We start from the raw sequence: 72,089 nt of genomic DNA, 5'->3' as shown, positions 1-72,089 counted from the left end.
ATAGATAAATATATACACTAAACGAATGTCACTATAAAATCTTTCCATGAGATTCTACCAAACACATACGTTCTCATATCCAATAACAAATCCATAAATATATTAACATTTAAAGCCATGAACATGAATGTTATCAACCATCAGAACCACCAAAAGCAACTAAAGAGAAAAATAGAAAAAAAAATAGTGAAACTGCCTCTCAATGGTGGCATTCAATATCAAAACATCACAAAAACTGGTGTTTAGTGGCACCATGTTGGTGCTCAATGCCAAAGCATTGGCAAAACTAACGCTTAACATTCAGAAAAAAAAAATGTTGAAGTCTTTTTTAAGAACATGCAATCACACAATCTTCATGAGAAAATATTAAATTCCTTTGCTTTCAACTTTTCTCCCCTTTTTATCAAAATCAAAATGCTACCAACCCTACAGAGAAGAACTCCTCCTAAACAATAGACCATAAAGAAACTTAAAACAAGGAAAGATAAAGGCGAGATTTTATTTAATGAAAAATATAAAATATGCAACATAAAAATCACCACTCCCTGTCATAGTCAGAGTATTGCTGAAATTGTCATTACACATTGAAAAAGAATAAGTTAAGATATAAAGTCTCCCTACGAATAATATTCCCTCTTTTTGATAAAAACAAATCATTAATACAAAAACAATGTATAACATTGAATATTTTTGGCCTTTCACGTCGAATTTTAGAACGACGTCATATCAGGACACGTTAAATTGACGTCAAATTTTGTCACGATGTTAAATAACGTCGAATTTTGTCAATATACGACGTTAATCAATTATTTATTTATTTTTTTTAAATAATTGTGATCCTTTTTTACAGCTCTACGACACCTGAAAAGTAGAAAAAACAACAATTTTCAATTTTTGGTATTTTATAAAGCATGAACTATGAATAGTAATATAGGATCAATCAAAGAACAATAACAAACAATAAAGAAGTTCAATCAAACATCAAACAATAACAACAAACACGTTCAACCAAACAACAACAACATCAAACAAGTTCAACAAAAAAAAATAACAAACAAGTTATCAACAAATAAGTTCTTCAAATGAAAACGAAAACTAACCTAGGTTCCTCGGAATAAAGTGTTGTCACCAATGAGAGAGAAAACAGAATGCGCCTATGAAGGATAAGAACACGAAAATAATTGATGAAAACAAACAAAAATCATACCTAAAGTAGTTAATTAACATGCATTTATATCAAATGAAAGAAAGATTACATGTGATGGTCGTCAAACTTCGTTCGAAAAAAGTTTTAGTAGAGAAAAGGATCATGCGCGCTAAGATAAAGTGAATAAATTTTCAATCTCCCGCTTATTTTTTTTTTAATTCACTAACCTTTTAACATCTAACATTGGGGCATTTGATATTTTATATTCTTTTTTACAATTCTAAACGACGTTTAATAATTATATTTATTTACAAAAATATCATCAATTATTTTTAATGTTGACTATTGAGTGATTCGACGTTAAGTTATTTTTGTACTAGTGAATATTTGTAAAATACACACTTTTGCTAAATCTAATACGCTCCCAAAATCTAAGATTCTCTTAGATTTAAGAGTGTGATTCTAAGTATTAAAGAAAATAAGAGTTTGTCCTATATATACAATTTTCTTGATTGGTAATGTTAACTCTTTCAATTTCTACATCTAAAGTAAAAGGATCACGTTTTGTAATGAAAATTATCAAAAAAAGTTTGTGAAATAAAATATAAGATAAATTATCGGTAAACAATATGATTATTTACATTAAAAATAAATAGCTTAAATTTTTAGTTTTTATTCAATTATTAATGATAAGAAGCATCTTTTATATATAAGTGATTTCTTTTATAACTACAATAAATTATATGCTCACTTTTGCTGACAATAACGAAATATATAAATTTTTATTGTATTATTTTATGTAGTGTTTGTTGTTTGGGTTTCTCATGGTGTGATGTTGCTCATGATATTGTAAATTATGACCTTTATAGTAAGAGAAAGAAAGTGGAATAGAAGAAAATGAAAAGAGAGTGAGGTTTGGTCTTTGGTGTTTGGATCTGTTATGGTGTAATGCATTTTGAAATTGTAAATTAAGATCCTGCAGAAAAACTCTGTCTTGTTTAAGTAAGTAATTTGGTCAAAGTTCTTGAAGTCAAATTTTAATTAATGTAAAAAGTGAAAATAAATTATTAAAATATCATATTTATAGTCTTTTGACTCAGTTGGGCCATACTTCTCTGGGTCCATCATCCGAGAAATCCACTAGCCCAATTATCTAGCTCAGACCTAATTATCTATTTCGAACCTAACAGCTGGTTTCAGTCTATCCATTACGAGTTAAAGAAAGCAAGTATAATGTATTCAAATTGGGATACTTAATTTCCGATACCAGATATCTCATTATACCTCAGGACTGTAACTGTTATTCAGATTAAACCTACTAAATTCAATATTTATATGTTTAAAGACACTTTATTTTACAATATGTTATTTATTTTCTTCTATAATATTATTAGTAGGAGAAGTTGCTTAAAAAATTATTAAATTATTTAGTTTTAGGTGATTGATTGTTAAGAATATTTCTTCACAAGTTTACAATTTATTAAGACCTAATAATTTTTAAAACTGAATGTAATTTTTTATAAACAAATAAAAATAAAAGTATTCTATTTTTATTTATTTATTTCTTAAAATTCTCATTAAATACCATCAAAGAGTAAAAGAAAAGTTAATAAAAATAAAAGGTTATATACAAATTTTAACATACAATAATTTAATACCTCCCTTGGTCTTCGTATTTGTGTGAAAATATCAGTTTGGTCCTCAAGTTTTGAATTTTCTCAATTGGGTCATAATTTTTGTAAAAATGCATACATTTTACCCTAACTGTTAACTGATCTCAGACGACGTTAAGTTTAGCTAGCGTGTTGGCTTAATCCCTTCTTGGTCCTCGTATTTGTGTGAAAATCTCAGTTCGGTCCTCAAGTTTTGAACTGTCTCAATTGGGTCATAATTTTTGTAAAAATGCACACATTTTACCCCAATCGTTAACTGATCTCACTGTGCAACAATTATCTTCTGCTATCAGTGGAATCAATAGCTTAAAGGCTCGTAATGAACCTATAGGTTACCAAGTTGGTTCATTTGCAGAAAAGGCCGAGATTGATTGCACTGGTTACGCGAGTTTTCCGATGACTTTATTTTTTGGGCCGACGAGATAATTTGTGTAAAATCCCTGATTCTCAGAGAGATAAATAAAATTCCTAATTCAAATAAACTAAATAATAGGCATTGTGCCACGTGAAACCTGCTTATTTTAAAAAATAATTCATATAATTAAATAATACACGTCAGCATGTCCTCTGGCTACCACGTCAGCTAAACTTAACGCTGTTTGAGATCAGTTAACGATTGGGGTAAAATGTGTGCATTTTTACAAAAATTATGACCCGATTAAGAGAGTTCAAAACTTGAGGACTGAACTGAGATTTTCACACAAATATGAGGACCAAGGGAGATATTAAGCCATAATTATTTAAGTAAACTAACTGAATAAGTCAGACTTAATTTAATTTCCAAGCCCAATTAAAAACATCACAAATCTAACTCCTAACTTCCTTTAGTGCGTGTTGCTCCCTCTACCTCGCCAACTTTCTTCAATTTTTTTTATTACAAAAATAACATTTTTTTTACCTTTTTTACTCTTTTAACTTTTTTAACTTTTTTACTTTTAATGTTAGTATCCTTCAACCCTACGTACACTCTCTGCTCACAGCCTCACCTCCTAAGCTTTTGAGATCCGCCTCTTCTCCCACCTCCGTCACACTCTATGCTCACAGGCCCACACCCTAAGCTGTTAAGATCCGACTCTTCTTCTCCCACCTCCGTCACACTCTTTTCTTTAGGCGACTTCTCGTCCAAACTCTCCAAACTTTATCTTTGCTCTCCGTGGTGGTGCGGTGCGGTGGTGTTCGTAGTACCGTTTGCATTGGTGGTGCAGATCTTCGTTCGTCCTTCGTTTACCAGGTTCGTTTTTGTTTGTATGCACGCATAGATCTTAGATTTATTACTTTGAATGTGTGCATTTGCTGATGTTTTGTGTTGTGTGCTGCCTTTTACAGGAAGACAATAACTGCCTATGCCAGAACGGATGTCGCATATCCGTTTGACCTTGAAACAAATGTTGCATATTCGTCGACGGATGTCGCACATCCGTTTCAAACCCAAACGGATACGTGACATCCATTTTGGCTTTGGGTGGTTTTTTTTGTTTTATTTTTTGTTTTTAGTTTATTAATTTTTTATTTGAAATGTATATATAGATTTATTTAAATTTAGTTTTTATTTTAATTTGTTAGTAGAAAAACTTTTTTATTTAATTTAGTTATTCAATTATTATTTATTTAATTATTTAAATAGAAAATTAAAAGCATTAAACGAATGTCCCACGTCAAATATGCCATATCCGTTCATTTGATAACATTATCATATATATCATATACCTAGCATTTAATAATGTCACTGGAAAGAAAAGTTACCTAAACTTCTTAAAATTAAGGCTTAATACCTCCATTGGTCCTCTTATTTGTCAACTAATCTCATTTTGGTCCGCAAGTTTGCAACAGTCTCAATTTAGTCATAATTTTTGTAAAACAAATTGTACCCCATCCGTTAAGTATTAGCAAACGGTGTTAAGTGAAGTCCACGTATTGCGTTAATAATGTGGTGATGTGTTTTTTTTTTTAAACGTGGCCTGTTTTTATTAAAAGAATAATTAGTGATGTGGCATCAAAATTTGGATTTATCCTTAGGGTTCTTGAAACCCTTTCTCCTCTTGAATCACTCTACAATTCCATTCCTCCATCCCACTCTATTTCATAAGCATCGTGCTCTTCCACAATGAATGACCCTTCCTTTTCAATCACCTTTTTCACTTCTTCCATGTATGACACGTAGTATGGGGGCATCAAAAGAATCCACCTTTTCCTCTTCCAACAAACCCTACACACACACCCACAACACTTTTCTCATATATATCACATTACCAATAATATATATATGTAAAAGTTTTGGACTTTAGCATACCTGAGAAACCATGGTCATAAGGGAGCGTGCTAAGAGTTCCCACTAATAGCAACTGTGGTCGGAAGTTGGGTCGATGGTTGTTCTGCCCATGAAAGACAAGACCATGCGTCCCCCAGTAACATCCTCCTGTCCTCCGACGTCTTCGCGGTGAGCGTTCCTGTTTGACGACGGGGTTGTGGAGGAGAAGATCGAGGCTTGCGTCTCGTGGCGTGGTGGCCTTCGTTTCTCAATGTCTTTGCGGTGACAAAGCTTGTGGTGGTGCGCTATGTTTCGGGGTTTCTTGCGATTTGATCTTGTAATTTCGGAGCTAGGGTTTCAAGTTAGGGAATTTGAATTTCTGATGCTCGCATTTTGGGTATGGGTTCTCGTTGGTGGTGCTTGATTCTTCGTTGTAGGGTTTGGTCTCACGAATTGGGGGTTAGGGTTTGCAATTTGTTCTTGCAAATCGGGGTTTCTGATCTTGATTGGGAATTTTCTTTTAGGTGCTTTGTTCTTATTTTTCGGCCTTGACAAGCAATAAACGATGAAAAATGTTCTTGAATTTCTGAGAATAAGCATCCAGCACACTGCTATGTCTGATTTCATTTTATCCCTAGGATAAATCCCAATTTCTGATGCCACATCACCGATGCTTCTTTTAATGAAAACAGGTCACGTTTAAAAAAAACACATCACCAAACTATTAACGCAACACGTGGATTTCACTTAACACCGTTTGCTAATATTTAACGGATGAGGTATAATTTGTGCATTTTTACAAAAATTATGATTAAATTGAGACTGTTGCAAACTTGAGGAACAAAATGAGATTAGTTGACAAATAAGAAGACCAATAGAGTTATTAAGCCTAAAATTAAAAGTATGTAACACGCAAAACGGGGCTTATTAATTCATGATAAAAAAAAAAAAAACATGTAACATTAGTCTTTTTTTTCTTTTTCGTAACCTAATATATAAACCATTTCACATGTAAATATCACACTTTTTACTTAAATTACTCCTCTGCCCAATCCTCTCTAATAGAATCCATAATTACAAAACTCACACTTTCTTTCCATCCTTGCCTAATCTGAACTTTACTATTTAGGTTACGTAAACTAAAAATCCCTCCTGATGCATATATTTAGCATTATTTTAATAGTAAAAACCCACTTTCCTTTATTATTTCAAACGTGAAGGCAAAAACATAAAACACTTAATCTATTTTTCTTTTAAAAACAAGAACCCAACTTTTCACCTTAACATCTTTTCTCTTCCTACACACACAACCCGTTTTTCCTCCTGCACTTTCTTCTTCTTCTTAAACCCCTTTCTATCACAACCCAAACCCTCATTTTTCTTCTGTCTCACCAGCCATGACCCTTCACGTCGATATCCGTTTTACCTTAAATGGATGTTGACATCCGCCTGCAGATGTTCATATCTATTTAAGGAATTTTCACGTTAATTTAGGGTTACGTACATTGTCGCTTATTCACACACTTTTGATAAAGAGTTGATAGAGTGTACCTCCACCTTCAAACAACACAGAAATTGGAGTATATAATTCCTACAACAATTCCTTCCGGCAATTTCTCCAGCAATTTCTCAGTGACCACACTCTCACACCACAACAATGAAAAAAGAGAACAATGAAAAAAAGAGAAAAGAAAGAATTATCGTGATGAAAGAAGAGTAAGAATGAGAGTATAAAATGAACTTAAAAGAGAATAATAGATTGTGTGCAGAGAGTGGATAAAAATTATAAAATTTTAATTCTAAAAATAAACTTTTACTGAAAGATAAAATAGAAATATAAAAATAAAGTTAGGAGTAAAAGAAGAAATGGAATGTGGAAAGAGCAAAGGGGAACACCCTACTCTGTAGTACACCTGGAATATTTTTTTTCTGCACCAACATAATTTCATCCTTCACTCCATAAATTCTTATATTTGGAATTATACCAGGGATAAAGAACTGCAACATAAAGTAGGGACAAACTTTATTATCTTTTTATTATCTGATCTCTACTATGTAACAAAAGTACTCATACGCTTTTGTACATATTATTTTACGATTTCAATATTAATTAATTATTTTTATAAAAAAATAAATAAATAAAATATAATATTATTAAATATTTAACATAAAAAATATATTTTTATTTTGTTAACGCTAAATATTTAGAAAAAGTTATAAATATCGATATCAAATAACAATTGAATTTAAGTAAAAAGAATTGTATAAAGTATTACATAGTTATAAATAAATAAATTTTCACATTATATATATATATATATATATATATATATATATATATATATATATATATATTCTCGTATCCAATTAAAAGAAAAAGTCAAATATTACTCAACTAATAACCATATACAATCAATATAATGATTTTTCATCAAAACAACACAACAGGAATGACAAATTTATTAAATGAAGTGAATTTAGTGTTTTTATCTTAATTTGATATTAACTTAGTTGAAAAAGTGATCACATACCAGTTTAATAAAAAAAGTTAATTAATAATTTGACTACTATATAAGTTTATGATTCATATAATTTTTTTCTTTCAAGTCATGACAAATTAAATACTGTTTTCCATTTTCAATTTCTTCTTCTCAAACGACACAATTCGAATAAAATTATCTTTTTCAGATTCAAAACCATATTCTACAATAAATTTATTTAATAAATATTACAGTTCAATTATCCATGATTAAGTTATATGGGCGGGTTACAGGGAACGTGATTGGTTGGTGTCCGTATGAGATAACCAGTTGTATTAGACATGTGACACAATATTGATTCCAAATAATTAACATATTTAGAAAAAACTTAAGAAAATATTAAAAAATAAAAAAAATTAACACGTGACAATATTAATAAAAACAATTAAATTAAATCAAATTTAAAAAAATAGTAACAAAATTGAAACAAATAAAAATAAAGAAAATAGTTTGATATGTTCATGGGTGCTTGAAAAGGTCTTGTGGTCTCAGTCTCACTGGTTCCATGAATATTTTATTTTTTCCTATTTTTGTAATATGTTTAATTTTTATTGGTTTTATATTTTATTTAGAAGCTTTTTCTACCTCTGCTGGTGGTGGCTCTGAGTTTCTTTAGGAGGTATCTGTTTTTAGCGGTTTAGTAAATGGTTAGAAATATTTAGTTTTTGTGAATTTTTCTTAACCATCCTAAATATTTTGAGATGTTAAGCGTTTACGTTTGGTTTTAAAATGCATCCATGAATCGCAACCAGAATTCATTTTCCTTCAATGGCACGACGAGGGAACGTTAGTACCGTTGTTGTCTCCTATTTAGTCATCCCTAGTGGCTCGTATGAAGCTGAATGTCTTGGCAGTGATTACTGGTTTGAATCCGACCTTCTCTTCCCTGAATTTCTTGCCAGTAATAACTGCTTTCTTCCACCCCCAACCTCTCAAACAGTCTATTGTTTTCAAAATTTCGCCTTTCGCCGTTTAAGCAATCTGGCCCGTCTCCACTACCCGCACTCACGGTTAGTACCTCTATCAAAATTTACGTTATTATTAGGTTTAGGTTTTCGGTTCATAATTTCTCTCTACATTACAATTTTAATATCATGCTCCTTCTACTCAAACAAATTTGGAATTTTTTTTATGGGTTTATGATTTGCCTCATGTATGTAGACTATGACTCTGGGATTACATTCAATGAACGACCAAAAAAAAAAGCTACGGATGCTATTCTTAGCAGAAAATTTGATCAGGTAATTAAATGTTGGAAAATAATGTTTTTTGATAATGTATGTGGTAGTTTATTATTGATTTATTTCAAATATTTTTATGAAAATAAATTTAAAAAGATCAATAAAATAATGATACTTAATCAATTATCAAAAATTTGTTAAAAGAACTCTTTTAACGTGATGATCCTTAAATGTTATCAGTTGATTTGGGAAATCGTCGTCTGTCATTTACTTTTTTTATTTTATTTCTTGTGTAGGTACGTGTCAACCTTTCTGGAAACACTCAGGTCTCATCGAAGCTATGATGCACTCAAACTATACGAATATTGGATATGATATTAAAATATATGTTTTATTATTAAATTTTAAGATGTTTGAAAATTTTGTTGTGTGTTTAGACACTTGATTTTATAATTTTTATGATTTTATAAACTTTTATAATATTTTATTTCTTGTAATTAATATTTTAAAATTCAATTTATATCTTATTTAAATTTATTTTTATTTATTGTGATTACTATTTAAAAATTCAGTTTAAAAGTCATTTAAAATATATATTTTTAGATGTTCAAGCACTAAAAAGAAAAACACGATTGTTTGGTACAAGAATAACGTGGTTGTGTTAGATGTAAAAAGAAATAATGAAATATGTGTGTAGTGGTTAATAACCTCCTTTTTCAAACATAGGCTACACAAATGTGACACTCACACGTGAACTTCTAAGTATTTTACATTGATTTTCAGCTTACACGAAATGAAAATGATTACAAATCGCAATATAAACACATTTGAAAATATTGATAAAATTTAAGACATGTATATTAAAATTTAGGTTTAATACCTATTTTGGTCCCTCCTTTAGGAGGATTTGTTCAAAGTGGTCCCTCCTTTTTTTAAAAGTTCACTTAAGTTCCATCTTTTGTAAAAATTGTTCAAAGTGGTCCTTTTTGCTAACAGCGTTAAGTTCCCTAACGGCAGAGCTGCCAGGTGTCTAACATCTGATTATGTGACATTGTTAATTGTTTTAAGAAATCTTTATAATTATGACGTGTAAATTATATTAATTAGGGTAAAATAAAGAAAGGAATTAAGGGTAATTAGGGTGAGAAGATTGGGGTAATTGGAATTCGATTGTGATTGGGATTGGAATTGAAATTGGAGTCAGCTTAGGATTCGTGGTTCGTGAGCGCGATTGAAATTGGGTTCAATCTTCGTCCTCAGGTTAGTGGGCGTTGTTCGTCAAGGTTCGTGTCAAGGGAGGGTTTTTGTGGCGTCACGCTGCGAGACAAGCCTGTCGCGGTGTTAGCGTCAACTTCCACTCTTCCCTTTTCTCTCCCAGAACAAATATTCTGTCTAACTTAAATACTTTGATACTGTGTTAGGTGCGACCGTTTTCAGTTTCGATTATGCATTAAAGGGTTCTTTGGCGTTGCTGAGGCGGTTTCTTCCACCAACGTAGAGGAAGATGGAACTGGTGTTGAAGAAATTCAGCTCAGGGTTCGTGGTCCCAATCTTCTCACCCTAATTACTCCTAAATCCTTCTTTAATCCAACCCTAATTAATATAATTTACACGTCACAATTATAAAGATTTTTTAAAACAATTAACAATGCCACATAATCAGATGTTAGACATCTGGCAGCTTTGCCATTAGGGAACTTAACGCCTTTAGCAAAAAGAACCACTTTGAACAGTTTTTGCAAAAGGTGGGACTTAAGTGAACTTTTGAAAAAAGGAGGGACCACTTTGAACAAACCTTCCCAAAAGAGGGACCAAAATAGATATTAAACCTAAAATTTATATGTATTAATAAACTTCAAAAAAATTATTATTCTTCTTAAATTCTCTAACCAGACAATTCAAGATTCAATACTTCTAAATTATTATTATTGTCTTCTCCTATATTCAGTTTTAAAATAATACATTTTTTCAAAAATTTCGAAACTGTACATAATTTTTGTACTAAATCTCAAACGATAAATTAAGACTAAGTCGACTAAGTCAATACAACAATATATTCAAACAAACAAATAATTACATATCCCAACATATAAAAATTAACAACATAATATAAAATTATAGGTTCATATTAAAAAGGAAAGTTTTAATAATAAGAACCTCGAAGTGAGAAAGCCAAACAACAATAAAGAATGATGTAACTACCCATGTTTTGGAAACTATATATCTCACCACAAAAATATAGTATATATGGACACAAAAGTATACATAACTCACCCAAATTAAATTGTATCAAAATAAAGGAATTCAGGACTTATTATCCACGAGTTTCATCAATTGTATCAAAATGGTCATCTTCTTGCACACATAAAATATTCATAAACAGTTTTTGTTTCATTCCAAAAATAAGACCAACAAATATTCAATTTATATCTTATTTAAATTTATTTTTATTTATTGTGATTACTATCTAAAATTTCAGTTTAAAAGTCATTTAAAATATATATTTTTAGATGTTCAAGCACTAAAAAGAAAAACACGATTCTTTGGTACAAGAATACCGTGGTTGTGTTAGATGTAAAAAGAAATAATGAAATATGTGTGCAGTGGTTAATAACCTCGTTTTTCAAACATAGGCTACACAAATTTATGATACTTATACGTGAACTTCTAAGCATCAGGTTACACGAGACGAAAGTGATTTCAAATCGCAATATAAACACATTTGAAAATATTCATAAAATTTAAGATATGTATATTGAAATTTACATATATTAACAAACTACAAAAAAATTATTATTCTTCTTAAATTTTCCAACCAGACAATTCAAGATTCAATACTTCTAAATTATTATTGTCTCCTCCTATATTCAGTTTTAAAATAATACACTTCTTCAAAAACTTAGAAACAAAAAATAATTTTTGTAGTGAATCTCAAACGGGAAACTAAGGCTAAGTCAATACAACAATATATTCAAACAAACAAATAATTACATATTCAACATATAAAAAATGAACAACGTACTACAAAATTATACGTTCATATTAAAAGGAAAATTTTAATAATAAGAGTCTTAAAGCGTGAAAGCCGAACAACAATAGAGAATGATCACTAGTGCAGAAAGGGCTTTAGACGTATGTTATTTTTAGCTTTTGACATCACATTTAGACCTGACGTCTATGTGGGTGACGTTAATTGGATATCGGTTGTTTGCAGGTTCGACGTCGGTTCACTAACATGACCGACGTCTATAAAGACGTCGAACATGACACTAATCGACGTCTATTAGTTGTTATAGACGTCAGACACGAAACTACTAGATGTCTAAAGACACTATAAAGACGTCAAGTGTGGCACTAACCGACGTCTAAGGGCACTATAGACGTCGGACATGACATTAATCGACGTCTACGAAGTGTTCGTTGCATTTCAGTGCAGTTTTCCTCGTGTTTTTGGGTAGCGTAGTAGCACCTCCTTCCTTTTTTAGTTTTTTCGTAAGAAAAAATTGCGTCTTTTGCATCTCTTATGTCATTTCAACCTAAAGACGAACCTAGGTCGTTGTCTAGGTCCATTCCGACCACCAATGAAAAAGAATACGGTAAGAATACGTGTCACCAAGTTCGTCTTTGGATTGAAATACTATCAGAAATCTTTCATTCCTTATTTCAATTTCTTGTTTTCTTGTTTTTTTTTTGTTATTTTGTAATAGCTAAAGATGTTAAGGGGATGAATATGCTTCTTTTTGTTCTTTTTACATTGACTGAATAGCGTCAGTGTGTAGTAGACAATTTTTTTTCTCCAAAGATTAAATTGCTCACATAAAATTTGTGTTCTTCAATGTCTTTGCTGTCTAAATACAAGATTAAATTGACCAAAGAAAGTATAACCAAAGCATATATTGTGAAAAAGGCTACCACTTTGATGACCTCCATTGCCTTGGTTGAAGATTAAATTATTTTAGTTGATTCATATCTGTTAAGAGTAAAATCTTGATTGACCTAACCTATCTTCACTTTTAATATAATATACGTATTCAAATTTTTCTACGAAAGTGTATACTGTAAATTACGCATAGTCAATTAGTGATATAATCAATATTATATATAAACTAATAATTTAACATAACCACAATGTTTAATAATGATTATATACTATCATTAGGCAAAGTTTGAAAATATCAATTACTTTCCATAATAAGGTCATCACAATCAATATAAGTATATAAACAACATTAATTAAATTCAATTAAGAAAAACTGAAAACCAAATTAAAGTGAACAATAACATTTATTTCATATTTTATGTTTTTTAATTTTATCCATTTTCAACTCTTTAAGACATTTTTAATGGTTTAATTTACACAAATTGAATACGGCGTTTATAATATTTCTATGTTAATTATTTTTTAAAAATTATTTGTAATATAATTTATTTTTTTTTTCTGTTTGATAAATATGAAATTAATATTTTTTTTTAAACTTTGATTTTAGTTATTATTTTGAAGAATAGCTATCATTTTAATATTAGTGGTGTTTTTTTAAAATATATAATTTAAGTTAAATTTACATAAATAGGATTTAATTGTCTTTATATTAAGACATATACTCATTAAGTGTAGAATTAGATATTAATAGGATTTTACAATAAATAATAAATTTTGATAAGAAAAAATTTAAATAAGGGTTAAATATGTTTTTAGTCTCTATAGTTTCGGGCGATTTTGGTTTCAGTCCCTCTTTCAAAACTAAGGTACAATTTAGTCCTTCAACTTTAGAAAACTCTGGTTTTAGTCTTTTTTACCAATTTTTTTTTTAACTTTATTTGCTTTAATGTTAACTGAGAAACGCGTTTGAACCAGTAAATAACGTTACAAAATTTTGGTAAAAAATATTAAAAAGAATTTTCTAAAGTTGAAGGACTAAATTGTACCTTAGTTTAAAATATGGACTAAAACCAAAATTGCCTCAAAGTAAAGGGACTAAAAACATATTTAACCCTTTAAATAATTATCTTATTATTTAAAAAGTTAATTTTAAATCTAATTAAATTTTGTAAAATTGATTTATGTAGTGAAACTTGCTTTCATTTATATATTTTGTTATAATCGATTCATAGTCAATTTGAACTTTTCAAAATAAGAGTTACATATAGAACTAATAAAATGAAAAGTAAAGTATAAAAGAAAATAATATTATTCTTTCATAATTTTTTTTATTTATATTGATTTTTTTTAATGTAAGAGATCTAGTAAACAGAGTTTTATGATTTTAAAGTGAAAAGTAACGTATAAAAGAAAACAATATTATTTCATAAACAATGTTTTTATTTATATTCTTAATTTTTTTTCTTAATGTAAGAGCTCGAGTAAACAAATTTTTATGATTTTGAGATTAAACGAAAATTACTTGTGAGAAAGTTATTTCGAGATTAAATTATTTCTCTCATTTAAAATTTTTAATTATAGATTCCACTATAATTTTAGTCCTTAAATAGAACGTATTAATTCTTAATATTTTAACGAATAATAAAATTTGGTCTTCCAAAAATGCAGTTGCTGTTTTAGTGATTTAAAAACAATATACGTTAGTTAATTCACGTCTATTCCAAATATGGTGTTGTTGATATGATACATGGGCACATGAAATTATTGATTAACGATATATTTTGGATTTAGTCTCTACTTGAAATTTTGATTATTTTTAGTTTTAATAGTTTTGAAGTTATTACTATTAGTTTTTAAAATTGAACTGTTTTTTTATGTGTCAAACGACGGGACCTCATCTTATGCCAGCTTGCCTCTTCACTCTCTATCACGTTGTTTGTGTTTGAAAACTTCATTTATCTTCTCTGGTAAAGCAACCACGGTTTTGCTTCTCATGCACCATCACCCCAATCGCGTAACAGTCCAAGCCGCAGATCAAGCAAGCATCTCCATTCTTCACCTGCAAAGAATCCAAAAGAGTGGAGCCCTTTCTTCTTCTTCGCGAGTCATCCATGACATTCCCATAATGACTTGAAACTCAGAAAAATCCAAAAAACGCGAGCAACCACGATCGCAAATCGCACCATGCTGAAAGACGCACATCGAGTTCGTTCTGACCAATCGAGAACCACGACCGAGCGAAATCCCAAATCGTGAGTGTTGCGACGAACCCTAAATCGACTAAGCCTCTCCGTTGTCGCGCCTTCATCTCGCAAGCTCCCCTGCAACGATGCCATCCTCCATCAACGCCACCTTCAACACGCAAAATCCTTGTAAGCCGCGACATCTTCCCTCGCATCATCATTGTCAACCAGATGCGCCATCACTTGCAACAGACCTGCAAATCCAAAAACACTCCATTCGCCATCTGCAAGAGATTAACCCTTCCCTTCTCGCGTTCTTGGCTCATAACGGCGTAAGATAGAAGAGCAAAATCGTGGCACAGGTGCAGGGGCAAGGCCTTGCCGTTTGTCACATGAAACAAAAGTTAACGTCCTTCAATTTTAAGGACTAGTGGTAAAAGCAATCAAAGTTTCGAATAGAGACTAAACCCAAAATCCTTAAGGACGGAAAATATATTTAACTTTTTTTCTTTTTTTTCTTTATTTATGTATATAAATTCTTATTATTAAATCCTTAATTTGTACGAGAAAAATAATTATATATATATATATATATATATATATATATATATTTCATTTGAATAATAAAATTGGTTGGGAAATAAGAGATGCACAAATAATCTTCTCTTTTAAGTAAAATGTGACGACAAAGTATGCAAATTATCTTGTTGTATTAAGTAGTAAGTTCAGAACAAATTTAGTTTTTTTTTTCTATTCAATTTCTATTAAAACTTTTTAAATTTTGTATATATTTTAATTAAATGTTAAATTTATTATTAATTTTTTCCTTAAATTAGTAGAAAATAACACTACACAATTTAAACTTTAATTCCGTAATAAAATTGTCTATTTTTAATTAAACTTTTACTAAACTCTTTAAAATGTTTATTTTATATTAAACAACATTATTTTTTTTATAACATAATTGACTCAATTTTTAATTTAATATTTAATTAAAAAAAAGTATATATCTGTATGAAATAATTAGAGTTTTAAATATTTATTATTATGTGTGCTTTGATTACATCTTTATTTTAAAAGATAAAAATAATTATATTTTTTAGAAGAGTATTTTTACATATTTTAAGACAGGCCTAAAGAACAGTTATATTTATTTGAAGGAAAATAAGTGTACACCTTGGAACATTAGAGTAATTGAAATTAGAAAGACAGAAAAATAAGATTTTATATTTTAATTTATTTTTTAGGACACTAAAATCAAGAGTTCATTAATTTCATATGGACTAAAATAATATTTAAGGGTAAAATTATGTAATTGTCCTCTGTGTTTGTTGCGATCTCATCTCCCTCACTTCTGTGTTCTCAGGTCCCATCTCCTCCAATTTCCCTCCCCCATCGAAGTTGACCTTTCATTCCACCATTTCGAATCCCAAGACTCAGGTCTCTCTCTCTTCTCTCTCTGCATGTCTTTGCGTTTTCGATCTCTATCATTTCGCATGGATTGCTTTCCTTGTTGTTTCGATTCAACCTCTAATTTCCTCAATTAAACCTCTGGATATCCTAATTTGTCGGTAATTAGGTTTATGAAGATTTTGAAACCGCGCATTTTCACTTTTTGCTATCTGTGACTGTCTGAAACGTATACTTTATTAGTCTTCAACTGAAATTGAAGCTGCTTTGCATTGTGTGTGTGTGAGGAAAGGGGAATTAGTTTTTATGTTGCTGTTTCGATTAGAATTTGATGATTCGTGCTTTCCCCATTGCACATCTAATGCTTATAGAGTCCTTTATGTAGAATCCCGGATTTGGTTTCTCACGAGGGGCACTAATTGATAATCTCGATTTTTTAGAATTCCGTCAGATTTCTTGCCCACAGTAAAAGTTGTTGAAACCATTTTGTGTGGGTTCTGATTATTGTGTTTATGTGGGTGTTGTTTCTTTTCCTGAGACTGTGTCTGAAGACTGTGTTGTGAGTAATGACGAGGAATTTCTTTGCAGGTCTGGTAACTATCCAGGTTGTTGGGTGTAGAAGGGAACGATGGCAGCTTCAGAGGAGAATAGTGCACTGTTCCCAATATTCATTTTGACAATAATGGCCATTCCTATAGTGCCATATACAATAACAAAGTTGTGCCGAGCTGCCTCTAAGAAATCAAAGAGCATACACTGTCAGTGCTCTGAATGCTCGCGGTCGGGCAAGTACCATAAGTCGATATTCAAGAGGGTCAGATCATGTTTATTTCATTGTCTTAGATGATTGCTTAGTTATTTGTGATATTTAATCTAACTCTTGTATTATGTCTTGTTTCTTCTTCTTACTCGTGCTCTATTCCCTTTGATTTTGCAGATTTCGAATGTGTCGACCTGTAGTAATATGACATTATTACTGCTTTGGGTGATTATGATTATTCTGGTTTATTACATAAAGACCATGAGTCGTGAGGTAAACAATAAATAGGTTAAAATGAATTTAGCTATTCCACTGCATGTGATTTTAGATTAGTATTAAGGGATCTTGTATTTGTGGTGTAACATTTTACTCACTGGTTAAGTGTTCCAATGGTCCACATTTTGAAATTTTCACTGTAAATTTTGTGCAGATTGAAATTTTCGACCCATTTAGTATTCTAGGGTTAGAGCCTGGAGCGGCAGAGTCTGAAATAAAGAAAAAGTATAGGAGACTTTCAATTCAATACCATCCAGATAAAAATCCGGATCCAGGTTGAAGGTGTTTCAATTGTTTATTTTTGTGTTGTTGCATTCCAAACTCTGATGTTTGCTGGGATGCAGGCTTTCTTCAATTACCCATGTAACTGATATATTTTGACCCCTTTCATTTAGAGGCACACAAGTACTTTGTTGAGTACATTGCCAAGGCTTATCAAGCTCTTACAGATCCAATAGCTCGTGAAAATTATGAAAAATATGGCCATCCTGATGGCCGACAGGTAAAAACACAAGGTTATGGAAAAATGCTAAGACGCTTTTATCTTTTTGTTTTACACTGTTGAAATATACATGATATTTATTGCAGGGATTTCAAATGGGTATAGCTCTTCCACAATTCCTGCTAAATATTGATGGGGCATCTGGGGGAATACTTCTGCTTTGGATTGTTGGTGTGTGCATTCTCTTGCCACTGGTTATTGCTGTTGTTTATCTCTCCAGATCGTCAAAGTACACTGGCAACTATGTGATGCATCAAACACTTTCCACTTACTATTACCTCATGAAGCCTTCCTTGGCCCCCAGGTCTGTACATTGTTTTTCTGTTAAACTCTGTCGGTCCTCATTTTCATCAATATTCTTTGAGGATACAGAGAACTGATTTTTTGCAGTAAGCCATTAAAGTTTTCCATTCACTAGGTTTTGTTGTTGATGTATGTTTATCTATTTCTTTATATACTTAACTTAAATTGAAGTTCAATTAGAAATATCACCAGTGTTAGTTTGCAAAAGGATGTTAATGTAAAATAAATAAGATTTTAAAAGCCCTTTCCATTTCATACTGAACTTACAAGATTAAATTGTGCTGCAATGTTGATGGAACATTGGGATTTAAAATATTACTTATCTGAGATTTAAAATAAAACAGTTGGGTTATTTTATTTAACCATTCTAAACTTTAAAGTTTATTATGTGTGACATGGTACAGCAAAGTCATGGATGTTTTCATCAAAGCTGCCGAATATATGGAAATTCCAGTTCGTAGGACTGATGATGAACCTCTTCAGAAGCTTTTGTTGTTGGTAAGAAGTGAGTTGAATCTTGACCTCAAGAACATTAAGCAGGAACAGGCTAAGTTTTGGAAGCAGCATCCTGCACTAGTTAAGGTATGTTCTTGTATGGCTAAGCCTATTGAAGCTTTCCTTTTTTTTTTTTCTCCTTCTGGGAGGGCAAGTGTCCTATTCTGGTCTTTCATTATGAGCCAACATCTTTTACATATTCTTTCAGACAGAGCTGTTAGTTCAAGCTCAGTTGACCCGTGAATTTGCATCCTTGTCTCCATCTTTACAAAGTGATTTCAGAAGAATTTTAGAAACAGCACCTCGCCTTCTTGAAGAATTAATGAAGGTCTGGCATACTATTTCACCTTACTTATCGAAGTATACTTTACGCTGTTAACTTTTAGTAGGGGATATTCTCTTTCCCTTTTTGTAGAAGCAAAATAAGTTGTATCTAAACCTCTTAAACAAACATGTGGAAAATTTTCAGCTTACCTCCCTTATAAGTGAACTGGAAAAAGGTTATATTGTTAAAGGGAACTGATTAGAGCTAGTAAATAATTTCATGAGCTGTGTGGTTTTTGTTATTGATGAATAATGTAAAGAATAATGCTACATATGACATCATATTCGCAAAATCAGTCATGAATGTCTTGGCATCACTTTCTTGGAAAATATCTGAAAACCTAATTAAATGAAAAGATACAGACCGTATGTTATTTCTCTTAAGCTATTATTTTGTGTTTTTAAAAATAGTTTTGGTAGCCTTTTTTGTTTTTCTTATGCTACTGCAAAGAAGGTATAGAAGTAGGGTAGCGGGTTACTGAGATTTACAGTACCAAATCTAGATCATACCTATCATGAAAATGTGCTTATTATATATACTAGTTGGTCGTTGTAATATTTAGTTTTGCTTATGATGAATCTCTTGTATGATATATATGATATCCCTCTTTCTGGATTTTAGTCATGAATCTGTGATATTTGTATTTCTGTACATTCTTAATGCTCTGCTATTTTTTAAAAGATGGCAGTTATACCCCGAAACGCTCAGGGCCATGGTTGGCTGAGGCCTGCAATTGGTGTTGTTGAACTTTCTCAATGTATCATCCAGGTGATGAATCTAATTCGAATTTTCCATATGCAATTATCTCCTGATATGTTTAGTTTTGAAAAATCACTTTTCACATTTGCAGAATACTCTCACAATACTGAATACTTTGGGATAGTATTCATTTTATTCTTTATCGTCATATGTTTGTAAGTTGAGTTGTAATTGTTTGTCATGTTTCTATCCCATGCTCGTTTATAAATGACCTTGAAATGATATAACATCGGCCACCCCTATACTTCTATCATATAAGGAGAAAAGGAAATACTATTTAACTTAGTTAAAGTGACAGAAAACCACTTTCTAGTATATGTATATAATATATTTTACATTTTCTTTTTTGTCTCTTTTAGAATATGGGAGAAATATCTCAATATCTTGCACACACATTAAGATGACATGTACAGATTTTCTATTTGTCACACCTGGCTAATATGATTTTCTTTTTTTGTAAATGCATTTAAGATGTGCCTGTGATTGTTGAGTAAACCAAAAAGTCTTTTTCATTTTTTTCTTCCAGCATCTTTCGGTTCTTATGTAGATGTTTCTTGGTGTATCGTCATCTCTTCAAGAACAACACAGTTAGGTTATGCTACACAAATTTTGTACATATAGATATGCTCTCAGTGTAGTTTGAAAGGATGTCTTATTGGTATAATTTTATTTTATATGGAAATTTGCACCTCTCATTGTTTTTCATGTTTGTTTTTCTTGTCTTGTAATAGCAAAGCATTTTAACTGAATATATCATCAATTAATACTTGTTTTCGTTGCTTTTATGTAAAACAATATTTATAGGATGTGCTTTTTCATGATTTATGATCTCCTATGCAGGCTGTTCCTCTCAGCGCTAGAAAATCTACTGGTGGATCACCTGAAGGCATTGCACCATTTCTACAGTTGCCTCACGTTAGTGAGACTATTATTAAGAAGGTGGCCCGCAAGGTATGTCAATATTATTCCTAATCTTGCCAACCAATTGTAAATGATTGTTTACTCATACTTTCATGATTTAAAGATATTGAACATTGGCCCGATTTAAGATATCAACAAACCTTTTTATACACATTTGTCCTGGGGATCTAACTGTAGCTAATTAGCTCCTTGCTTGATCCAATTTAATAGAAGTTTTTTCGTGTCAATGCCAAGTGCTCTCTAGATTGACAAATGGATAGTATTCAAATGAATAAGGTTTACAAAAAAAGAACACGTTAGTAAAATGGTGATTATATTGAGAACTTGAGTAAAGAGTAAATCTTGATATTTTATTTTTAGAGGTTTTATAAAATTGAAAATGAAACCATTTACTTTAATTTAGTGTAACTACTTGAGCTAGATGACAGGAAACCTTTACATCCAATTTTGAAATGGGGCAATACTTTTTGATTGGATCCTTCTTTTTAGTGGCTGAATTACTAATTTAGATTAATGAGCTATTTTTTATTTTTTATTTTTTTTTATTTTTTTTAAATGCATAGATATCTGTGGTGTGCACAATTAGCCCGAAGTTGTGTATACTGTATAGTGACTGTTTTGGTTTTTTGAAATTCAAATGTTGAATTTCTTTGTCCTGTTTTTACTTGGTCATTGAATTTCCCAATTGATCCCATCACCTTGAATGTCTCTGACTTAAGCATTTTCCTTCTTGATATGCAGAAGGTGAGAACATTTCAGGAACTTCATGACATGGACTCTCAGGAGCGAGCTGACCTGCTTATTCAAACAGGTGGCTTATCTTCTGCTGAAGTGCAAGACATTGAGACTGTACTGGACATGATGCCTTCCTTGACACTTGAGGTAACTTGTGAGACCGAAGGTGAAGAGGGTATACAAGAGGGTGACATTGTGACAATCCATGCTTGGATAAATGTTAAAAGGGGAAATGGCCTGATTGGTGCTCTTCCACACGCCCCATACTACCCATTTCAGAAAGAAGAAAATTACTGGTTTTTGCTTGCAGATTCTACTTCAAATAATGTATGGTTTTCTCAGAAGGTTAGTTTCATGGATGAAGCTGCTGCTCTAACTGCTGCATCTAAGGCAATTGAAGAATCTATGGAGGGGTCAGGAGCAAATGTGAAGGAGACAAGTAGGGCAGTTGCAGAAGCAGTTGAGAAGGTGAAAGGGGGCTCTAGATTGGTATTGGGAAAGTTTCAGGCCCCTTCAGAGGGTAACTACAGTTTGACTTGCTATTGTTTGTGTGATTCTTGGTTGGGCTGTGACAGAAGGACAAATTTGAAGCTCAAAATTTTGAAACGGACTCGGGCTGGCACCAGGGGTGCTGTTTTGGCCGATGAAGGACCTATCACGGAGGATGGAGTTGAGGAGGATGAGGACAATGAGGATGGAGAGTATGATGATGACTATGAGAGTGAGTACAGCGAAGATGAAGAAGATGATCAAAACACAAAAAATAAGCATCAAGCTGCCAATGGCACCGTTAATAAACATGGTCAAGGTGCAGAAAGTTCCGGCTCTGATGAAGAATGATAAGTCTTTTCCTAACTTGATAGAACCATAATTTTCTTCTTTTTCCCCTCTTGGATGGTAGAACTATATCAACTGTAGAAGTTATAGTCTGCGTTGTTCATTTTGTTTATCGGTTGGACTGCGTTGATGCTTGGACTTCTGTCATATTCTAGTTCAGCTGATATCATCGTGATTAAGTTGTCATATCATCTGAAAATTTCGAGTATGGTAAACGAGAGTAAGGATATAATTTTGTTTTTACAAGTGTACAACTTCTATTAAATGTTTTGTCGAGAAATTTTGTTTTACAGGGTCTTAATTACTATTTGGTTGGCAATGTGGTTGTTGTTATTACTTTTAGATTGGTAAAACTCGATAAGGGGTATTATTAACCAAAAACCAATGGTTCTGTTTAAAAAGCTTCTTGGGGGCAGGAGTGTTTGTTTGTAAACTCTCATTTGTGCCTCATTCACGGTGCCATGTCTCGATGAGATTAGAAAAAACAAAAGTGTTTGAAAATCATTTTTAGCCTCGATTTTTAAATAACGTGAGATTTATGACACAATTGACATATTGAAACAACAATCATAATTAGGCGATATTATCAAAATTTTACTTATTTAAAATAATTACTCAAATTTCGGACCTGGAAGGCTTTAAGTGCGTCTTGAAGATATTTAGACTATCATGTGCAGTCTCATTATTTGAAATTGAATGCGACTGTTTATTACTTATTAACTCAAATACTGGAAGACTAAACTTATGAGTATACTTCATTATTATGTGCAGTCTTGAGTAAAATTTTGTTGTTCTAAAAGATGTTGGTAAGAATGATTTCGATGTTACAGAATATAATTTTAATTTAAATAAAACTGCGTCTAGAATAAGATAGATGGTGTTTTAAATATAATTGTTACGTGGAGAAAGATGTGAAGGTAGAAGTTAGAGGATAAGAAATGTTGTGTTTGGTTTGTGGAAGAGCTGTAATTAGTATGAACAATGATCATTGATTTTCTCACCAATAATATAAGTAGAATGGTCGCTAGGTTGGCCTAACTTGGATTGGTGGAGGAACAATGCAGCAAGACTCCCCTACCACTCTCGTTAATAAAGTTTCATGGAATTATTCAAATCAACAATTTCAACTATGTCTAAAAGCTATACGAACAAAATTAAATCAACACAACCTAACAAAATAAAAATTAAATCACTTACATTCACGCTGCTGATTTCTGTTTACTTTAATATTTTAATATTTACTAGCCTATTAAGCTCAACTTTTTTTTTTGTGATTTGCAATAAAAATCTACCTTTTAATAAATGATTATTAATAAAAAGTATAATACAATATATATTTTGTATTTAATTTAAAAAATTAAAATATTACTTATATTTATATTTCTATTTAGTTAATAGATATTTTTTTTATGAAAGTAAAGATAAATTCAAACAATACCTACAACAAAAAAAGATAAATTTAATTGTGATAAAAAATATCTCAATCAAACGACAATGAGAGGTATTATTAACTAGAGGTGTCAAACTAACCCATGGTCCCAGGGTCGGCCCCAACCCACTATTGAAAAAATCCTATTTTAAGAAGCCCACCAAGTAGGGGGCCAGAAAAAAGCCTCAACCCCTAAAACCCCCTCAGTGGGTTAGGGTCAGGGTTAAAGTGGGTTTAGCCCCACTCTAAAACTTAATTAGATTTTAATCTCACTCTAAAACTTTAATTAAATTTTAGAAATAACATAATTTATATATACATAATTTATTGTAATTTTACTCTTTCTCTCTAAATATTATATATTATATTATATTAAATCTTATTATTATAATAATAAATATTTCTTTCTAACATTTGAATTTTTTTATTATAATATTATTATTATATTATTATAAACAAGTTGTCAATTAATTATATATATAAATTTTGTCAAAACATTATTTTTCCATAAAATAACATTTGTTAGTTTTGAGACAGTTGGTGTACATTTTAAATACTAACACAGTGTTTTTTTAAATGATTACGTTTGAAAAATAGAAAAGTAAAAATAATTGTTTTCCATAAACTAAAATTAGCTTAAACGTTATTATCTTATTAAATATATATTTTAATTAAAATTATTATCTTATTAATTTCTGTTGGTAATATTTTGTAAATTAAACATTATTAATTATTTAATTATTTTTAAAACTTACTATTTTGATAAACTAAAAAATTATTTTTAACATAATATTATTTATAAAATTAATAAAATTATTTATATTCATTTTTATAATTATGATAATAATGTTCTTTTTATTTTTTCTTTTAAAAAAAAAACTCAAGCACACATATATTTTAATTAAAACATTTATAGTCATTATTGAATCAAAATTAATATTAAATAATCATATATTTTAAAAATATCTCTTTTTTTAGTTTCCAACTCTGGATGTATACAATATCTCTTTTTTTTTTCTCTCATTGGACATATCTGTTTTCAAATATGCAATAATTATAGTAGGCAAAATTACTTTCCAGATACGGATGTTAATAAGGTATTGGAGTAAATTAACTGACTATGCCTGATTAGAAAGCATCTAAAATAAACACTGCCACCAATCTTCACATTCAATTTTTTTGACAATCATTCTTTACTGTTTGTGATTCTGGCTGCTATATAAGTTGATAGCTTTTTCTCTGATTGAGTTTGTGTGCTTCATAATTTAAAATTTTCAAGTTATAACACTTAATATAAGTGTTTCTTTTCTCTATAAAAATGCAATTTATTGTTGAATATTTATTTTTTTTGTAAAAAAGAAAGCCCATGGGTTGATCCTGACCCATAAGGTTTTGGGGCTTTTTAACCCTGAAAACTTTTTTAATAAAAGGCTTTTTTAGTCCTGTGAACTTTTTTGGTCCTAACCCACATGGGCTAACACCATAACCTATTATAGGACCTATTTTACAGGTCTATTATTAATCGAGGATGGAATTAAATATTTTTGTATCTTAACAGCTAACTACATGTGCGATGACAACAGTGTTTTAGTTTATACAAATACATTTAATAACGCATTTAAGTGATGTGGATAACTACTTGGAATTAGGCACTCAATAAAACCATACTATATACACAACTTCAATTTCTTTCTTAATTATCTTACCGACGTCGTCAATTTAATATTTAAAATAATCTATTGGCTTTATCTATAAATTTTTTATTGTTAACTTTTGTAAATTAATATTACTATTCAATTTTAACATTACCAATTAATTTGATGGTAAATCAGATACTATTTTATCATTAAATTGTATTTTATGGATTCATATTTTTCAAATTTTGAAAAACTAAACTGGCAACTTGTCATTTATCTTAAATACATATACAATCACTTTTTTTAAAGATAAGTAAACGCGTATTAAATTCATTATAATAACAAGATAAACGAATTAAACACTTTCCTTAACACCATTGATGCTAATTTTATTTTACTTTGTCTTATTACTTATTTAATTAGCCTTATTCATGATTTTGATTTTTTTTTTAACTAATACTCAAGTTTAATGAATTTGAATGATCTAAGTTATCAATAATTTAAAAATTATTGATAAACTTATACGTTTAATTTCTTGTTGGATGATCTTAATCGTCCTTTATATTGTTAATGCATATTTTATTTTTCATGGTGAAAAGTTTAATGGATATGTATTGTGGAGAAAAAATTAATTATACTTTTTTATATAACTTTTAAGTTAGTTATTATTAGACTAAACAAATTTATAATACCTAAATTTTAAAATTTTCATTCTAAATATAATTTTATAAATAATTTTACTTACAATAAAAAAATAAATTATCGTTATTAAATTTTGCATAATTTATCGAAACAAAATATTTAAAAATAATAAAAACTAAATTTTAAATATTTCAAATTCTTAAAAATTTTAAAACTTGGAAATCCATGTAAATTTTGAAAATAAAACCAAGCAAGAATTTGCAACATGGCTAGCTATGGGAGCCATACAGGTGTAACAGATTGCGCCACCCTATAAATTTCATTTCCTCTCTCATCCCTGCTCTTCCCTCTTCCAAATTAACTCTCTCATCCATGCTCTCTACTCTTTGAAATTAATTCCCCCCATACCCATACCCACACTGCTTCACTTTCAATGTCGCCGTCTTCCGCCGACCACGGCGGGGACCACCGCTGCTCCCGGCAAGAAATCAACGGCTTCTCCAATGACCACATCGAAATGGCCACTCCTTGTACGGCATCGTCGACGCTCGGCTACATAGTCGACGCCGTCCCTGCAAACGAGCGGGAGAAGCTCCGGAGAATCCTAGTCGCTTCAGCAAAGGGTTTCTCGATCGGCGCCGGCATCAAGGGCGGCCTCGCTATCTTCGCCATCTTGGCTCGGTTGACGCGGAAAAAGCCGCCAAGGTAAGAAAAAAAGAAAAGAGAAAGTAATAAATAACAGCTTTCTCTCAAGCGCTTTATCGGTAACTATGCGATTCGTTCGTTCAGGAAGGGGATTGAGGTGACGAACAGCGATGCAATTGTCGAGGCTCTGAAGGAAACATTGAGATACGGTCTTTTCCTTGGAACCTTCGCCGGAACGTTCGTGTCCACCGACGAGGTTATCGGTGCTCTCGCTGGTCACCGTAGGCATGTTCTCTTTCTCTCTCACTAAAATGCGCGTAGCACTCTTTCGATGTAGTACTGTGTAGAACTGATTCAAAACTTCAAAACTGGGTGTTATGAATGTTGCATGTTACTGGTTGGTAATTGTGATTTGAGTCACGTAATTGAATTAAGCTCCGTTTGGATAAACTTTCAAATAAGCACTTACGTATGGTAGTTAGAATCAATTTATCCTCCTTTTGTACTTTGGTAAGTTATATCAGAGAACTGTTATGAACGTTGAAGTGCATGAGTTGATTTTAATTTATGGAAAAAAGTTCTATCAGTTTATTTCTATTTTAAGTTTTTTAAAGCAGAGTCTTAGTGTGTTGTGCTTTAAAGTAGTTGTTGTTTGGTTTTGTGGAGTGGAAGTCTTGGTGATTGGGTTTTTGTTGTGGTTCAGGACTGCGAAGTGGAGGGCTCTGGTAGCAGGGGCGGTGGCCGGGTCTTCGATGCTTCTTACAGGGTTAGAAGATCAGCACACTAGTTTGGCTATTTATATTCTCATGCGTGCTGCTGTCTTGGCGTCTCGTTGTGGGATTAAGAGCAAACGGTTTGGAAAAATTTGTAAGCCTCTCACGTGGAAGCACGGTGACATTTTCCTCATGTGTCTCTCCTCCTCACAGATATTGTATGTGATCATGTTAATTACGCTTTCTCTATATTTTTTGGTCAGTTAATTTTTACTGAGGAAATTGTTCTGATATTACTTTTATGAAATGACTATCCCTGTTTATTCTTTTTTTAAGCTTAGTATCACTTTTGAGTATGGTATTTAGTCTTTCAAATTTTATGGCCTAGTTTTGTGATTTCTGTAACATAGTCTGTGTTTGACTTGATGACTTAAACACAGTTTAAGGTCGCTGGATTGTGTGGATGGATCCAAGTTGTTTTCTTCAGTTCATGGATAAAGCATGTATGAACACTTAAGTCCAAGTCTGATGCACTACTCTTATTACATAAAAATGGTCATATGCACACTCCGCCAAATCCTGATCCTGTCCGACTAACTAATTTGTATAATGTGAGGGGCTGAATAGTTGATCCAGTGGGCCCTCACTATATATGGACTTTGATTTTAATGCTAAAAAAGTTTGTGACTAGTAATCAGTTGTGACTAGATATCCATGCTTTGTGCTGAGAGAGACTGAAGGTCCGGGGTTACCTTGCTAGTTGTCTTACAATTGGATATATATGTGCACAATGTTTGTTACAAACCATATAATACAAGTGGTCCTTTAATAGTCTGGTAAGTAAATATAATGTTATTCGACAAATAGGAAGGAAATAATGAAAGGAACTGAGAAGAATTCATACTGATAAACCTGTTACCACCCAGCTTAAAATTCTCCTCGATAACCCTAGATACTTATGTCATGTAGATGATACATTAATTTTGATATTGTAAGAAAACTTTGGATGCCACTTAAATTAATGTGAATGAAGATGTCTCATTTTACAGCTACATACCCTTGATAGTTTCTTTTCTGAGCTATGCTTCTGGAAATTAGACTCTTTGTATCCCTCTCGCCCTCTCCTTACTTTTGTGTTCTAATAATGAATGATTATGGAAATTTTGGTTTCAGGTCTGCTTATATATTAAAGCAAGATAGTTTACCAGCTTCATATAAATCCTTTCTCAATAAGCATGGTGGAAAGGATCCAGTTATCTTACAAGGTGTAAAAGATATAGCGAGTGGCAAGCCTTTCACTAATTTGGGTGCAATTGAGAAATACTACAAGACCATGGGTGTCGATGTGAAATTAAAACCAGATATGAAAGTCCCATGCTCGGTATGAAATACTGAATACTNTGATTTTTCCTTTTTTTTTTCTCTACCAATAGTTTTAATTAGCCTGCAGCAAATAAATAAAGAAAACTTAGTTTTTGAGCATTAGGTTCATGATGAAATTTGTAGTTGAATTTGATTGCACCATAACAGTAATTTCAATTTCTTCATTGAAATTGAATTGTAGGAATTCTGGTTCTTAGACAAATGCTAACTCATTTAATTTGTGAATACAAAGTGAACTGGATTTAATAAATGTCTTCACCTTGGCGAAAATATATAGTTTTTATTTTCTCTTCTCTTCTAGGCCCTATAAAAAATGCACATTGAGTTTAANGTGACTAAATATATTGATTTTTTTCTTTTGGGTTGTGTTCAACTTTACCTTCCTGTCACCTGATGCGTTATATTGAGTCATGCATTGTGTAATTTCACTTTGAACCATGTCATCTAGATCTGTTAAAAATTAATTGTTAGCCAGGATATAAATTGTGATTTCTTGTCTCTTCTTCTGGCATTTAAAATCAACTATATTTTGCAGATTGTACATGGGAATCAAACATGCACTGGACATATCTTCACTTTTCTCCTTCAAGCTTACCAAAGAGCACTACCTGTTTATCTTCCAGTTTATTTGATACCTGCACTTATTGTTCATAGAAAAGGACTTTTAAAAAGGTGATGATCTAAAAGGAATACATTGCAACCGATTTACTCTTCACCTGATTCTATGNGTTACTTTTACAAAACATGTTATGTCAGGATTAAATTTCTGAGAGCTATAAGTTTTATTGTAGATAGTAGCTTTTTGAAGTGAGTATATTATCAGTAGCATATGTGCTATTTTTTTTTTCATGAAAACGGATTGCTAGCAACACCCTTCATAATTGGTTGAAATATATTGAAAACTACAAAATCAGGATAGAGAGGCATTAAATGAGAAGAATTGTGTGACTTCCAATAAATTTTAGTCAGTAATGGTAGTTCAAAAGAGGGTTTTGTCTATATTGCTACAATATAAAGATCATACTATGTCACGTAGTTATACTGATTTGCTCTTATTCCTATTATTAAAATGTGCAGGCCTAGCACAATATTAACCAAGAGTCTTTTGGGCACAGCAAGATCAAGCTTGTTTCTGTCTGTGTATTGCGCTTCTGCTTGGTAAGCATAGGAAAGTTTATTCTAGCACTACTATATTGTTACTGGTTGTCTTGCTACTAAATTTGCTAGCTGAGTTTGATATTTCCAATCATGTTGAAAAATGAAAGAACATGCTTTCCATGTGGGATATAAGTAGAGCTGTCAGATTGGGTTTGGCCCCGATGGACAGACCTGAAAAGCCCAGAAAATGGGTCAGTCCAGTTTGTGGCCTAAATTAAATCGGGCCATAGTTTTGCCAGTCCATAGGCTTATGGTCCAGCCTGTTTTCTAAAATAATAATTATACTTTAAAAAATGAATTTATTATAGTAAGAATATTAAAAAATTCTATTAAAACATGTACTTGTGTTACAATTTATATTTATACATCAAACTATTATATCTAAATTAAAATTAATTTCATTAATATGACCTAAATTTTTAAAATACATATTTATTTTTAATTTGTTTATGTAGAACTATTATTTTAACTTTTTAAATGGGCCATAATGGTCCGTTGGCCTGACATAAGTCCAGTTTGAACCTAAATATCCAGTCAATTTAGAATTTGGGCCGGGCAGGGCAACGTGTTTTGCCACCTATAGATATGAGGGTCAACATGCTCGCATAAAAGTTTTAGTTGAATTGCTCAAGTTTATTTTAAACATAATTACTGATAAATAAAGGGATCTGTATGTAGTTCTGATAAAACAAACAGATTCAGCTGGATAATGGTGAAACAGATACCCGTATCTAATTAAAATGAGAGTTTTTCCATTGATTTTATTCAGAAGATTTTCTATCATTGCATTATACACCAGCCTCAACGCTCACATGGGCTTGCTGTGCACTAGTCCCAGGCAAACACTTCAATGCTGGTGTCACCACCCGTGCTGCTCGGTTGCAGTTGAGAGACGTGGTGGAAGGCTTTGATACTAGATGATAAGAATCTTGAGGAAACCACACTACAAAAGCAAGCTGCGGTTGTAGTAGAAGAGCCCAAAGTCTTATGAACCACATTAGAAAATCCCATATGTCCAATGTGAGACTCAAATTCCGTACCTTGCAATTGGATCTTAACTCTTTATGTTTCTTTCTCAAATGGTTCATGATTGATACCATGTTATGAACCATCTAATCACCTTTTAATTTGCTGATAGCCCAGCATTAAGTGTATATTTCTAATATGGTTAAAATACTTCTTATAGTAAGATTTCAACAAGCTTCCTTCCTTAAAAAAGCTTTTAGGGTTAATTTCTAATATGTTATCAAATCCTCTACAATCAAGTGGCCTAAATTGTTCATCCTTGTTGCTATATCTCTAATAAAAAGTTGAATTTCAGCGAAGGTAAATGGGTCTCTGTATCATCCACGAGTCAAACAGTCAGGTCTTTATATTATTCATGATTCTGTAGTACATAGCTCAAGCTTTTGCATTAGATGGCGCATGAGATATGCATTTACTAGCCTTATCTTTTTCTTATTCTTCTTTGCTTGGGCTCATTATTTACTTAAACAACATGGCTTTTTCGTAAACGTAAAACTGACATGTACAAATGACTCTGTTCTTCAGGATGTGGACATGCTTTCTTTTCAGGATTTTCAAAAGATGTAACATTCCAATGGTGGCCATGGGAACTGTATGTTACTAACTGCATCAATTTTTTTTATTATTGATTAAAGTTATTTCTAATTGTATTATTTCTTGGAAGCAGTATGTACTTTCAATTGCATTAGCAATTTATTTGTCAAAGTTGAAGTTTGCATTCTCGTGCAGTTTCCAACTGGCCTTGCATTGGCCATTGAGAAGGAAAGCAGGCGAATGGAAATATCATTATACTGCCTTGCCCGGGCGATTGAGAGTTTCTTTACATGTGTAGCTGATGCAGGATATCTGCCACAATCAAGAAGGATCAAGAGGGCTGATGTGGTGGTTTTCAGCTTGTCAACAGCCATCATAATGCATTGTTATGCAGAGGAGAGGGAAGTGTTTAAATCCAAATACTTGAATGTCCTTGATTGGGTATTTGGGGTACCTCCTCCTCCATGTGAAACCCCGCGATGCAAAGATAGGTAGGTGAAAGTGCTAGTCCAACGGGGTTTTTTATCTTGAAAAATCTCCCACTTGATTTTGCTTTCAAATTTTCACTGGTGACCTACAACCTTAATTGTGATCCAGTAAACCCACATTCTAACGCATTATTTACAACCCACTGTTTATTATTGGGTATAATTCATGTGTTCCTGAATTAAAAATGAAACTCTTTAAATTAGGGAACACTCATATCATTTATCGGAACTCATGTGATTTTTACTCAATAATAATGTATTGAAAAGAGTATGTTAGAAAATATTCTCTTCATACCAAAGTAAGTGACGTGTTAATTTAGTAATTTTTTCTACCAGTCACGATTTAGGATTTTAATAAACATTTAATATTTTATTCTATTCTCCCCTTATAAATTGTTAATATTGAAATAGTCTCACAGAATAAATTATAAATTAGTTAAATTAGGAAATTTGCTCAACTTATTTATTTATTAGTTTTCTTAATATTTTTAGAACACCTTATACGTCACTTATTTTGATAAGAAGGGAGTATATTGATTATTTGTGTTTAGTTGGTGGGTTCAATTGGATCCTTGTCATTCAGAAGGTACTTGTTGTAGGGAATGCTTTATTTTGGTTATTGACATGGTATTGGCTGGTTAAAGTTTCTCACATTTTGTATTGAGTTGAGAAGTATAAAGGATTATTTATTTGAAGCAGTGTAGGGTGGCGACTTAGGTGTAGGCTCAGGTCCTCCTTCCCTTTCTCAACTTCAAAATTGTATATGTGGATTATCTATATCTTTTTTAAGTATAATATTATAATTTAGATTCAAATGTACTTTTGCTTCTTATGATTTGTATTCTTTGGTATTTTATCAAGTAATTTTATTTTAAAACAGTAAATTCTTTTATATATTTACTAGTCAGGTACCCACACGTTGCAACCAACATGGTAGTATAACTTTGCCCTGTAAACGACATCATGGCCCCATAATACTTACACTTTCACTTTAAAGATGGATCTTCAATATCCAGGAGTCTAAAACAACAATTGAATTACTTGGTAGGGTAACAATTGCATGCACCCAACTGTTTAATTATGAATGTGAATACTTCTCTACTTTGTTGTAACACTTCCTTAACAAATACACGATCATGTAACAAATTATGCATGATTTTCTTTTTATAAGAACTAAGCTTTAAAACAATTATGTAATTTATTCACTTTTGAGATACAGTCATATGCCACTTCTTGAAATCGTAAATAATAGATAGATCCAAGATTGACAAATAAATACATTTTATTCTTTATCAAACTTGTACTTTTTCATTTATCTCGTGGTTGGCGACAACTAGATAAACTTCCATAATGTGGGAAATAATAGTTACTCTTGGTTGTTTGGATTCTTTTTCTTTTGTCAATGAGCATCTGTCTTGTTGCATGACAAACTAGTTGGTTATTACTGTAAGGATATCGGAGAAGGGAAAGAATTGTAGACACGTGTAGAGAAGAGAAAACAAAAGTAACTGATTAATTGGAATTGGGATTCAATGACATGTTTCAAGTATTGAGGATTGCGTTTCGTCGATCGTTTCCAACATGTCTAGTTGGTTACGTAGCTTCTGGAGGTCGTTTTGTTGTTGGATGTGAGTTCAGTGTTGTTATTGGACAAGAACTTGTTGTTGAATGATCTCTTCACTCAACTACTGTATGACTACAATTTTATTCTGTACTGTTTCATCCCTTCTTTTAAATTAGATTTTTCGTATATGTTTTGAAAGCTCTATCCAATCATTTGATAAACAAGAGATTTATTCTAACTTAAGAATCATAAATATGAGTGGCTGTGATTAACTCAGCCAAGGTTCATGGTGAGTAAATGTTATTACCAAAACCAAGAATGAGTTGCTCTTCAAAATTAGTAATCCTACTCCAATTTTAACAATTTAATCCCTTATATAAATAACAATGGTTATTATAAAGGTACTTTTATATATATATATATATATATATATATATATATATATATATATATATATATATACCTAGAGTACTTGTCCCGTGAAGTGAGAACCTCAAGTAATATATTTTTCTTTCATGTAAATCTCTGATACCAAACACAAGCATCCAAGACAACGTGCATAAATCTACACATAATCTAAAAATGGTTTTTAAATCCATCGTTTTCCGAGATAATTAGGCAAATCTAATTCTAAAACCACCATTTCTCCTGCAAATTAGCACCATAAACAATTTTGGCTGAAGGGACCGTAACAAAATTAGATAACTTTATAGTCTCAAAATTTCCAAATCTTTATCATCAATCAATTTAGCTCTTCTCATGTTCTTCCCTCAAGATCAGCCACGATATCCATGGCTGCTACCAAATCCAATACCACCATCAACAATCTCTTCGACGATTCCCTCACCGAAATCTTCTGCAAACTCCCATGCAAATCCCTTTTCTCATGCAAGAGCGTTTCAAAGCATTGGCTCACACTCATTTCCAATACCAATTTCCATTCCCTATACCTCACTCATCAACACACCCTCTTCCATAAAATCCAATCCCAAGGAGAAGACCCTGATCAACCCAGTTTCATTCTAAAGCCATACAATGCCCTCGTCATAGCACCAAATTTACCCTCTCTTCAACTTGGCTCTCTCGAAAACCACCTCTCTCTAACCTCCCTAGGCTCAGATTTCGAACCGGCTAACATTGTACCACAACTACGGTCTGTGTTAAAGTTTGTTTTTGCATGTTCCAACGGTTTGCTCGTATATGGAAACCCTCGTCCACGTCACAAATGCGTATACCACGTACGTAACCCACTTACAAAGGATTCATTGAAACTCCCTTGTGCTCCAACTCTCTGTGACCACGCTGGGGTTCTCGTGGGTTTCATGTGCGATCCTTATTACTCTCTTGCAAAAGAGAACTCCGGCGTATCTATCTTTCCCACTTCTGAACGCAGGTTCAGGGTGGTTCGCATCCCTGCGTTCAGCGACACGAGGGTTACGTTTGATGTTGAGGTTTTCTCTTCCGAGACAGGGGAATGGAAGCGGTTTGTGGTGTCGTGTCCACAGGGGTTTGCGTGCGGGTTTTTTCTGACGTCATCGAGCGTTGAGCACGAAGGGAAGTTGTACTTCATGGGTGGAGGGAGGGTTCTCGTGTATGACCCTTATGGTGATGTGTGTGTGGCTTCTGTGATTGAACTTCCCCGTGGCTTTGGCGAAGCGTATAGAGGGTGCCTTGGGGTTTCTTGTGGAAAGTTGCAGTTATCTGAGTTCCCTATCTCACCCTCCACTGCCTTTGAAGCTTACAGTGGGAGGGTTTGGGAGTTGCAATATTGTGGGAAGGAAGAAGAAAGAAGATGGAAACTGGTGCATGAGTTTTCTCTCCCTGAGATTATTGGGCCAATGTTTCAAGAGTTGAAAGCCTTGGAGGTTGAATATGTGAGGGGTTGCAGTAGGATTCTGGCTTTTCATCCCTATGTTAAGGACAGTGTGTTTCTTAAGTTTGGTGATAACATCATTTGCTGCAATTTGTTAACTCGTAGGTTTAGGGTTTGCAAATACGGTGGTCTCTCCTTGCTGTTTTATCCGGTGATCCCAGTTCTGCTCCCTTGGTGGCCAACTCCGATTCCTTCGTCACCCTCATTGCTTGATCCTTCTGTATAGGTTTTTCTTTGGAGATGACACTGTCTTTGGAACTTGTATATTATGATCTTCTTCTTCATTGAGACGAAAAGTGTAACTTTAGATTCACAAAAATCTTGTGTTTGTATGTAAATAAAGAACTATTGATAGTAGGAAGAAATAATGACCTCATGTTGGGAACATATAAGGTACAACCACCAATGTCTGCAGTTACATTCGAAAAAATCTTCTTTTTATAATTATTATTTTGAATTGGGCCTCCACTCCTACAATGTTTGGGCTGCTTTCGATTTTGTTCTTGGGATACCTCCGATCCAATCTCTGGAAATTCTTATGTGATCAATTAGTGTGCACCAATTGATGTGATATTCTTAAATGTAAAGCGGCAAAAAGAAAAATTATAGAACCATACGTGACTTGTTCAATTTTATAAGAGTAGGTGAGTTGCTTAAATTTATAATCGTTAATAAAATATATGTTTAGAGTATTTAAAGAAAAGAAAGTTATGTTTGATGACAGTGGGTTCTGACTTGAGAAAAAAAATATCACAATAATTTTTAATTTAAAAATTTCAATTACAAAGTGGTCTTGAGTGTGAATATGTAACTGATAATACATGATATTCTCTTTAACTTATTTTGGTATAAGAAAAGCAACTGAAAGTGTGTATAGTAAAATGATGAGCAGAATTATTCTAAGTTTGATTATGTCAAAAGTCATTATAACAAAAAGAGCAAGAGTTTTATAACACTTTGGTTATGTCGTTTTCATTAACATATGCACTTTTTGTATAAGTTTATGAGATTTAACGAAATTGAAAAAGTCAATTAATTATAGCCCCACCAGAAGGAAAAAATGTTAGCTATAATCGAGTGACAGTCAATTGTAGTAATTGAAAGACAATGAGTTGTAGCTAACAAAAGGGTTCATGTCGATCTTGCATTAAAATCTATGTTTTTTCTTTTCATAAAATTAATAATTAAATTTACCAACAGGAACATAATCATATTTAAGAAAAGAGTAAACACATGTTTTCCTTCTTTGTACATAAGTGGGATCAATATTAATCACATGAAAGATTATTACACATAATTCAATATATCTCTTTCTTTCTAGTTCTGTGTCTATCATATATTTGAGTTTATTGTAAATCATCAATATTGACAGTTTTAACAATTTTCTTAATACCACTTTTCATCATCTTTTTTTTCTTCTTCTTAATGCTGTATTGCAGACTTAATTAAGCCCTGAAATGAAATTAACTCCAGTGGATGGAATCCACGAGTTTCCAGAAATAAAATTAGCAACAGTGAATTTGGACGCATCTTCAGCCTTAAGAACATGAAAACCCTGCCACTGCACCCTTCCTGCGGTTCCAGCACCACCTCCTTCATTGCCGTACTCCGCGAAATACAAACTCTTCAACACGGAGCTTCCATACCCAGGCCACGCCACCCACCCTTTCGCCGCAATCACTTCGTCGATTCTACTCTCCATCACCACCGATCTCGAATACTCCTTCCAGGGTCTCCCCAGAAACGAACTGTGCGACTGCTTAAAATCCGAAGTCGGCGATATACTACTCTTGTGAACAGAGAACCCAGTGTTCTGCCCGGGGTCAGTTCGGCCGTTGGCCAGAATGGCGTTGTAGCTGGAGCCGCGAGGGTGGCGGAGGAGGAGGTTGCAGCGCTGGAAGACGGCGGCGGCGTTGCCGAAGATGAAGTCGATCGTGCCGTAGATGTCACATTCTGCGTAGAACTGGCGGAGGGCGAGGGCGTAGAGGGTGTCTTGGTACCCTGCTATACTGCACCGGTAGAGGACGGCATGGTCGGAGGCTATGTTGAGAGCCACCGCTTGTTCGCCTCCTGGGCCAGCGTTGTTCTGGAATCCGATGTCACGTGCGATAAAGCCATCGCCGTATATTGCTGCGATTCATAATCATTCATTATTTGAGTCTTCTTTTTAATCTTAAGCATAAATGAAGATAGGGTTAAAGGAATTGTTATGGTCACATCGTATATTGGAAGCTGTAAATTCTAATGCACTTTTTCTCTATTATTAAATGTTCATGACTTAACACTTTATGTAAAGCCAACGTCAATTTAAGATTCTTGTTAAGAATTTGAAAAAAAATAAATTTAATAGTTATAATTTTAAAAACATTACATCTATAAGATATTTCTTTATTATTGTGTAGGTGTCCCCACCAGTTTCTAAATTATTATATGGCCAAATTCAATTTTTAAGGAAAGTTTAATGTTAAAAATGTAGTAGGAAGTATGAGAAAAATGAGAGTTTTAGATAAAGAAAACTCACTAAACGTGGCTGAGTCAGTTAAGGAAGAACCCTGGGCAACACTGTCATCTCCAACAATAAGAGTAGAGTATTTTCCATCTCCAACTAAGGTGATACCATCCTTGTTGGTGCGAATCTTCTCTTTATAAGTCCCTTCCTTAACATAAATCACAAAACTTTTCCCTGAAGCTGCCTTAATGGCTTCAGAAACTGTCTTGTAATCTCCTGAACCATCTTGTGCAACTATGGCATTTGCTTTTATGCTGCCTCCTTGAAGCAGCTTACGTCCTTTGGCTGATACCCACTTGGGAAATTCATCTTCCTCTTTGTTAGTCTCACCTTTTTTGCTCACATGGTTAACAAATGCTAATGAGTTGCTTCCCAGTTGTGAAAGATAGTGCATTTTGTCTGACATTCTTTGCATAAGGCCTCCTGCAGAAGTTGTGGTGTGTGCATCTGCATAGTCTTTACAAGTTTGTTGGAAAGTTATGGAAGCACTTAGCCATGTTTGAATGTCATTGTTGTTTCTTGTAGGGGATTTCAGTGCTCTCAGGGATTGATCTAACCTTTTCAATGACATGCCAATAAGCTCTTCACAGTAATCTGTGTGTGTATGATCACAATGAAGAATTAAAAGGCATAACACAATCAATTTTCATTTATCAATGGAGAATTTTCAGAATTATTTGTGTTCATGAACATTGTCTTAAATGCTCACGATTGTGGTCACCGATTTTCATATCACCACAACCACATATATATGTGACGGTATATCAATCAGACTTTTTCATACTATAAAAAATTACGAAAAAACGATAACCACAATTCTGATTTATGTCCATGAATACCATATATGACGACAAAATTAATGATTTAATCAAATACAATTTTCTCATTACCATAGATTTCAAAGATGCACGTAAGATATTAAATTGATCTGAAATTCGTAAAAACTGTTTTCTCAGATGAAAATATATGAGAAGATATCAGTTACCTGCAACGACAGAATGGGCTGCATCTTCATCATCAGTCTTGTAATCAGCAAAATATGAACTTGGCAAGTTAGTTTCTAAAATGGTTTTGTTGACAAGAACCAAAATGTTATGATGAACACTTTGATTGGATGAACCAAATTGCATCAAGGTTTGAGCACATAGATCGGGATATCTAGTAAGACTGCACTCATTGAGAGCATCAGTAGTGGTGATCCACGACAGTGCACTGCCTAATACTGAAAGGGTTACCACAAATTGCTGTGTTCTCACTCTCAGATGAAGAAAAGGACAACAATGGCTAATTTTATCCATAACACTGATTAAGGAATGCCCCTTATTTGATATATTTGAGAGAAAGAGGTTATCTATTTATAGTGAGAGGATGGAAGTGTAGAACTGTAGTAGCTTCTCATAATTTCACATTAAATAAATAAATAAAATTTGACTTTGAATTCTGTAAAAGATAACAAATAACTTATACTATAATCATTTAATTCTTTTTATCCTTAATATAGTATAATAACTTAATATATTGTAAAAATGTTTTGTACACATGCAATAATCATATAATTAAGGATTGTTAAATTTTATGATAATTATATTTAGAATGAATTTTTAATTAATATAAGTGCTTATGTTGATATTGCATTAAAATTAATCTAGTTATACATTATCGGTTTTTTTTTTTCAATAGAATTTATAATGTTAAAGGGAATGACATGGTTTTGGTTTGGATGTCTATTAGGGTTGTCAATTATGGTGGACTATTGGACCTAAACAATTAAGGTTGGTCTAATGCAGCCTGTAGTTAATTATTTAAGAAGTATTAGAAATAATTTATTTAAAGATGTGAAAATGATGGTTCTTTTTGGAAAGTCGGTTTTAAAAATGTTGATAAAAATTAATAAATAATTATTTCTTTAAAATATTATTTACGCAATCATTCAAACTAAATTATTAAAAGTGTTACTTTAATTTATATTTCATTCATTTTGTAATTACAGCTTGGAAAGTATTAAATATTTATTGACTAAAAATAAAAAAAATAATTTAAATTAATTTATATAAAAATCAACCAACCTAATTCAGTTAACAAAATAGTGTGTGAGTTATCGTAAACTATTTTAAATTTTATGAAGATATAAAGCAATAACATCATATTCACGTCATATTTATATTTGGAGAATTAGGTATCACTGACAATCAGTGAAAGATAAATTTTTAACAATAAAAGATGTATGATAATAAATAATAAACAGAGAGAAAACATTACAATAATTTTCTTAACTAAAAAATTAAAATAGTAAAGTAATTGTGTATATACATTTTGTAATAAATTTTGAAATGTGTTTTCTGTTAGAAGTCTCACATCGACTAGAGATAGAGCCAATTTATAATATATAAGTGGGGTGCAGACCTCACCTTACAAGCCGGTTTTGTGGAGTTGAGTTAGGCCTAAAACCCACTTCTAACATGGTATCAGAGCTATGGTTAGAGCTTATCCTAGCAATATTTGTTGGGCAGATTGTTTCACCCGCTATTGGGCCGTTATCGGACCACCTCGGCATGAGGGGGATGTGTTGGAAGTCTCACATCGACTAAAAATAAGGCCAATTTATAATATATATCTAGAATGCAGACCTCACTTTACAAACCTCGTTGAAATAATCGAAATTAAAAGAAAAGTATATATATAACTTATAATTGTATATATAATGTTGAAATTGTGAAAGAAAAAGCTGACTATCTGAGTTGATAAACATGCCCATACACAGAGCATAATGCGAATTGGTTTTTATCTATAAAATAAGCCATTTAAAAGCTTTATAGGGAAGAAAATGACATATCTTTATGTTGTCCATTCCATTGCTTTCTCTCTGCCACTTTTAAGAGCTAAGGGACCCTCATTATCCACTTTTCACCAATCTAAATGTATAACTGTATAGCTGTCGGTGTATGTTTGGCGCTGCTATACGTACCTCTCCAGTACTGTATGGAAACGATGATGCTACATTATTTTATGCATACATATAATAGAATAACATAGAAATTTAATCACATGTGTGGGGTATCTATGCTTCAAAATTTATTATATAGTGACAAATACAAATATATTCAATTTTATTACGTAATATATAGATAGATAGAGGAACCTAGTAGCATGAAAGACTAGCATACCTAGTTTTATGGTGGAAGTAGTTCAGTACAATGTTTGAGTATTAGCTGTCATTAAATAGTTTCATGTGTGCTTAGTTTAATAATTTTATATTCTTATAATCCTAAACTCCAATCTCTTTGGATTTGCAGATAGTATTCAATTTTCTTACCTTCACTTCCCTATCCCTGAATAACTCCTTTTCACTTTTTTTTTTTTTTAACTTACTCCACATCTTGGTTTGAAATTTTTGAAAAAAGAAATTAAAAAAAGGAGGGCAGCAAGTATGGGTATAATCTCTTGTTGATTAAATAAGAAAGTAAATAATGTTACAATTAAATCAAGAATATGATGACAATAGGGCCTACAATTATTTAAAGATGAAAAAAAGTTTTTGTTTTATTTTTTTTTCTTGCATATATTTAATGATAAAACTTTTGATATATAGTTGGTATTTATATATTTATTGTTTATTATTTATGAGAAGTATTGAATATTTTAATATTTGTTTATAAATAGATTTATGTGGATATCGTATTAATTGTAATAGTCGGCATACATTATTTACAAAAGGTTAAAATTAAACTTTAATTTATATTTTGTTAAGTTAAATTTGATTAAATTTAAAATTAATTAATACTTTATTAGATTAAATCTAATTAAAATTAAATTTTAATTTATATTATATCATATAATTTTTTCTAATTTTATTTAAAAGATTTATAAAATATTTATTTTAAATATTTGTGAGTATTCACGAAAAATTGGAAACTTTAAAATATTTACGGTTATTTTTTAAATAGACATTTGACGGTTAACGAGATGGATAACATGTATATTTTTTTTATTGCAAATCGAGTAATAGATAGACATTATTTGTACTCGATCCAATCTATTGTCATTCTTAGTTTTATCTTAAGTATCTTATTCTTTCATAAATAAGTAACCAATAACATTGTATACTATATACGTGAACATTTAAAAAAACAATAGACACTAGTGGAAAAACGTTGTTTAACATCGGTTATTTTGGGATTTTAACGTCAGATCCCGAACCGACGTCTATTCGAGTGACATTAAATGAGATGTCAGACCCTATAGGTCAGACGTCTATATAGATGTCGGACTCTATAGATCAGACATCTAAAATGTCATCGTATTTGATAGGATCTTTCTCCTCTTGAGGCCTTTCGAGTTGCTCCTAAGTCATGGTGATTCGAGTTTACAACTTTATATTTTAGTTGAAGAGAATGAATTGTATGTTCTTATTTTGTATTGGACGGTTTTGATAATGTAGTGGAGGGAATTGGAGGAGTGCAAAACGCAAGAAATCACCGTCCAAGAACACTACCTAAGGACATGAACAAAACTGCACAAAAAACTCAATGAAAACGCATTTTAATCAATTCAAATGAAAAATAATTCATCAAAGAGTAATGTAATCGGAGTAAAATTAATTTTAAACGGTACAAAAGTGAGAAAACTAATCTGAAAAACGTAGTCTGTGCAGAGAAAACGCGAGGAAGATGATGAACAATGAGTGCGCGTAACTATTGCCTCGCGTTCGCAGTATTTTAATGCAGACATTTAGACGTCGGTTTCCCTTACAACAGACGTCTAAAGTGCTTTAGAAGTCGGAGTGGCGAGATCAAACGTCTAAACGGAGTAAAAAAATGACTTTTTAAATTTCTGGATTTAGGGTTTAGACGTCGGTTCCCAGAATAACAGACGTCTAAAGTGCTTTAGAAGTCGGAGTGGTAGGATCAGACGTCTAAATGGAGTCAAAAAGTGACTTTTTAAATTTCTGGATNTAGGGTTTAGACGTCGGTTCCCCCAATAATAGACGTCTATAATATTTTAGACGTCGGGACTCTCTCAACTGACGTCTATATGTCTGACAGGTAGGTAAATGGCCATTAGTTTCCACCATATAGACGTCAGGGCTCCTCCTAACTGACGTCTATATGACTGAAAGAAATGACTTTTCATCCACCTGTCAGACATATAGACATCAGTTAGGAGGGGCCCCGACGTCTAAAATATTATAAACGTCGGGGCACCTTCTAACTGACGTCTATATGACCAACTTATTTATGAAAATGCCACGGATCATCAATATACGTCGTGCATACCCTTAACCGACGTCTAAGAGGTGACGTTAAATAACGTTTTTGCACTAGTGAGTATGTGTTTAAGAGTGAAAAAGTGAGTTTTTTTTTTTTTAATTTCTTACATAAACTCGATGGAAGAAATTGTTAGAATTGAATCAAAACATCAAAATCATGATGATAATATGGCTAATTAACAATTTTGTAAATGATAAAAAGAAGTTTGTTTTCACTTGAAAATTTAACACCAACTAAAACCCTGTGAATGCACACCAATGCCTGTTTTTCGTTTTATGCACATTTTTTCTTTCATAAATAACTTTGAAGCAATACATAATGTATATGTGAACATTTGAGAAAATAATGGAGCATGTGTTTAAGACTAAAAGCGCGAATTCATTATGAATTTCTTACATATTTCTTTTGTTATGAAATATAATTATTAAAGCTTAAAATAATGTGTTGATTCTCATTAATATATCTTTTGAATTATATTTTTTATGTACAGAGTTTAAAAAAATGTTCACTTTCAATTTCATCAAGTTTAATTATATATGTGGATAAAAATCATGAAAAGATGAAAGATGCGATTATGACATATGAACCCAACAATTCATTAATAAACAATATTTCTTGCGTTGACTATTCTACCAAATATATATATATATATATATCCTAAACAAGACGTCAGGCTATTGTCACAAATTATTAGCTAATGTTAAGTTATCACTTGTTTATGATACTGATCACTGTTTCTACGATACAGAGTTAATAATTAATAATTATTTTTATTTTAAACTTATCTTTTTAATTTTTTCATATAATAGATTAAAAGTTTAATTAAATTTTAATTTTTACATAAATTCATGTATTTTTAATTGAGTTTATTTGGTTTTTCTTTCCATTGTTTAAAAGAGAGACTTTCAGTCATGTTTAATTTTGAAAAATGAACTTGTAATTGAGATTTACATACTATACATGCATCTAATCCACTAACCTTAAAAACTTAAAATTTTATACTTTTTAATTAAGTATTGTTATTCAATTTTATATTAAAAAATTATTTTACATTAATTATAATATTATTCTGTTAACTATAAAACTTTATATATTTTTAATAGGTAAAAAAAAAGTAAAATGTCATGACAAAATAACAATGACATCATTTAATTTAAAGAAAATTAAATAATACAAATTCAATCAAAGGGTATAAATTTTTAAATATCTAATGGATAAACAAAATTTAATAAAATCTCAATCAAAAATAAATAAATTTATAAATGACTTGAAATCATAATTCAAAATATCTAATTATTTCCGACCATTAACTAGGTTTGCGGTTCGTTAATGCAATCCGTGTTTTCTTTTAATTGTATGTGGGTCTGTTTTGTCTTGTAGGTTATGAAGTACCTATTATACACTATTGCCTATTATGCAATATTCTTTTTAATGATAACTGTTTTGTTAATTGCAATCACTTATAATTGTTGAATACTGAAGTGATAAAGGCATCACATCACATCAGTTTTGCTGTACAATTGAAAATTTTGTCTATTTTATTAATTAAAGAAATATTTTGCTTACAAATATGAGAACGAGGCTAACTTTTCTTACTTGAGGTACTTGGCCAAATAATGTAGATTTTCAAAGGCAAAAACAATCTCATTGAATTCAAGATAACAAATTTGTGAATTTTTTATACTAAAGGATAATATATTCATATTACATCTAAAATTCATACTTTTTTTTAGTATATTCTTATATTTTATAATAACTTTTATGGTCTCAATAGAAAAAAATATTAACAAAAAATTAAAAAAAAACTCATAATTTGTCGTGTATTATTTCTATAATAGACATTAATTAACATGTTATAAATGCAACAAAAAACAACAAATATTACCCAAAAGATGTTAAAAGTCTTTTTATGTTAGTGTTTTCCAAAAATATCAAACTAACATTTTTATATTAATTATAACATATGGTATAACTCAATTATTACTATTAGTAATAAAAAACCAAAGTTTGATTACTAATCCATGGTCTATCAAATCTCAATGTCAACCAAAAATCAATACAATCCAAGTAATTAAGAAACGATTAAATATGGTTTAACTCTTGAAAGTTGTTTGTTTTTCAAGTAACAATAATCCAAACTAAAGAAAGGGATTGAAAAAAAAAATCCTCAAAACTCTAAACCATCCACCACCAATTAAACCAATAGAGTATTTACCAAGAATGAGATGAAACAATAAAAAAAAATTCTCAAACATTTTAACATATGAAACCGTATCATCTTCATAGATCAACCCAAAGAGAAAAAAAAAAATTAAAATAAAGTAGCAAGTTATAATAAAACAAATAATGATCGAATGTGATTGATTTATTCAAGACCTTCTACAAGTAGAATATATGTTATATAAAAGGATAAAATAAATAATTGTGAGCTTACTGAGATGAATGCATATAGTAAAGTTTAGTATGGATTTATAAAAGAATAAAAAAAGTTGTAGAAAATTAGAAAAAGAAATGTTTGTGTGTATACATGTGCGAAAACCATATTATAATGGTAAGTAGTGGTCACAATAATGTTGATTAATTGGTTAATTAATAGATTGAAAAGGAGGATCTGAAAGCGAGACGGTATATTCCCACTTAAGAACAAAATCATTGAGTCTCACTATGGTTGATGTTGGCTACTGCAGAAAATGATCTAAAAAAGTGCACGTGATCATTAAAAGAGGGTTTTAGTGGAATATCCTCCATTACCATACCTCACTAGGTGTGCTCCTAGGGCCAAAAGGCTTCTCCTCCACAACATTCTAAGGATTTAATAAAATAAATACAATTTCTAATGCTTCAAAATTTTCTTCTTATATATATATATATATATAGAAAAATGTCTTTTGTTTTTGAGATAGCAGCAATTAATATGAAGAGAGGATTTTAAATTACTGGAAGTTTAATGTATATAGATGTAGGGATGGTGTGTTTTGTTAACGTAAGTGATGTATTTGAGAAGAATTAAGTGGAGGAGGTAGAAGGTTATTGTATGGTTGTAAGTGTTGGAAGTTTCACATCGACTAGAGATAAGATCAAATTATAATATATAAGTGAAATGTAAATCTCACCTTACAAGCTGGTTTTGTGGGGTTGAATTAGGTCTAAAACCCACTTCTATCATAGTATCAGAGCCAGGTTAAAGCCTATTCTAACGAGTTTTAAGTGGACATTTCTCTTTCTATTCCACTCGTTGTCGGGCCAGTATTAAACCATCAACGCAGGAAATATCTATTCCTCGGGACAAACCTCACCTTAAGAGCCTGTTGTTATCTTTCAATAATAAAACATATGTGGCCAAACCAGAATTGGAAAACTATGACCAAACTGATGTCTAAAAACTTAAGACTACAATTGTTTTACTTTAAATAGCATTTTTAAGTTATTATCTAAACTAAACATGGTGTAGTTTGTAGTTCGAAATTTTTAGATTATGTATTAATAGGGTTTTTGTAGGGGGAAATGTCTATAAAATGACAATTCTCTTATTTTAGTTTGCTCTTAACATGTTTTGCATATGGGCCAAGACAACACAAATTTTCATTTAATTATATTTGTTTTGCTAATAAAAAAAATATGTGGTCAAGGTTTACTTGGATATCCTTCTGTAGCCTCTTATATTTATTTAATGTTTTACATTACATTTTCAATTTTTAGAGTTTGTATTGATTTTATCTTAAAAACTTGTTTTATTTTTTTTTTCCGATTCACACTTAATATCAAGATTTAATGAGATAAAACATAAGTATTGTTTGATATGGAGTCACTTCTGAGTATTTTATATTTGTTACTATTGGCTTACAATAAATTTGTTTGTAAAGAGATTACGATGAAAGATCTTAGAGAGAATATACTTTATCAACATTTTTTCGCTAAAAAGAAGAATGCTCAATAAAGGTTTTACAAGAAAATGTTAACCTTTCTATATCGTCAAGTAGATCGTAGATTATCTACTGATCTTTTACTATGAAGTTTTACAAACATATTTGCATGCAAGAAACTAATTTCATATAGAATGTCTTAGATTCGTTAGTCATTTCTACATTTGAAAGCTTCTATTTATATTCATATTCTAAAATAATGTTGGTGGTTGCATTGTACTAATATTTTATTAGATTATGATTATTTTTTTTGACATCTTCTTTTGTGGCACTCAACTTGTTAAGTGTAGAACAATTTTCTTTTATAAAAATGTTTTTTTTTTTTTATAATATTAACAACACTCAATTGAGCATTCAATATTAGAGAGAACTCGTATGTTTTGTTAGAATGTACTTAAATTCATGATTCAACATATGGATGAAGAGTACATAGGAAAGTAATTCAAAAGCTACGTCTTATCTATTCTATGTTGTCTAAACTTTGAAGATCGTCTCTACATCTAGATTTTGCATAGTCTTCTATAACATCTAATATTTATCTAATATTTTACATTTTTAATATACTTATAATCTTTTATAGGTTTATCTTGCTTTTATCTAAAAAAATTGTTTTTTTCTAATTCATACTTAAAATGAACGTAACTGAATCAATCAAAACTTAAAATCATAAATTACATTGAATGTGTGTGTGAGAGTGCGTAATGAACTTATGAACCCTATGTAAGTTGAAAAGTTGAACTATATATATGATTCTATTTAAGGTGTCACAAAAAAATAATTATAAATATAGTTTATTTATTTGTAATACTGCTTACTTTTTTTTCTAGTTTATTTCTTAGTTCTTAGATACTTGTTCAATTGTTTAGAATTCAAAATCTCTGTTTGATGGATAAATCTGTTTATGGTCCCATTTTCTGCTGCAGCATTTATATTTGAAGTAATAATACGAACACACTTCATTGATCCTCTTAAATCCTTTATTTGTTCGCACAAATTATCAAACAACAACTAAATTTTACTATACTTGTCACGAAAGGCTTTGATGACTCTTATCTTTTTGTCTGCTTCAGGTTGAAATAGTCACTATCAAATTAATATTTATTACTTTTGATTTCAAACTCTTACGTTAGAAAAAAATATATATTTATATATATAATTCATAAATATATTATCTCTTGAATTAAAAAGAAATAAATTATTAAAAATATTTATTTTGGATGGAAATAAAAATGTAAAAATAAGAGCGAGTATATAGTCTAGGGACTAGGGACTGATGTGACAAATTTTTAAAATCAAAAAGAAAAAAAAAACAAAAAAAAAAACTTCTATTGCCTCTTAGCAAGAGCTTTAACCCTTATTTTAGTTTAACCCTTATTTTAGTTCACTGCCTGATATATTTATGGTTCGTGATCACCTATAAAGTTTTAACGTTCTATTGATTATCAATTTTGTCATTCTCAAGTTTTTTTTTTTTTTTTTTTTTTTTTTTTTTTTTTTTTTATCTCATACTCACCTCTAAAAAAAAGTTAAATATGTTTTTAGTCCCTATACTTTGAAGGCGATTTTTGTTTTAATCCATTTTCAAACTAAGGTACAATTTAGTCCTTGAACTTTAGAAAACTCTGGTTTTAGTCCTTTTTACCAAATTTTTTTAACTTTATTTATTGTTTCAAGCATGCTTGAAAATGTGTCGAACAGTCTAAACAATCCAAATACTATAATGAAACATGCTTGAAACAACAAATAAAGTTAAAAAAGTTTGGTAAAAAGGACTAAAACCAGAGTTTTCTAAAGTTGAAGGACTAAATTATACCTTAGTTTGAAAATGGACTAAAACCAAAATCGTCTGAAAGTATAGAGACTAAAAACATATTTAACCCAAAAAATTTCGATATCCAAAAGTCAAAGGGTATAAATTTTTTATTGGTAACGGGATACTCCTGTATCCGTACCCGTACCGTGCTCATATTCATAATTACTTTATTCTTATTTTAATATTAATTAATTAATTCTTATAAAATTATAAAAAATGGAAACATAATATTATTAAATATTTCATATCAAAAGAACGTATTATTGTTTCTTTAATATTAAATATTTAGGAAAAATTTATAATTATATAGGTGTACCATATAAAATTTCATTACAACTAAAACATTTATTAAATTTACAAACATTAATGAAACAAATTTGATAAAATTTAAAAATAAAATAAAGCATATATTTCATAAGAAAAAAAAATTAGAGTATATAGATTATATGGATATTTTTATTTTAATGAGACCGACTTATTTTAATAATAAAGGTTTTGTAATATAAACAAAAGTTTATATTGCATTTATTATCTAAAACATAAATTATCTCTCCAAAAACTTTTCTCTTGAGTTTTCTACCTTCTTTTTATCTTTTCTAACTCATGAGTTATTTCTTTGATGATCAGGAGGTTCTTAAATGACACAACAGCGAAGTCTACGTTTCTACCCGATCAATTTCTTCTATAGAGCAAATAAATTTTGACTCCTTTTTCTTTTCACCGTTTTGTTCTAAAATCTCTAGTTTTGATGGTTGATGCATGTGTTCACCCCTATTTATTCCTCATTCCTTGTCAATGAATGGTCCTAAAGACCTATTCTGATTTAAATTCGACGTTTCGTAGGTGTCTTTAGAGTTCCTTGAGTCAAGCAACGAGTATGGGGTTCTAGAGTTATAATAGTTCCTTGTGAGGTAAGGGAAACTAATGTTTGTCTTTAAATTACATTATAATGTATGAAACTGTAATTGTTGGAATGTATGATAGTATATGATTGAATATGCCTAAAATGTGTGTTTTTATGTTAAATATGTTGATTGAGGATAATAAATGGTATGGTGATTAATTCTCTATTTAAATTTTGTGTGAACTTGGATTAAGATTATGAACACGGTTGACTTGATGGTTTTGGTGTAATTTTTGGTGAAAATGTTAAAAGTAAAAGTGTGAGTAGAGTTATAGGTCAAGTTTGGTCTAAAATGAAGGTTTGAACTTGAATTTTTCTGAAATATTGGTTTAAGGTGAGGATTTGTGGTTTAACATAGTTGATTTGGTCTTTTGGAACTTGTTTAAACTTGGAGTTAAGAGAAATATGATCTAAGATGAGGTATTAGTACTTTAAAGGTGTTTTGGTTGGTTTGTAGGGATATTTTTTGGGGTTTGGAGTAGTGAGATTTTGAATTATAGGTTCTGGGTCAAATTGGTCAGTTTAGAGGTTATTGGTAAGTCATTTATAACTTTCCAGAGCCCTTAAACCACTTAAAAATGAACTAGAATTGAGAGAATGAGATTTTGGTCTCTTAAGTTTATAATTTAGAGGCTTTTGAGTTGGTGTCTTGTTATAAACTATTGATTATTAGTTTAAGATAGGTTATACACTTTTGTTTAGGTCTAAAGTAGTTTATAATCCAATTTAGCAGTGTTAGAAGTTGGTAAAATGATTAGAATAGGTAATGGGTGGTCTAGAAGTGCTAGTTTTGCAGTTTTGAGTGCTGCAGAATAATGCAGTCTAGCTGGGCAATTATAATTCGCTAATTGAGTGAGCAAAATTGGCTAACTGGGCAAGTTTTTGGAGTTTTTGGCAGAAATTTGCAGTGGCTGAGCGAGTTAGCTCGCTTAGCTTAGGAAGCTTGCTGTTTTGCCTCTAGTTGGGCGAGCATAGTTTGTTAGCTGAGTGAGTAGGTTTGTTTTCTTAATTGTTTTTTTAATCCTTTTACCTATGTGTATGCTTATAAAAGATATACAGGTTTGTTGTATGATCTATGGAAATATGTAAGGTTATGTCTATAATTATGTATGATATATAATGATGAGGTATACGTGGTTGATCATGTGAATGATATTGATGGACGTAATTCCATGATCCTCGTGGAGAAGCTATATGGTGGTGTCTTGTAGTGTTGTTAGTATGAATGGTCGAAGTTAAGTACTAGAGGTTTATCCTGACACTCTCAATAACCCCAACTCAAGTAGAGATGGATGGTTATGTGGTGGGGAGTAACATGAGATCTTAGCATGAGGGGCCTTTCTCCATTTGGCAAAAGGACATTTTGAGAACTAACATTGTGTGTGGTAAGGTGAAACCCATTGGCAATGACTCTGCAGAGTAGTAGAGGCCACCATAAATGCATAAACCACCATACCTCGACATTCATACTATATTCGGATGAGTCAAGTCTAAGTCTGTGATATGATTAGGATGTATGTTTTATTATGTGTGTAATATAATGTATAATGAAATTTTATTGTATTATGATGAACTGTTTTACCACTAGCTTACCCTTGCTTTTGTGTTGTCTGTCTATGTGTTGTTTTTTTTTTGCAATGATCACCTAAATGGTGTAAGCTTAGGGAGACGTTCTTTTCAGTTGCTCCGACGAGCGATGAAGGTGAAACAGAAGGGTTGTTAAATGATTCTACAAGATGTAGATCTCTAGTCTAAAGTGATAGGTTTGTTTTATTTAGTTGTTTTATTATCATATATGTAATATTTTATTTTAGTAGTTTTATATAATTAAAATGAGATGTTACATATTCAAATTTAAAAATATTTTAGATATCTATTTACTCTCATTCTTTAAATTTGAATGAAATCTCTTTTTCTCATACACTAACAAAAAATATAATAAACCACTTGAATAAAATCACATTAAGAACAAAAATTGAAATTCAACATAAATATTTCATCTTTTCAACTTCAATATATGTTTGATGATAATAAAAAAGATTAATAGACAATTACATTAAATTATATTATTATATGATAATAAACAAATCTTTTTTAGACAATTCTAGTAATAGAATTAAACTTTTGATAGTGTGTTAGAAAATAAAAATAGTTATATAAAAAAACATTAAAATAATATTTTACATCACAAAATTAAGCAACAAATAAAAATATTAAAAATAATTAAATTATCTTGTAAATGAATGGTTTATGTTATTAAACACTAAAATGGAGAGTTAAACATTTAGGATAAAATATCTTGGAATAAATATTTAGATAAAACAGGCAAAAAAAAAAAAATAAACAAAAAGGGACCAGTTAAATAGTTTATTTTAATTATAAATAAAATTTAAAACAAACAATATAAATAATATAAACAATTTAAATCTAAATTGGTAAATAAAACAAAATTTACTAAACCAAACGCCATTGACAAGAACGCAAAAAACTTACAACATTAGCTAGTGTATCAAATCATACAAATAATAAAGTAGATAAGTTCAAATATCATTTTTTTCATAAAAACTCGAGTTTTTTAATAAAATTATGATTATTTACTAATTTAGGTTAAACAATTTAAAATAATAAAAGGAATAAACTTTTAATAAGACAAATTCTAAATTATAGAAAGCAGTTAAATGGTGAAATTAACAAATGCAATAGAGATTTCACTATGTGAAAACAAAACACAATATATTTTACTCTAGTATTCACATGACTATTTAATAAGTCCTAATATTTTAAAGACAAAAGACAAGTCTAAACTTATTAATAAAAACCCTAATGTTTTATATTTTTTTTTATTAATAGTCCAAGAGTTTGGATGTTAAATAGAATGAATAATGATGAACTCTATGTTTACATCCACAATCAATTAGTTGTTATATCTTAGTCTATGTTTTAGTATAGTGTCTAATTATCAGATACACACAAATATGCAATCAATCAACTCACAAAGTTAAAATCGAGAATAAAACACAAGAGTAATGAAAAATAATTATATTAAATAGTAGAAATCACAAAAAGTTAAGATACATTACATTTAATCCTGAATACTAAAAAATAATAACGATGAATGTTTATAGCTTCCAAAATCAATCTTTTCCTTCTCTCGTTTTAGATCAAGTTCTGTCTCCCCTAAAAGGGGAGGTTTATTCTGAAAAAGGAATATATTTTTTTTAATTGTTTAAACCTTCTATTTAAAGACTTGAGATTTGTAGTTGTAATAATAAGCTTTATGGATAACTAATTTTGTTGATAAGTTAATTATTTAATTCTAGTGATAATCTTATTGAATCTCTAAAATTTCTAATTTTGTGTAAAATATAAACTAAATACTTATGTTTTCCGAATTTATTAAATAAAACTTTAATTATCTAAAAAAACAATAATAAAATATCAATAAAAGATAAAAAAAACATAATAATGCTAATTACCAACTACTTATATCTACAAAACAAACACTGAGTAAGGTAAGTTAATGTAAGAGTAAGGAAAGTTAAAGTTGAACATCACTTAAAGCATAACATCAGGAAAGAAAATTTCGAAAGAACAAAAGGATGGTAGAAAATATATCCGAGGACATCTATGCATGATTGTGGTCTGCAATTTGTCTCAACACTCATAATTTTCACCACTTTCTTTGACATGAATTAGTGAGACAACACGTTTTGTTTTTGATTTTGAAAAACATGTTTCATTTGGATTTGGCTTATCTTTTATTGTCATAATCACTTCAAAAGCACTGAGTACATGCTAGACTCTGTATATAGAAATACCACTTGGATGGTTTTGATGAGAACACTCTGTTCCTAATGTAGATGGAAGAATGAAGTATATACATCCAAAATGTTTCTACTAAGAATAAATTCATTATTTGTTTATATAAAAGAAAAACATTATACATAAATATTTGACGCTCATAGAAAATTTATCTAAGACAAATTATTGAAGAACAAACTTTTAGTGATTATTGTTAATTTGCACTAAGATTGGGGAACATGAGTATCTAGAAAATATTTTTTTCAGTTGTCGAAGATATTATGGAACGTTATGATGCAGCATTGTCATCTTACAAGCTTCGAGAATAAGTGGCCCAAAAGGGTACGTGTAAGTATTAGCTAGTATAAAGGTAGAAACCTATAAACATTGTTGGCTTAATTGCATCTTTGTTGTTTTCAGCATGATCATAATCTAGTGTTTCATGTCCATTATTGCCTTTGTGTTTTTCTTCATTTGGTGGCCTTTTACATCAATCCAGAAATCTCTTTACAACACCATTTAGTGTAAGGATTTAACATCACATAGATAGTGGGTCATTCTACTTTCGACTATTTTACAATATATGTTAGGGTTATATATAGTTAAATATTACTAATTTTAACCTGTGGAAAATACATTACACCTTATGGATACTTCAAACTTACACTTAGATATAAATACTTTTATTAGTTTTCTGGATCCCATAAATTTCATGTTTGTTGAAAATTGATTTGACTAATATTCAAATACCAATTAAGGGTGATTTGGTTTTTCAAAGTTTTATTTTTTAGAACAGTTTTTACAATCTTATTAATCAATCACTTGAGATAATGAGAATTGAGCCTTTTTAAATTATTAATATAAAAAAAAAAAAACACATAAATTTATACTGATTCCATTCAAAGAATTTACATCTAATTCTTTACTGGCAACCAGAACTAGAATTATTTTATTGTATCATATAAAATTTACAATATTATTAGTACATCTAAAGAATTCTAAACTCTAAGATACAAAGAATTCAATAAACCTGAAAACAATACTCTAGTGCAATTGTGTGACAAGATTAGCACACAATTGCAAAAAACATCTCATTGTATCACATAATTGCACAAAAACAATAATCTACGTAGTGATAAGATTAACAAAAATGGAATGAAAATAAAGAAAAGAAAAAAGAAAGAATAAATCTTATGTATGTTACAAATGACACCAATGTCAAACAAGACACTTTACAACACCTCAATCTTAATTAAAAATTTTATGAATATGAAAATTTCCAATAAAATGTTCTAACCTAATTCAGATTTATTCAGATCATTTGATTTGTAAAGAATCACTTCTCAAATAATAAGGAATGATATTTTTTTTAAAAAAAATTGTTTTATGGTATAATTAATTAATTATGTTATTAACCTAATCGATTAACTTGATTAAAGAAATAAAATTATTTTTCAAGATTAACATGATCTATTATGTTAGTGTAATCGATTAATAAAATAGTTTTTACATTTTTTTTTTAAATTTGATTCATATAACATCAAAATTAAATTTTCTTGATTAAGATGAAATTAAATTCATTTTATAATAGTCAATCTAGACTCATACACATATCCTATTATAATATCCTATTAAGATATACGTATTTTAAACCATTCTTTTCATATCAACATCATAAAAAATAACAATTTGATCTTCTTTGATATATGGTAATAATAATGTTTTCTAAAATAGTTTTGAATCATTGTTTATTTTTAAGATGAAATACACTTAAACATATAAGCTATATAATTTAAAGTAACATATAAGATAAACGTCTAATTATTATAATTGATGATAAAATTATTTTTAGCCTTTTTAAATTTGTCACTTTTGGAATCTAGGCAACTGCTTATAAATAAACCCAATTATTTCAGCTGGTACCTTATGTTGGTTTTGTAAAACGTTTTTTTTTTTTTTCTATCATATATATATATAAAACAATCGATACCAAATGTATTTATAGTTTTATAGTCTATCAGTCAAAATTGAAAATAATTACATTTATTTCTAGTGTATGGTTACAGTATATTTGGTTGCATAAAGTGGGAGAAATGTAAGACAAAGTCATGTTCTTGAAACTATAACTGTGTAATTAATGCTAGTCTTACTTTTGTATAATATAACTTCATGTATTCAATTATTTTATTAATTAACTGGCCTCAGTTTCTAAAGGAATTTTTTTGGTAATTATAAAAGTTAACGTAATTATAAAATTATAACTTCATATATAATTATATATATTTGACTAATATGGTTATTTTTAAAATAATGAGTTTCCTGTTTTTATAAAAGTGAATTTAAAAAGAAAAAGTGTTTATTTTAGAAGCAGTTATTTTTAAGTTTAATCAAAGTTACCCCATTGAAAAATTAGATGACGTAAAGAGTTTGAATTTGAAGGAAAATATTAATGATTGAGAAGAATAAAGGGTTTAAGAGTACAAGCCCATTTGAGCTGGGACTCCTGTTCCATTGATCCATGACCCTTGCAAAAAAGCCTCAACCGTGTACCTGTTAGCCTCATCCCTATCAATGTCTTTGCGGTTAGGCCAGTTCACCCTAGCGGAGGTGCTGGCGCCTACTCCATTGTTGTTGAACTCACCATAGTACAAGGTTTTCAGTGCAAAGTCCCCTTCCCATGGAAGCCACCCATCTGGGTGAATCAAGTCCTCTATTTGAGTCTCCATGATGATGGTTCTTGAGTACTCCTTCCAGGGCCTTCCGAGGTAGTTCTTCACCGTCCCCTTCAACGGGACCAAGTCATCAGCAGCTTTGATCACACACTTCTGCAGAACGAACCCAGTGTTTTCTTGCCTGTCCAGTCTCCCTTGTGCAGTCACAATGTTCTGCTGGTTTTCAAGGGGCTTTTTCACCAATATTGTACAGTTTTGAAACACTGCTGATGCGTCACCGAAGATGAAGTCGATGGTGCCGGTGATGGTGCAGTCGCGGTAGAACTGTCTGTGGGTTTGGGCGTAGAGTGTGTCTTGGTAACCGTCAAAGACACAGTTGAAAAACATTGCTTGATCGGCTTGCACTCTTGCAGCCACTGCTTGATGCTTCTCTGCTCCTGCAGTGTTTCTGAATTGCATCTCTCTGCCCAAGAATCCATCTCCCAGTACCACTGCAATGTGCATGTCAAATTTCTGTTTAGCTACACAGCCTTCAAGAAATCCAAGGGTTTTCGAGTTTTCTCTTACCGAATGATGCAGTTTGGAAAGTTCTGACTCCATCAACGAAATTTTTGTTGCCAGTGATGATACTCTTGTCACCTCCGTCACCATACATGGTTAGGTTTACCAATTTCCTTGTCACTGTCACGGTCTCATCGTAAATTCCAGCTTTAACATAAACCACGTACCTGCCATGCATTAAAAGTAAATGCTTTGCACGAGCATCCACGGATACAGATATTTCCTTAAAATAATCCAAAGAGAAAAGATTAGTACCTTCCCTCGTATGGTGTCTGGATGGCAGCCAAGGCTTCAGAGATGGTTTTGAAGTCTCCGCTTCCATCTTGTGCGACGGTGACATTGGGTGTGGGTTTCTCATCTGATCCTTTGAACTCAGAAGGGCCAGCCCAAGTAGGGATAGGCAATGTTGGAAGTGGATCATCCGAGGAAGGCATTGGGACCGGAGCCGCACCAGGAGCGGAGCTAGGAGCAGGAGCAGAACCTGCAGGGGCAACACCAGGAGCAGAAGCCGAAGAAGCAGAAGAAGCAGAAGAACCGGAAGCAGAAGCAGGGGCAGGTGCATCATTATCGGTGGTTTCCCATGGAACGTGAATGTTCCCAGCTCCTTGGAAGATTGAAAAGAACGAAGCAAACTGCGACATAACGGCAAGGGCATTGCTCACAAGCTCCCTTGACTCGGCGAATAGCTTCGTGAAGTCTTCCCTCATCTTTCCTTCGGGAATCCCGTCGATGCAGGTTTGCTCGTAGTTCATAACAGCGCTGAGCCAGTTGTTGATTTCCGCAGCTTTCGTGGAGAGTACTTTGGCATCGTTTTCTCCGACCTCGTCGATCGAACGTCTCAGCTCATCCTTGGCGTCATCGAACATCTCCTTGCAATCACTGTATGCGCCTTTCTCCTCTGGGGACGCGAACTCCATTTTCGTGGTTTCGTTGAAGGCTTTGTTCATCTCATTCTCGGCAAGGATAAAGGACACCTTGAGCAGGTCCTTGGGCTCCGTCAGCTTGGGGTCCTTCTCCAGAGCCTCACCGAGGGTTTTCTTGCATTTGTCTTTGTACTCCGCGGAGCCGCAGATCATTTCTACCAGCCTCGAACTTTGGTCCACGTGTGGCCTCGCGGAGGCTTCTTGTATTGGGGTTGCGTTTTTTGTGGAAGAACCGGTTCTCTGAACAACCACGAAGGTGGCGGCACCAACCACGCATGCAAGAAGAACGGCGGAAACCACGCTGATGATGATCTTCTTCCTGAGCCTTTGTCTGTTCTCGTTTCTTCGGCGCTCCGTGATGAGCTCGAAATCCTGGAAGGCCATTGTGGTTGGGTGGGTTGTTAGTGTCTAAGGCAGAGAGGACTCTGCCCTAGACTCAAGGGACAGTGGATATGGCGAAGGAGAAAAGGGGGCGTTTGTTTATTGTTCGGTTCTTCCCCCTCTGCTTTCTTGCATCAGCTTCCCCGAATTTATACTCTTCCTGCATGCATGTACGTGGAGACCAGAGATTTTTTCGTTTCTATTCTATTTTTGGAAGTTCTTCATAGGGTTCATAGATTAATGCGGTGATGAGTCGAACGAATTACTCTCTTCTGTTGCCAACTTCGCCACTTTCACCAGCTTTGCATGAACCACGTTCCACCATGGAGACAGCCAAAAATAGAACAACAGACATGGTTACAAGACAAACAACTTTGTTAGTTTGGTTTAGAATAATGCTTATTAAAATTATCATATTTCAAGAAGCATTAATATTTACCCTCTAAAGCAAAAAATTATTTTTTAACTTTTAGATATATTTTTAGTTAAATCGTGCTTAACACGAATACCGTGGTTTGTACTTTTGTTTTTATTTTTATTGTATATATGATTCCAATACCATTATCTCATGTTTAAGTTTGAAACAACGTCCGTCCAAAATAATTAAAAAAAAAATTTACACCCATGCATTTAAGCACGATTTTCAAAATAAATTTTAGAAAATTCTAAATTAAAAGTGAGCTTATTAGTATGACTCTAATATACAAAAATTAAAAAAAAAAATGTAAACTCGTGCACACGACTTCAATCAAATAAGTCAACAAAATACAAAAAATTGATGAAAGGGTACTTTAATAAAACCTTTCAGTATGCAGAATTGCTATGCCACTTTCACCAAAATAGAAACTTGTGCTTTACCATCATGAAAACCCAAAGGTTCATGCAGGTTTTGTGATGCAACAATGATATTTCCAAAATATCATTGTAGATGGATGCATAACAAGTGTTTGATTTTGCTTAAACATAATTTTACCTATAATAATATACAAAACACCAAAATTAGAAAAGGGAAAAATTTCTTTAACAATTCTTTTTTGACATCAAATATATGGTAGCGTATGATTGGTTCGTTTCAAATATTTCAAATATTTTTTTCAAAATAAATTCAAATAGACAAATAAAATGGTGACACATGTATTATTATCAAAAGATTGTTAAAAATTGTTGTTAAAATATCATGATCCATTAAAAAAAGACTTAAACATTCTTTACTATTTTATCACGTCACACTATCACTTCTACTGTTTCCACCACCATTGCGAAGAAGAAGAGAGGAAGAATGCCGAATAAGAAGAGAAAAAAAAATCATTCCCAAGAGTTTTCCAAAATATGTTCCATGTCCTCCATAATTTTTTTTTTGGAAAGACATTTTATATGGATATTTTGGAAAATCATTTTGAGAGACATTTTATGAGTTTCTAAAAGTTCTTTACAAAAATTTCATTCCCAAAAATTTATTCCGAAGTACATTCTATGCATTCAGGAAATTTTAGTGTAAAAATCATGTTCTAGAAATTTTGTTCCGGAAATTCGAGAAAACTTGTTCTTGAAAATTTTTGAAATATGTGATTCTAAATGCACTTTTTCATAGGGTAGAATGGTTATTTTGAAAGTTTTCAGATGGTGCACGAAAAAATTGAGGAGGTGCAACTGTAAAAGCCCTATGTGAATGAGAGCAAACTGAATAAGGTAGCTTCTTCCCATAGTTACACAATTTCAACCTACATTTCTATTAATTTTCAAATTTATCCTTTAAGTTTCAATTACTTTCAATCTTTAAATTTATTTGACACTCTTTCTTATATTTTATTTAAAAAATAAAAATTTATTTTTTATAACCATTTTTATTTTTGTATTATGTGTTAAATAAAAGTAAAACTGTTTTAATTTATCATTATTCAAACATTAAACATCAATGTTTTTATATTTTAAATGAACAGAAAAAATTGCGTTTCCCCAAAGAGTTATTATTTAATTTACATTCTAAAATATAAATGATAATGTTTATTGCATAATCCGAGACATCTATAAATTACATAATTTGAAATGGAAATTGAAAGACCTCAACTTGAAAGATAAATTTGAAATTTTAAAATTTGTGGATACAGGAAGAAGCTGCTTCCTAATTTCTATGAGAGATGCTGTCGGAAGAGATGTTGTTTATGTTTTTAACTCTGAATTATAAATTCTACTAATTATATATATAAATTAAATATTAAAATTACATTTAATTTAATTATGTTATTTTAACCTCTCAATTATTATTTAACATTTGTCACCAGTGATAAAAGATGTGTTCCGATATGGATATGAGGAGCTTAATTGATGAATGCAGTGTCAATGAAATAGGGACATGAACTCTATATTGGAATTTTTACATTATAAGGTGTTTGCCATAAAAAGAATAACATATTTTGAAGTGAAAGTTTATCCATAAATAAGATAAAAATAAAAGTATAACATAAATTTAACCTGCTTTGTATCTATTATTATTTAACAAAATTATTATTATGATAAAAACTGGAAACTTATCTATAATTTTTCTAAAAATTATAAATTTTTTTTGTACATTTTTTTCTTAATTTTTTTGATCAAATTTGTAAATCTTCTTATATAATTTGTTTTCACAAAAATTCCAAACCAAACTTTTTTTACTAAAAATTGCGAATCTTCCCCTAACAAACTATTCAAATTCTCCCATATTAATTGTTCGGGTAACAATTCTCAAAACTTAAGTCTGTATTTTGTATAGTACAGGTTTCATTTTTCTTTTAATTATTTAAATAATTTTATTATTTAAAAATAATCAAATTATTAATAACTATACAAATCATGAAATAATATTTTTATAGTCAGGTTGTTGTAAACCTTTTTTTTTTTTCTAAATTTTTTCTTTTTATTCGATTTTTCTTTTTCTTTCTCTTCTTTATTTCTTTCTTGTTTTCTCTCTCTCGTTGTTTTCTTCGTTCGTATATTTTTTCATTTATAAGTTTTCATTGTTATGTTTAAAGAAGTATTTGATGTTTGTTGTTCAAGTTTGTTATCTTTGTTTGTTTGTTCATCATTTAAAAAATTCTTATACTTAAGTATTTTTTCGTAGTGAACTGTTTAAGACTATGTTTCCAAATTTACATTCCCCTCTTTTGAATTCTAAAAGTGATATGATGATATGTTCATTATAGTAAATACTCGTTTTACCAATATATAATTACTGACGAGCTCAAATCTGCCAATAAATGTTGATTACTGACAGAAACATCGATAACCTCTTCTGTTTCATTTATCGGGAAATATATCATCGATAATGTGTTGTTGTTTTAATTTACCGATAGACATGTGGCCTTTATAAGTTCTTCAATGAAGACAAAATTGGAGTATGCCCTCCTTCAAATTCACTTTGCACGAAACCCTTATCCTTTTACTCTTTCTTTGATTTTTCCAATCTCATTCCTGCACTGTTCTTCCCTAAGCTCCATAGTTGTTCGCTGTTGGTGTGGTGTTCCCTTGCCTCCATTGGCCTTCAATTTCATCGTGGCCTTGACGAACCTCCATTGTAGTTCAATCACGCTGTACTCTACACTTCTCTAACCTCCATTAACCTTCACTCTCGCTATCGAGAGGCCATGCCATCATGGTCTTCCCCTTTCCCCTGTGTTTGTTGTGATCGTTGTGGTCCAACCATCCAATTGGTGTGTGTCAATTGTGCATTCATCCTCATTGGAAACATGGTTCGTTGTCACCGCTTCCGTGAGACAAGTGGGTGCATCTTGTGTTGGGGATTATTTCCCTTAATCATGCAACTTAATAGTGTTTAATTACTTTTGTATAACTCATTCTAAGTTCTACATCTCATTTGAAGAGTGTATACTTCCAAATGAAAACTCTCCTGAAAGTAACTGTAGAACTTAGTCTTCGATAATTACCGATAATCATAGTCCATTGGTAAATATTTCTAACAAAATCCGGTTCGTTGATAATCTGTCAAAAAATTCACATTATTGACAAATTTTGTTATTTATCGACGAATATCTTCCCTCGATAAATCAAGTTTATTTTTTTTGAATATGTATTATAAAAGCATAAAAATCTATATTTTAGTACTAATTCTAAATTTTTACTTATGAAAATATATTTTATATTATTTTTTAAAAAGATATTTTTCTTTATTATGTTTATAAAGACACTCTCTCTATATTTGTGAGTGACCATTTAAGATAACAATTGTAAAGAAAATAAGACTTAAATTTCAAAAAAAAAAAAATGGATTGGTAAAAGAAATTAACTTCTTTTAAAAGATTTTTTTTTATAAGAACTTTGATTAAGAAGGTAAGTTTTAGCGATAAATGTTTCAATAAATCAAGATAAACCAAAATAATGTAGTCTAAGATAAAAGGATATAAGAGATGAACTCAAATTTTCATACAGTGATTTAATTCTACAAGAATCTACACACAATAACCTTATAGTTGGATTAAGTTAGTTACAAAAACACCTATGCAAATAATACATATATATCCTTACTAATGTTGTGTTGAAGGTAGACATTTTAAAACGATCCAAAACAACAATTCTTTTTTTTTTTTTTAAATTCACACATCATCGGTAAATGTAATACGTATGTCACATATATGATACGTATCAAACATAGAAACACAACATTGATGAAGTGTGTCCAAGCTTCATAGCATAACTCACACTATTTTAAAATAAGATTATTACTTAAAATAGTAGACTATTTACAAACCAAGGTAAAACCAAGTTTTGACTCAACAAATATAATCAATTATAAACTTATATTAATCATTACTATACTAAAAATAAATAGAAAGCCATTTTTCTAATTTACTCAAAATTATATTAATAATTTATAATTTTTTTACATTTAACATTTTATATATCAAAATACAATTAGAAACATGCTATACGGACACTCGGACTAAACACCATACGAATATAGACATTGCGACATATATAATTTACAACAACAAAAATGTATGCCGTGTCATTATATTGGCCTTATCATTATCTTAAAATGTTGGATAAAATTGCTTTTTTTTTTCTCATAAATGAAAAAAAAAATAGTATACACTTTTCTTCCCATATTTTTAAAAGTTTTTTCATTTTTTCTAAATGTGTTTATTGATTTCCATTTTGTAAAATAAAACTATTATTTCCAAAATTGATTAGTGCTTAATGAATAAATGTTGTCAATTCCCCTATAATCTCTCATTGTTTTTTCATTTCTTCTCCATACACACACCATAATAATAGTATCTATTTAAAATAGTCTTTACTTTGAAGATATTTGAATATAATTAGGAAGAATGTAATGCATACAAAAGATTTCAATGAGTTTCACAATTTCGTATTTAATGGACTATGATATATTACCAAATTTTTTTAACAACTTTTTGACAATAAATTATGTATGACTATTTTATTGGTCCGTATTATTGAAACAAACCAATCAAGAACTACTATGTTTTAAAAAAGTTATAAAAAAAATTGTTAAAAAACATTTTCCTACTTTAATTTCAAACTATTAAATTTTTGTTAAAGGTTGGTCATACTTATTTTAATATCATGATATTTTAACTTTTTTGACAATGGATATGTATCATTATTTTATTCAACCAATCATAAAACAAACTTATGCATTGTTAAAAAATTGTTAAAACAACATTTTTCCTCAATTTAAATAGAAAAAGATATATTTTTAACAATTTTTTTTTATCATCTTTTTTTATGACGTATACATAATAATTTGTGATTAATTCATTTCAAATAATTAAACAATTAAAATAATAACACATAATTTATTATAATTAAAAAAAAAGTTATTAACCTGTCACATCCTTCTAAATAAGCCAACCCAGCAAATAACAGTTTCACACAGGCCTTGAGGCAGAGGAAAGTAACAATCATAAGAAACTTAACCATTAACAAAATAACACTTCTGAAATTTGCTCAAATCCCGTTATCATAAGGTACCAAAGTAGTATCAAGCCACTCATCTTCATTGATGAACTGCGAAACTGTGAAACTATATGCATCATCATAATCCATCAAATGGTAGCCTAACCATTCAACACGACTATCTGTGGTGGAACCGGGTCCATAGTTGTCGTATTCTCCATAGTACAATGTGTCCGATCTTTTGTTATCATTATTCCATTCTATCCAACCCTTTGGGTCAATGAAGGCATCAATGAAGGACTCAAGGTAAACGGTGCGAGAATAGTTCTTCCATGGCCTCCCAAGGTAGCTCTTGAAACTGCTAGAGTTGGAATACAGATCAGGGCTGGCTATGATTTTGCAGTTCTGGATTGAGATGCCTGTGTCCACATCAGGGCTATCTCTGGATTGTGCGGTGATAACAGTGAATTGCCCAGGCAAGGGCTTTCTGGATATGATGTTACAATCTTGTAGAACCACTGCTGCATTTCCAAATATGAAATCTATGGTCCCAGAAATGTCACACTCTCTGTAAAATTGTCTAAAGGAGTGAACATATAAAGTGTCTTGGTAGCCATTAATTGCACACCTGTAAAAAGCAGTTAAGTCTGCATTTACCCTCAAGGCCACTGCTTGGTGCTTTGGTCCTGCACTGTTCTCAATTGCAATATCACGAGCAAGAAAACCTTTTCCAGAAACCGCTGGAAAACACACCACAACATTGTCATGTGATTCCCATTTTGGTCACATTAAATACGGAAAAACTATGGTATAGTTTAATTTAAAATGGTTTCTATCAATCTCAATTAAACACTCAATTTTTGTTTTATCTAATCTTGTGATACTTTCTCCTAAATTAACATTCAAAAATTATGACTCATTATATATGTTTACTGTGTCACTTCTCTACTTCGTGACCATTGCATGAGAAGTCATTAATTGCAGAAAAATCAGAAAGGGGTAGAAAGGGTTCACCTAGAGTTGCAGATCTGAAAGTGGTCCAGGCAAAGCTTCTGTTACCAGTTATGACAGTGACATCACTTCCATCGCCTACCATCACAATGTGGGTCTTATACCATGGGATTTCCACGTTTTCCTCATAAGTCCCTTTTTTGACATAGATCACTGTCTTATCCGTGCTGTTACTTGGAGCAAAGTTGATGGCTTCAGTGATGGTGGTAAAGTTCCCACTTCCATCTGCAGACACAACTAGCACTTCATTTGGGTTATACTCTTCCATATCTTGAAAAGTTCCTTGATTTCGGCTTGATAACCACTTTGGAGCNTTCATCAAANGCTGGTCATTCTTCTGGTCTCCGGGAGTCCCCGTCTCAGNCTTCNGTAGCANAGAAAGAGAGTTACTGACATGCTTGTAAGTGTTGATCACAGATTTCACCAGAGCTGGCTTCATGGTGCCAGAAGCAGAATCTAGGCCTTCCAAGCATGTATTCTTGTTGGTGACAGCTGCACTGAGGTAGGCTCTTGCATCAACTATGCTCATGGAGTTGGAGGAACGGATCCATGATAGTGATCTTTTCAAAGAAGCCAATGTTGATTGGTGGAGTTCTCGGCAGTCCTGAAGTGCTCCTCTTTGCTTCTCTATGATGTTTGAGTGTCCAACATTGTGGAAGATATTGCAGAGCTTTATGGTTTCAGATATTGCTACTTGGAGTGACTGAACGAGGTAGCTGTTAATGTTAGGACTTATGTTTATTGAGATGGATAATGAATTGAAACAAACTTCTGGATATGGGGTGGTTATGCAGAAAGATCTTAAGGAAGAGAGATTGGACTGAGGTGTTGTGGAAGCATTGTAGGAGTTGACAGCAGAAGTGTGTGAGTAGAAGATTGCAAGGAGAAGAAAGAAGAGTTTATGAGATGAATGAGCCATGAATGGAAGGATGAATAAGGAAAAAGTAAAGGAGTTATGAAAGTGTTTGATATACTTGATCACTTAAATAAGAAAAAAAGTGATGAGGACACTGATTAGAATCTAAATAACACAAGTTTTGAACTCATGCATTATTGGAAGTATGCTTGCCACTATATATACAAATTGTGACAAAATAACAATAACTAAAATCAGTAATAAATTGATAAATTTTGTGATAATATTAAAATATATTTAAGGATAAAATGGAAATGATTATATTTAAAAAAAAAAATTGACGTATACAATTTATTTTGAATTTCTTTAATTTTAGAAATTAACATGAACGTGGTTGTGGGTGACCGTGAGTGATGGAATGATATATGGCAATCCCTGAAGCTGCTTCGAAGACTGGATCACCCCACAAGCTGGGTTTGCACTGATTTTTTTTAAAATAAAAAAAAAAAAAATTAAAACATAAGATAAAATCTTAAGAGAAATAAAATATAAGTAGAGACATAAGTCCATCATTCTTGCCTTAATTGTGGATGGTTTGTTTGAGGGGTTATATTGTTTAACATCCATAGCACAAAGGTCTTGTTTTCTCCATTGGCGTATTGATTTATGCATATGCTCCTATTTTCCACAGAAAAAAACAAGTCTTTTTGAGGTGTAAAAGATTCCATATTATCTATATAATTACAAACCACACCACCCAATTTGCTTAACTTTACGATGATAAGGATTGATTCCACTTTGCTATCTGATTAATGCTATATATAAAAATAATAAATATAAACTTCATTAATAAGATGTAGAGAACATGAAATATATATTGACTTGATGTAATTTTTACATTTTAAAAAAATAAAAGTAAAGTCTTCTTATAAATTTAGAATCACTGTTTCATTTTAAAATTAAAAAAGAAAAATATGATCAAGAGTATTAATAGTTTATAATTTTTCTTCTGATTTTCTCTTTGATAAAATTTATCAAAAGTTTTTTTTTTTTTTTATTGTTTTCATAGGTTACTGAACAAGAGTGTTACATCGGTCTCCCCTGAAAAATAAGAATTTTGATGTTCATTATCCAACAAAACTTGTCAAATGTGTCATAAATATGTTACATCAAGACTTTTTCCTTATATTAATTCAACCGTCACGAAAGGATGTAGTGAAATTCATGACTATTTTTTTTAAGGAAAATCAACGAGTTATTTCCACTTTGATTAGGCCATTGCCTATATATGTTACATTTTGTAAATTATTTATATAAGGTTTTAGTTTTAAAATAATTGAAGCTAGCTTATACTAGTAAAACTTCCAGTCCATGAAGAATCGAAGTTTATTTTTTTTTTTCTAGAGTTAAATTTTAAAAAAAGTTACATTTATTTTTTAAATGTATCATAAAAACATGAAAATCTATATTTCAATATTAGGTTTCAATTTTTATCTATGTTATTTGTTTCTTGTTCATATAATGATATTAAATTTTGGTCTAAATTTTCAGGTTGTTTAATGCAGTATAAAAGTTACTCGATATAAATATATTTTTATTGTTTTGGATTTAGAAACAATTGAAGTCTAGTATCAAAGTTTATGTTTCATTTTAAGACCGAAACTAAAAAAATTCCTTTTTATCTCTTTTTAATATGTTTTTTTCAGAACTAAAATAAAATATCAAGAATAATTGGTCTCAAAATCGTTTATTGCATTAATAAGACCTTTTAAAATAAAAACTTGATAATTTTATTATTATTCATGAAAATAAAAAATAAATGAATTTGAACAATTATATCTTATATATGTAAATAGATATATAATTCAACTGTAACTTTGATGAAAATAAATAATACTAATTTTTTTATTATTTAACAAGTTAGTATGACACAGACTATTTACTATTATACTTGTATGATTTAAATAAAATCAGTACAATAATTGTAATTGTAGGTATAATGTTTGAGGAAAAAAATATTTTCACATAGACTTTTTAACAATATTTTAATACAACATACATATATTTTTTCATTAATTTATTATTTATTTATTATTGTATTAACATATCTAAATCCAATAAAAAAAATATTATATCAGAATATTGTCAAAAAAAATTGTATTAACATATCATTGTTTTACTGCTAATACATATACGACACTAAACAAAGACATTGTGACATAAAAATATATTTTTATATGTATTTTTTACACAACTATATCACACCTTTAATATCAATATAATTATTTAACTTGACAATCAAAGTTTATATAAAATTATGTGAGAGTAAACATTTCAAAATTACCACACCATAATCATTATTACTTGAAATAATAAATTGTTTACAAACCAAGACAAAATCAAGATTTGTTTCGACAAATATAATCAATTATAAACTTAACATAATCGAGAACTATACTAAGAAAAAAAGTAAAAAACATTTTTTCTAATTTACTCAATATCATAATAAAAATTTATAATTGTTTTAAATTTAACATTTTATATCAAATTGAAAACACAGTGATTATCAAAATACAATTATTAACATGCTACACGGCCACACAGACTAAACACCATAAAAGCATAGACATTTCGACATATATAATTTACAACAACAAAAATGTATGCCGTGTCATTATATTGACCTTATTCCATTATATAAGTTGGATAGAATTTGTTTTTCTCAAAAATGAAAAAAAAAAAAGTATATATATTACGGTCCTTTTCTTTCCAAAAGTTTTTTTCATTTTTTCTAAATGTGTTTATTGAATTCCATTTTGTAAAATAAAACTATTATTTATTGATTGATAATGATATTTAGACAACATTTTTTTAATAATATTTGAACAATTTATAATTGGTTAAAAATTACTCTACAATCAATAATAATAATCATAAATATTATTGTGAAATAATTTTCGACCAATCACATATTGACACGTAATCAAAATTCAAATGTTATAAAAAAAATGTTGTCTAAATATCATTATACTGATTGATTAGTGCTTAAGGAATAAATGTTGTCAATTCGCCCAATAATTTCTCATTGTTTTATCATTTCTTCTGCATAAGCCTTTTCACACTCAATATTAAAATAGTCTTTTCTAATTGAAGATATTTGAATATAAAGAGGGAGAAGGTAATGTATACAAAAGATTTCAATGAGTTTCACAACTTCATACTTCAATTTCTAACTGTTAGATTTTTCTTAACTGTTTGTCATACTCATTTTAAATAAGCCAACCCAGTAAATAACAATTTCAAAGAGGCCTTGAGGCAGAGGAAAGTAATAATCATAAGAAACTTAACCATTAAGAAAATAACAGTATTGAAATTTGCTCAAATCCCGTTATCATAAGGTACCAAAGTAGTATCAAGCCAATCATCTGCATTGATGAACTGCGAAACTGTGAAATTATATGCATCACCATAATCCATCAAATGGTAGCCTAACCATTCAACACGACTATCTGTGTTGGAACCGGGTCCATAGTTGTCGTATTCTCCATAGTACAGTGTGTCCGATCTTTTGTTATCATTATTCCATTTTATCCAACCCTTTGGATCAATGAAGTTATCAATGTAAGACTCCAGGTAAACAGTGCGAGAATAGACCCTCCATGGCCTCCCAAGGTAGCTCTTGAAACTGCAAGAGTTGGAATACAGATCAGGGGTAGCTATGACTGAGCAGTTCTGGATTGAGATGCCTGTGTCCTCATCAGGGCTATCTCTGGATTGTGCGGTGATAACAGTGAATTGCCCAGGCAAGGGCTTTCTGGATATAATGTTACAATCTTGTAAAATCACTGCTGCATTTCCAAATATGAAATCTACGGTCCCAGAAATGTCACACTCTCTGTAAAATTGTCTAAAGGAGTGAACATATAAAGTGTCTTGGTAGCCATTAATTGCACACCTGTAGAAAGCAGTTAAGTCTGCATTTACCCTCAAGGCCACTGCTTGGTGCTTCTCTGCCCCTGCACTGTTCTCAATTGCAATATCACGAGCAAGAAAACCATCACCAGAAACCGCTGGAAAACACACTCAACATTGTCATGTGATTCCCATTTTGGTCACATTAAATACTGAAAAACTATGGTATAGTTTAATTTAAAATGGTTTCTACCAATCTCAATTAAACACTCAACTTTGTTTTATCTAATCTTGTGATACTTTCTCCTAAATTAACTTTCAAAAATTATGATTCATTAATATGTTTGTTGTGTCACTTCTCTACTTCGTGCCAAGAGGTAACCAGTGCATGAGAAGTCACTAATTGCAGAAAAATCAGAAAGGGGTAGAAAGGGTTTACCTAGAGTTGCAGATCTGAAAGTGGTCCAGCCATCACCAACGCTTCTGTTACCAGTTATGACAGTGACATCACTTCCATCGCCTTGTATCACAATGTTGGTCTTATAGCTTGGGATTTCCACGTTTTCCTCATAAATCCCTTCTTTGACATAGATCACTATCTTTTCCATGCTGTTACTTGGAGCAAAATTGATGGCTTCAGTGATGGTGGTAAAGTTCCCACTTCCATCTGCAGACACAACTAGCACTTCATTTGGGTTATACTCTTCCATATCTTGAAAAGTTCCTTGNTTTCGGCTTGATAACCACTTTGGAGCNTTCATCAAANGCTGGTCATTCTTCTGGTCNCCGGGAGTCCCCGTCTCAGNCTTCNGTAGCANAGAAAGAGAGTTACTGACATGCTTGTAAGTGTTGATCACAGATTTCACCAGAGCTGGCTTCATGGTGCCAGAAGCAGAATCTAGGCCTTCCAAGCATGTGTTCTTGTTGGTGACAGCTGCACTGAGGTAGGCTCTTGCATCAACTATGCTCTTGGAGTTGGAGGAACGGATCCCTGATAGTGATCTTTTCAAAGAAGCCAATGTGGATTGGTGGAGTTCTCGGCAGTCCTGAACTGCTCCTCTTTGCTTCTCTATGATGTTTGAGTTTCCGACATTGTGGAAGATATTGGAGAGCTTTGTGGTTTCAGATATTGCTACTTGGAGTGACTGAAGGAGGTAGCTGATAATGTTTGGACTTATGTTTATTGAGATGGATAGCTTCAATGAATTGAAACAAACTTCTGGATATGGGGTGTTTGTGCAGAAAGATCTTAAGGAAGAGAGATTGGATTGAAGTGTTGTGGAAGCATTGTAGGAGTTAACAGCAGAAGTGTGTGAGTAGAAGATTGCAAGGAGAAGAAAAAAGAGTTTATGCGGTGAATGAGCCATGAAAAATAAGGAGAAAGTGATGGAAAGATGAAGATGAGGAATATGGAAAAAGTAAAGGAGAGATGAAAGTGTTTGATATATTTGATCACTTAAATAAGGAAGAAAGTGATGGGGACACTGATTAGAATCTAAATAGCACAAGTTTTGAACTAATGCATTATTGGAAGTATGCCTGCCACTATATTCATTGATAAGGGCACTGAAATACCTTTCTTGTTTTTATTTGGAAAACTTTTTTTTATTAGAATTTACTCAAATGAATATTATTTATGATAACAATAAAAAAGTTACAAACTTTACTTTTGGGTGAGTAGATTATGGCAAGTTGCTCTTGGAAGATAATGTAAAAGAAAATGTTTATTTCTTCTATGGAAGAGGGTACTGACTCTCAGACAAAAAGACATTGACTGCATGTTGGAGTTAATTGGATACACCCATTGGGTTTTTTATGGCTCACCAACCAACCATGCTCTTAAAATTACGGTTTATATATATATTTGAACAAAAAATACGGATGTATATAAAAAAAATTTAAAATTACGAATCTAGGTAAATCGTGGAAGATGTAAAGGAGATCAAACGAAGAAGTCGTGCATTCCTTAAAGTATATAATTGATTATCAGACCTTGTAATAGATTATAGAAAACTGAACTGGTATATAATAAACAAAATCTTTTCGTGATGATTAATTACTAAAAGGTTTTAGTGTTAAATCAAATAATATTTTTAATTTTGTGAACTATGTTTGTTAATTATTAGTAATTATTAAAGTTTTAATTTAAATTCTATTATTACATTGTTATAGTATAAATTAACATTATTTGAATTTTTATTTAAATTGTTATCATTTAAATTGTTAATTATATAAAAATTAACATTTTTATTATTACATTTAAATAAAAGTATATAATTACTAATTATATATAAATTAACATTTTTATTATTATATTTAAATGGAAATTGTAATAATTATTAATTATATACAAATTAACATTTCTATTATAAG

The 72,089-nt window shown here is 31.0% G+C and overlaps 7 protein-coding genes across 9 annotated transcripts; 3 read left to right on the top strand and 4 right to left on the bottom strand.

Moving 5' to 3' along the window:
* The first annotated feature begins 16,160 nt into the window (after nt 1-16,160).
* Nucleotides 16,161-22,455, top strand: LOC106762379 (dnaJ protein ERDJ2A). 2 transcript variants are annotated; one of them, XM_014646260.2, is made up of 11 exons: nt 16,161-16,292; nt 16,851-17,076; nt 17,200-17,295; nt 17,453-17,573; nt 17,694-17,800; nt 17,887-18,104; nt 18,508-18,685; nt 18,807-18,926; nt 19,605-19,691; nt 20,523-20,633; nt 21,345-22,455. In XM_014646260.2, exons 2-11 carry the CDS (start codon nt 16,891-16,893, stop codon nt 22,176-22,178), a joined length of 2,058 nt encoding a protein of 685 aa, XP_014501746.1. In that variant the 5' UTR covers nt 16,161-16,292; nt 16,851-16,890; the 3' UTR covers nt 22,179-22,455. The 2 variants fall into 2 exon arrangements, with proteins under 2 accessions (XP_014501746.1, XP_022636151.1); XM_022780430.1 differs by lacking the exon at nt 16,161-16,292 and adding an exon at nt 16,336-16,423.
* A 3,715-nt stretch (nt 22,456-26,170) lies between these two features.
* Nucleotides 26,171-32,079, top strand: LOC106759916. 2 transcript variants are annotated; one of them, XR_002667694.1, is made up of 9 exons: nt 26,171-26,588; nt 26,673-26,813; nt 27,232-27,459; nt 28,415-28,622; nt 29,160-29,296; nt 29,702-29,782; nt 30,582-30,802; nt 31,334-31,400; nt 31,538-31,591. XR_002667694.1 is itself a non-coding variant. In XM_014643301.2 (8 exons), exons 1-8 carry the CDS (start codon nt 26,317-26,319, stop codon nt 31,835-31,837), a joined length of 1,434 nt encoding a protein of 477 aa, XP_014498787.1. In that variant the 5' UTR covers nt 26,175-26,316; the 3' UTR covers nt 31,838-32,079. The 2 variants fall into 2 exon arrangements, 1 of the variants encoding a protein (XP_014498787.1); XM_014643301.2 differs by lacking the exon at nt 30,582-30,802 and having other exon boundaries at nt 26,175-26,588; nt 31,538-32,079.
* Nucleotides 32,080-34,185: 2,106 nt separating this feature from the next.
* LOC106760061 (F-box protein At5g03970-like) lies at nt 34,186-35,493 on the top strand. The gene has a single exon (XM_014643498.1). It carries the CDS (start codon nt 34,186-34,188, stop codon nt 35,491-35,493), a length of 1,308 nt encoding a protein of 435 aa, XP_014498984.1.
* A 1,036-nt stretch (nt 35,494-36,529) lies between these two features.
* On the bottom strand, nt 36,530-39,081 carry LOC106761675 (pectinesterase). The gene is made up of 3 exons (XM_014645244.2): nt 38,762-39,081; nt 37,789-38,370; nt 36,530-37,397 (listed from the first exon to the last, which is right to left on the bottom strand). Exons 1-3 carry the CDS (start codon nt 39,072-39,074, stop codon nt 36,709-36,711), a joined length of 1,584 nt encoding a protein of 527 aa, XP_014500730.1. The 5' UTR covers nt 39,075-39,081; the 3' UTR covers nt 36,530-36,708.
* A 16,856-nt stretch (nt 39,082-55,937) lies between these two features.
* LOC106760060 (putative pectinesterase/pectinesterase inhibitor 45) lies at nt 55,938-58,202 on the bottom strand. The gene is made up of 3 exons (XM_014643497.2): nt 56,973-58,202; nt 56,724-56,884; nt 55,938-56,647 (listed from the first exon to the last, which is right to left on the bottom strand). Exons 1-3 carry the CDS (start codon nt 58,022-58,024, stop codon nt 55,956-55,958), a joined length of 1,905 nt encoding a protein of 634 aa, XP_014498983.1. The 5' UTR covers nt 58,025-58,202; the 3' UTR covers nt 55,938-55,955.
* Nucleotides 58,203-63,888: 5,686 nt separating this feature from the next.
* Nucleotides 63,889-65,966, bottom strand: LOC106761643 (probable pectinesterase/pectinesterase inhibitor 12). Its single transcript, XM_014645209.2, has 2 exons — nt 64,952-65,966; nt 63,889-64,677 (listed from the first exon to the last, which is right to left on the bottom strand). Exons 1-2 carry the CDS (start codon nt 65,865-65,867, stop codon nt 63,989-63,991), a joined length of 1,605 nt encoding a protein of 534 aa, XP_014500695.1. The 5' UTR covers nt 65,868-65,966; the 3' UTR covers nt 63,889-63,988.
* Nucleotides 65,967-69,154: 3,188 nt separating this feature from the next.
* On the bottom strand, nt 69,155-71,192 carry LOC106761170 (probable pectinesterase/pectinesterase inhibitor 12). The gene is made up of 2 exons (XM_014644688.2): nt 70,156-71,192; nt 69,155-69,874 (listed from the first exon to the last, which is right to left on the bottom strand). The coding sequence occupies exons 1-2, from the start codon at nt 71,081-71,083 to the stop codon at nt 69,183-69,185; spliced, it is 1,620 nt and encodes a 539-aa protein (XP_014500174.1). The 5' UTR covers nt 71,084-71,192; the 3' UTR covers nt 69,155-69,182.
* Nucleotides 71,193-72,089: the final 897 nt, after the last annotated feature.

The sequence above is a fragment of the Vigna radiata genome, chromosome 5 (assembly GCF_000741045.1).
Source record: "Vigna radiata var. radiata cultivar VC1973A chromosome 5, Vradiata_ver6, whole genome shotgun sequence".
NCBI classification, from domain to species: Eukaryota; Viridiplantae; Streptophyta; class Magnoliopsida; order Fabales; family Fabaceae; genus Vigna; species Vigna radiata.
The sequence above is the reverse complement of the archived record's forward strand: the minus strand, read 5'-3'. Positions and strand labels throughout refer to the sequence as shown.

Coding starts and splice junctions, on each gene's coding strand:
- LOC106762379 (XM_014646260.2), top strand. CDS start 16,891: ATGGCAGCTTCAGAGGAGAATAGTGCACTGTTCCCAATATTCATTTTG. Junction 17,574..17,693: donor AGATAAAAATCCGGATCCAG/GTTGAAGGTGTT, acceptor CCTTTCATTTAG/AGGCACACAAGTACTTTGTT. Junction 18,927..19,604: donor TTCTTGAAGAATTAATGAAG/GTCTGGCATACT, acceptor ATTTTTTAAAAG/ATGGCAGTTATACCCCGAAA.
- LOC106759916 (XM_014643301.2), top strand. CDS start 26,317: ATGTCGCCGTCTTCCGCCGACCACGGCGGGGACCACCGCTGCTCCCGG. Junction 27,460..28,414: donor CTCTCCTCCTCACAGATATT/GTATGTGATCAT, acceptor TTTTGGTTTCAG/GTCTGCTTATATATTAAAGC. Junction 29,783..31,333: donor GTGTATTGCGCTTCTGCTTG/GTAAGCATAGGA, acceptor TCTGTTCTTCAG/GATGTGGACATGCTTTCTTT.
- LOC106760061 (XM_014643498.1), top strand. CDS start 34,186: ATGGCTGCTACCAAATCCAATACCACCATCAACAATCTCTTCGACGAT.
- LOC106761675 (XM_014645244.2), bottom strand. CDS start 39,074: ATGGATAAAATTAGCCATTGTTGTCCTTTTCTTCATCTGAGAGTGAGA. Junction 38,371..38,761: donor AGCCCATTCTGTCGTTGCAG/GTAACTGATATC, acceptor ATACACACACAG/ATTACTGTGAAGAGCTTATT. Junction 37,398..37,788: donor AACTGACTCAGCCACGTTTA/GTGAGTTTTCTT, acceptor TATGAATCGCAG/CAATATACGGCGATGGCTTT.
- LOC106760060 (XM_014643497.2), bottom strand. CDS start 58,024: ATGGCCTTCCAGGATTTCGAGCTCATCACGGAGCGCCGAAGAAACGAG. Junction 56,885..56,972: donor CAGACACCATACGAGGGAAG/GTACTAATCTTT, acceptor AATGCATGGCAG/GTACGTGGTTTATGTTAAAG. Junction 56,648..56,723: donor TTTCCAAACTGCATCATTCG/GTAAGAGAAAAC, acceptor TGCACATTGCAG/TGGTACTGGGAGATGGATTC.